The 72,089-nt window shown below is 40.5% G+C and overlaps 1 protein-coding gene and 1 long non-coding RNA gene across 2 annotated transcripts; one reads left to right on the top strand and one right to left on the bottom strand.

Annotated features, from left to right (window-relative positions):
- Nucleotides 1–4,206: 4,206 nt before the first annotated feature.
- Nucleotides 4,207–21,513, bottom strand: LOC117484044 (stonustoxin subunit alpha-like). Its single transcript, XM_034132465.1, has 6 exons — nt 21,357–21,513; nt 18,903–19,026; nt 12,452–12,752; nt 11,101–11,158; nt 7,338–7,384; nt 4,207–4,925 (listed from the first exon to the last, which is right to left on the bottom strand). The coding sequence occupies exons 3-6, from the start codon at nt 12,741–12,743 to the stop codon at nt 4,375–4,377; spliced, it is 948 nt and encodes a 315-aa protein (XP_033988356.1). The 5' UTR covers nt 12,744–12,752; nt 18,903–19,026; nt 21,357–21,513; the 3' UTR covers nt 4,207–4,374.
- A 35,604-nt stretch (nt 21,514–57,117) lies between these two features.
- Nucleotides 57,118–57,838, top strand: LOC117484056. The gene is made up of 3 exons (XR_004556070.1): nt 57,118–57,466; nt 57,596–57,675; nt 57,787–57,838. It is a non-coding gene; the product is annotated as an uncharacterized LOC117484056 (long non-coding RNA).
- The last annotated feature ends 14,251 nt before the right edge of the window (nt 57,839–72,089 follow it).

A 72,089-nucleotide genomic window follows, 5' to 3' on the forward strand; every position in this document is an offset into this window, starting at 1 on the left:
ATGTAGTAATAAGTATATTAGAACAATGTTTAAATAGTCAAGCAACTGCTCAGTAGTTACAGAATCCCTCTCTAATTCTCTGGATTTCTTTCTACAGATAACTATCAACAGATCATAGATTGAGTTTTGTTAAATGTCTCTGCAAAAAGTCCAGCAAGTAGTTACAGACAGAGGATTTCATGTTAGATATCAATGGTAATCAAACAATGATAATATCTAACAACCGATAGTTCACCTGCAGCTGATCTGCTTTAAGTGATATCTGAAGTATTTCATTCAACAACAGATCAAATAAAAACGCTGCATTATTTGAAAGCCATTTTTCTTGACGTTCTGCATCAGAAAGCTGTTCTTTCTCTGCTATCTCTGGCAATCATGCATCCTCCTCACAACACCCAGAGGTTTAGCATTTCTCCTCACATATATGTGCATATAGACCTGTATCACACACTGGGTCTGCTCTCTTTAGCCCCAGGGCCTGAAAAACGCCAACATACTTGAGTTGGTAGCTTAAGCCTCGATGGGGCAATTATTCCTTTCATATGGAGGTCATTGTGTGCCATGAATATGAAGCGTGTGGCGCTCCCTCCTCTGACATTGTGTGGATGCTCTTGAGCAAGACAAAGCCCTGAACCCACCACCCATTTCCATATGTGTGTGAGGAAGAGGAGCTGTGTGTTTACTGTAAACTCTGCAGACCCTTCACCCCTCGGTGGTCGGTTTAAAAGAGTTTGTTTCTCTCATTTACTCCTCAGCAAAGTGTGTGTTTACTCACATGAACTAATGGGATTCTGACATCTTGCATTTCCCTTTTGTTAAGAATCCTTTGGGCTTGGGATGTGAATCTGAAGAAGCTTTCAAACCAGCTGAGAAGTGTTATTATTCTCATACTATATGAAGTCTTTGGGTGCATGCAAAGAACTGTTTTTTCATGATATATGATAGGAAAGACAGTATAGTATGAATACAGAAAAGATATGCACACATGCAAAGAGAAGAGACACAGAGTTGCTGCTGAATTTCCCCAAAAGCATGACTTAGATTTGCTGTCATTTCCCTCGAAATCCCGACTTTCATAGTTGAATTCTTCGCATGTTTTAAAATTCAACTGTTAGGTATTTAACCAAAGTGTGTCCCTACAACATTTTAAGACTTTAGACCAATCAGATCACATGTTTGGACACAATTGACAGTCTGAATATCATGCATTTATGATCAAAATAGTGTGTTTTTGTTCAGAAGAAAGAAATGTAATAATAACTGAGTTGCTTTGATTGTTGGTTAATGCTGTATTTATGCTTTTAGTGCAAAAATGGACAACTTAATATTGTCATCTGACATGTTTTAGATGCATTTAATTAATAATATGTGTTGATTTAATATGAAATGGCAAAAGTGTTTAACTGGCAGCTCATATTCTTATTTATTTACACCAGAAAATGTCATTTAAATCAGAAAATCCCCACAAGAAGAAGCATATCACCTACTATCTTATCCCACCGTATCTCCAGTTAGTTTAATTCAGACTTTAATGATGTAGAGAATTAGCATAGCTTCTGATGCTAATTCTTCTCCTCGTGTTAGCTAATCTCTCCGGTGTGTTATCAGCGTGTCAGATCCCCGCGGGGAAGAAGCTGTTGTGCTTTTCTTAGCTATAGCAACATATTTGTTAATGTCCTCATGATTTATTAGGAAAGGGGCATTCAGGGACCCTTTGTCATGGAGGTCCCTGAACTACCCATGATGGTGATGGGGTAAAAAAGGGAGGATTTGGGGGGTATTTTTGCATAAGCATGGAGCCAATCTGCTGGGATTGCTTTGCACAGCGAGGGGTTTCTGCAGGCTTATACTGGGGGTCTTTATTTCACTTTTTAACACAATTACTACTGTCCTGATGGGCTCGAAGCATTCATATGCAGCAGAGTTTTGGGCCCCTCAATGGGTGACCTAATTCAGGGAGTGGCCCCTCAGCAGAGCAGGGGTCCGAGTGTGACCTCACAGAGGAACACAAAGGGAACCTGATTTAAGAGGAAGCCTCTGCGTTAACAGAAAGCGGTAAAACCTGAGTCCTGTTTCTCTGAGTGCTGCTGTAAAGCCATTAGCTGATGAAGCTGCAGTTTCACCTCAAACTGTCCCTGGTTATGTAGCTTTCATTCTGGGGACACCTTCTATCTGGACATGGAGCCTTTGTTTGTTTAGAATGAAAGAAAAAAAGAAAGTTCTGCACAAAAGCTACCGTAGATTTGGCGTTGAAATCTTGAGTCTCCAGCTCATCCTTCTGTTGGAAACTTCAGTTTTTAATAGAGAAACCATATAATCAAACCCTCCAGCCTGGACCCGTAGGCTCATGTTTACCACAGCGGTTTCTGTAGGATGTTAGACATTCACACCTAGAAGCACGTCTGTTAACTCTTCGAACAGCTCGTACTTGAGTTTTGTCCCCCACCTATCCACCATAACTGTAGTACAACACTTGTAAATACAGTAACTGCAACCATATTTTATTGATTGTCTGACACCTTTTAAAGCAGAAGTTATTTCTCGTTGTGAGTTGCAGGCTGCTGGCTAAATGACTTCTCTATATTGCTACCTGGTCGTCTTTATGATCTATATATCTGAGTTTCTACCATGCATGGCTGTAAATATATATATATATAACATACTTTCTCTTCTGCATGACAGCTGACGAGTGCTCAGAAAGAGCCCCAACACTTAGCTTTATTGACACATGTATGGAAAAATCAGTGTTAAAATCAGATGCATGGTCCATTTCATGTTTTATATCGGTTTATGTGATCATAAGTCTGGCAGAACGATGTTAGCACTGAAAACAAGTGTTTTATATGTTGTGAAAAACTGCTTTTTTGTTGTGTTTTACAGATATTTGGGACATCGAATCAAGACTGTCTCCATGAAGAGCAGATTTCACAGCTCTCTCAGTAAATATGGTATGCACTTATTGTTGTTGTTGTTGTTGACTTTAATTACCATAAACACTGATTGGACGTCCTCATAAAAGGTGGTGAATTCCTGGCGTTGGTGAGAGCCTGAACTCATCACGGCACTTCCAGTCACACACACACACACACACACACACACACACACACACACACACACACACACACACACACCCGTATGTTACATGTACAGTATGTTGGCCAAGGCCACGCACAGGAAGAGGTGTGTGTGTGTGTGTGTGTGTGTGTGTGTGTGTGTGTGTGTGTGTGTGATTCCCTTTAATAGCCGCACAGACAGAGAATCAGACGGTGTTTCATTAGTGATTCCTGTAATGTCAATAAAGTTGCGATGGTTAACAGGAAGAGTGTGGGAGCAAGGGGGGGGGGGGGGGGGGCAAGGCTATGGGGGGTGAGGAAGAGGAGGAAGAAGAAGAGGAGGAAGAGGAGGTATCATTATTCATGCACGGACAGGAGGAAAGATGTCTTTGTTACAGACAGTGAAAAGGAAGAGAAATGAAATGCGAAAATTAAAGGAATATACCATTACATGTTTTTTATTCCATATTTTATTCATTCAAGATATAATAACTAAAAGGTGCATTGCACAGCGCTATAACAACAACACATATGTAAATAACAATATGCTTTAAATAAGTTTACCTCATGATGCAATTTAAATAAAGCTGATTGATGTTTAGAGTTAAATTCATCAATCTAATGATCCCTGATGACCATCAAACTAATATTATAACGTCAAATCAATAACTAGAATAAGAGAAGTAACCTTCATTCAAAAAGAAATATCTATACTTGTAATTAATCAATGTAAAGCCTATTGTGCTATATTATTGTGAACATGTGTTCTTCATTTAACCATCAAACCTGTGTATATCAGTGTCTGTTTGTGGGGACTCAGCGCCACCTGCTGGACACACACACACACACACACACACACACACACACACACACACACACACACACACACACACACACACACACACACACACACACACACACACACACACACACACACACACACACAGCTTCTACACCAGAGGGAGCCGCTGCATCACTCTTTCATAGCTCAGTTTTAAAATCAGTTGCAAGTTGAATTAAACGGTGTTTGATACTTTCTTGATATGTTTCTTAAATTCAAGTTCGAGTCCAAGATACTTGAAGTTAGTGTGTTTAGTGTGTGTGAGAGGAGGAGGAGGAGAGGAGGAGGAACAGATTAACTTCATAGACGCTGCTTGTTCTAAATCTTTATTGAACGTATCGATCACTAGTCTTCAGGATCAGCTTTAATACGTTGCTTCAAGAAAACTTTATTACAGACACAATCAGTGAGACACACGGTAACCAATGAGAAGCCTCCATTTAAAACACCATGTGACCCAGGACAGGAAGTGGACTCCTCCTACAGAGGACACAGAGACACTGAGGAGTCAGCCGCAAACGCAAACCCAGCGTAGAGAGGTTCAGTGAATGTGGCTCTGAAGGTGTGGAGGAGGATCAGTGAGGAGGAGGAGACTCTGTAGAAGGAGAGAGAGCCAGCAGCATGATCCAGATACACTGCTACTCTACGAGAGGAGGAGGAGGAGGAGGAGGGGGAGGAGGAGGAGGAGGAGGAGATGGGTGTTCCTCTCTTATTGTGCCAGACAGAGTAACCTCCATCAGTGCAGTACAGTTTCCAGGACTGATCATTCACTCCAAACCCACATTTATCTTCTCCTCTCCTCCTGATTCCTCTGTAAGTCACTGCTATATCAACCTCTCCTCTCCACTCGACCTCCCAGTAACAGCGACCAGTCAGAGCTTCTCTGCACATCAGCTGAGCCCTGTCATCAAACCTCTCTGGATGATCAGGATATGGCTGCCTCTCCTCCACACGTGTCACCGTCCTGTTGTCCTCAGACAGTTTGAGGAGCCAGCCCACTGTGTTTGAGTCCAGGGTGAGTCCACAGGAATCTGAGGAGAGACACAGACAGCAGTTTATCACCAGACTCACCTGAAGGCTTTCCTCTCTGTCAGTGATCTTTCTATAAAGCTTCAAGAGGTCATGTTCTAATGAATAAATAGCACCTCCATCCTCTGTGTCTCTAGAGCAGGGGTCTCCAACCTTCTTTAGGGTGAGGGCTACTTTCAAAAAATAAAACAAGTCGTGAGCTACTTTTAATCCTCTTTTTGTTGTTTCTTGCAGTGTATATATTTAGCACATTTTAACATTATGACATGCTGACCTTTAACCTTTGTGTCTGTTTGGGTCTGTGGGACCCCTTCAGTGTTTACTCAAAGAACATGTATGCTATCTCATTATTTTAACCTGCTTTATTTGGGGGGGGTCCTCACCTCCTCTAGGGGGGACCTCACCTCCTCTAGGGGGGACCTCACCTCCTCTAGGGGGGTCCTCACCTCCTCTAGGGGGGACCTCACCTCCTCTAGGGGGGACCTCACCTCCTCTAGGGGGGTCCTCACCAGAGTTGGGTGTAACGCGTTACTGTAATAATATTACTTTTGTCGGTAACGGAGTAGTGTAACGCGTTACTTTTATAATTCAGTAATCACACTGACAGACAAGAGGGGTTTCCGCCGCAGGTTTATATGTACGTAATCTGCGCGACTTGCGGGTCCACATATCCACGTGCAGTGCTGCATAAACATGGCAGAGTCAGCGATAACTTTCGAGGGGTGGAGGTATGCCCATTATTTTGAGTTCGTCCGAAGAATAGACAGGAATGTGACGGTGAGGTGCAAACTGTGTCCAGGCCAGAAGCTGTTATACACTGCTGCAAACACCACGTCAAACCTCAACAAACACCTGCAAAGAACACATGCTAAGTTGAAGCTAATAGCTAAGGACCCCCGAACCCAGAGTGAGGATGTGAGTGCGCCGCCGCTGACTCTGAAGCGGCACAAATTAGAATTTGGAGGACCGGTAACCAAAGCAGAGATGGACAGGCTTGTAGCATCCTTCATAGTAGAGGTAATGTTGCCCATTTGCACAGTGGAATCACCATCGCATCGTTCAGAGATATACTGCGCAAAATACAGATAGCAGGAGACAGAGGACAGCCATGGTCAGAGCTATCTGGATCAGTCTTATGCGACAATGGAAACTGAACTAAAGAGAACATTTCAAACTTTAGCAGTCTGCGTGATCTGCCTGTAGGGAGGGGCGGGCCGGCCCTGCGAGTAAAGTAACGAGTAAAGTAACGAGTAAAGTAACGAGTTACTTTATGTAGAGAGTAACGAAGTAGTGTAATATATTACTTTTTTTTAAAAGTAATATGTAATATGTAATATATTACTTTTTTTTAGTAACGACCCCATCTCTGGTCCTCACCTCCTCTAGGGGGGTCCTCCTCACCTCCTCTAGGGGGGTCCTCACCTCCTCTAGGGGGGACCTCCTCACCTCCTCTAGGGGGGTCCTCACCTCCTCTAGGGGGGACCTCCTCACCTCCTCTAGGGGGGACTCTCACCTCAATAGGGGGTACCAAATCTAGAGGGGGGTTCACCCTCAGGGGGGAGAGGGGATATCCTAGAGAGTAGATCGGAGAGAGGAGAGGGAGCGAATTAATCTCTAGCTCCTGATCTCTCTCTCTATCTAGGACTCTCTCGACTCCCTCTCTCTCTCTATCTTCTCTCGCTCTCTTAGTCTCTCTCTCTCTCTCTCTCTCTCTCTCTCTCTCTCTCTCTCTCTCTCTCTCTCACAGACTCTGTGTGCTCCTCTGTGGCGATGACGTTCTTAGCTTTAAAAAAGAAGAAAAAAAACATATTTGTAAAGTGGGGGGGACACCAAGCAGGATTTCTAAAAGAGCTGGGGGGACATTTCCCCGTCTGTCCCAGGTGGAAGGGAACGCCATGGGGGCGTGTGTGGGGTGCGTCAAGTGCAAAAATAATATATATTCAAGTTCAGGGGCACAGGCAGGAGTAAAGCTCTGACCCCTTCATGTGCTGTATAGCTGCAATGATAGGCTGCTCAATGGGGCTGATGTGTTGTGTAGATTCTGCCAGAAGGGACATCAGCGGGGAGGTGCCTTTTCTTCCAGACTGCAACGCTGGTCCCGCAAATCAAGCAAGAACGTGATTGGTCGATATTCATTGTGGGGTGGGGGGAGGAGGGGTGTTAGATAGATATAGAGTTGTAGTAAGTAGATAGAGTTCGCTATGATTGAGGTTTCCTTTATGCATAGGGTAGATTCTTTTAATTACATTTCCTTTTTTGTTTTGTGTATTTTATACATTTTGGATTTGCTTGGCGAGCTATTTTTAGAACATGCCCCGCGGGCGACTCACGTTGCCCCTGCGGGCGACTAAGTGCCCGCGGGCACCGTGTTGGCTACCCCTGCTCTAGAGAGAAGCTGACTGATCCACACTTACACTTCCTCACACCTGCTCTGAACCTCTGCTCTCCACCACGGTCCAGCCTGGAGGAAGAAACACATGTGAGAAACAGAACAGCGTATTGTTAGAATAAAGTATTTATCAATGTTCATCATAATAATAAATCCTATGTGTCCGAAGGGAGCAGGAGGGAGCAGATGCTTATTGATCCCCCTTACTTCCTGCTGATCAATGATTATCCTTTCAATCATCTCTGAAAGTTATTCCTACTTACATATTTACATTTATACATTTACAATCATTTCTCCTCTTCAATCTCCTTTCTTCATTCTCATACTTTCCCAAAGAAGTGTTTCTGTGCATCCTTCAAAGTGAATGCTATGTGTGCTTTGTTTGAACTCCTGCTCCAAGCCGCTCCATGAAACCCCCCCCCCCACAGATTGTTCTGCTCTTCTCAGAGTTCTTCTGACCTTGAGTTGTTTCAGATGTAGATCTCCTCTCAGATGATACCCCCCCCTCTCTGTCTATGAACAACGTCTGTAGTGTCCTAGGAAGTAGATGATCTCTTGCTCTGTACATGATGCAGTTTGAAATGTAACCAGATCAGTAAACTTCAGTGTGTGTGACTTCAAGAATAATGAATGAGTGTGTTCAAGATATCCAACATTATTGATTACTCTTAGAGCCCTTTTTTGTAATGTGCATAACGGCTGCAGGTTGGTTTTGTGTTTCCCCAGATCTCCACACAGTAACTCAGACATGGAGATATGAGTGTATCACAGAGTATATCATGATGTGATATGAGTGTATCGCACAGAGTATATCATGATGTGATATGAGTGTATCACACAGAGTATATCATGTGTACTCCAGAGTGTGTCTTGCTTTCCCCAATAGTGCGATAGTCTCAGCCAGTTTAGCTTTGACATGATGGATATGAGGTTTCCAGCTGATGTTGTGCTCTAACACCAAGGAACTTGTTTACATATACTCTTTCTATGTTTATGTTGTCTAGGATTAACCTGAGGATTTGTTTGATGTTTTCCAAAGAGCATAATCTTTGTTCTGCTTATATTTAATGATCATTTGTTCTTATCAAACCAATGTTTGACTTGAATCATGTCTGCTGTTATTACCTCCATTAGCTGTTTCAAACTGTCACCAGAACAAAACATATTAGTATCATCTGCAAATACAATACATGTCAATATATTTGATACTCTGCAGATATGGTTGATGTATATGATGAACAGCTGTGGACCCAACACAGACCCCTGAGGTACTCCACAAGTTATGTTCATGTCTTCTGATTTATGTTCACCTATTTAACAAAGTGTTGTCTGTTGCTTCAATAATCTCTCAGCCAGTCCAACCCTCTGATGCCATACCTTTCCAGTGTTGTCAGTAACATGTTGGGATCTATGGTGTCACATGCTTTCTGTAGCTCTATCAATATTCCCACTGCTTGTTTTTTATTGTCCAAGCAGTTTGCTATTTCCTCACTTAATCCCATTAGTGCCGTACATGTTGATCTGTCTTTCCTGAATCCATATCGACTATCGTCCAACAGCTGATGTGTTTCCATGAAACTGTCAAGTCTTTTTGTAAAACCCTTTTTAAGGATGAAAGTGGGAGAGCAAAGAAACATGTGATGTGTGTCATGGTGTTTATCCCCAGTTTGATATCATGGTATAACTTTAGCTGTTTTCATTTCATTAGGGAATGTACCAGATTGAAAAGACAAGTTACAAAGATGTGTTCATGGTTCTGCAATTTCTTCAATAATGTTTCTGATTATAATCATATCAATATGATTCCAATCGGTTGAGGACTTGCTTTTACACGTCCGTACAGTGTCTATGATTTCTCTTTCTTCGACTGCTCTGAGGAAGAAAGAGCTATTGTTTTCATTCCAGAGGTCTGTATCTTCCCCTTTAGTTGTTTCTATGCTTTTCATTCTTTCTGCAGATCTGGCCCCACATTTACAAAGAGTTGGTTCAAACCATGAACCACATCTTCTGTGTTATTGATAACATTATCTTTGTCAACAAGAAACTCAGGGTAACCTGTACTCTTTGCTCCATTTCTAACGATACTATTTAATACCTTCCATAAACCTTTCATTCTGAGTACTCTCTAGTATTTTATTATAGTATTCTTTCTTACATATTCTCATAATATTGGTTCATTTATTCTTATATCTTTTATATTTATTTTCTGCTTCTGAACTTCTATATTCTATGAGTTGTATATAAAGTGTATTTTTCTTTTTGCAGGCATTGTTTAGGCCATCAGTGATCCATGCACGGTGACTTTGTTTGTGTCTCTCTGCATTGTTTAGGCCATCAGTGATCCATGCACTGTGACTTTGTTTGTGTCTCTCTGCATTGTTTAGGCCATCAGTGATCTATGCACAGTGACTTTGTTTGTGTCTCTCTGCATTGTTTAGGCCATCAGTGATCCATGCACTGTGACTTTGTTTGTCTCTCTCTGCATTGTTTAGGCCATCAGTGATCCATGCACTGTGACTTTGTTTGTGTCTCTCTGCATTGTTTAGGCCATCAGTGATCCATGCACAGTGACTTTGTTTGTGTCTCTCTCTGCATTGTTTAGGCCATCAGTGATCAATGCACTGTGACTTTGTTTCTGTCTCTCTCTGCATTGTTTAGGCCATCAGTGATCCATGCACGGTGACTTTGTTTGTGTCTCTCTGCATTGTTTCACAGGACACTTTTTGTCACAAAGTGATTTCAAAATGTTTAGAAATTCCTCATAGGCCTTGTCCATATCGTCTCTCTCATATACTACCCTCCAATTGTGATTAAAGTATTCTTTAATGCATTTATGTTTTCTTCAGTTCTCAATCTTTTGTATTTGAAATGGCTGGAGACTTTAGGTTTCTTATAACTGCAGTGATAGACAATAAGAACAGGTAAATGATCACTGATGTCACTATATAGTAGTCCCTGCTGTATTGTTCTCCATAATGTTTGTGAATATGTTGTCTATTCATGTAGCAGAGAAGTGATTGTACTAGGTCTGGTGATTTTAGGATACAAACCCATACTGTACAATGCATTGATGAAGTCTTCTTAAGTCTTTAACCCTAACCCCTAAGATAAACATCATGTTTTGTAATGATTTAGTAAACATGTTTCTATCCTATCTGTAAATGTGTCAATACAGGTTCCAGGAGCTCTGTATATACAGCTCACAATAACATGTTTAGACCTATCCATACACATGTCTACTGTAACACATTCAAGCAAATCATCAATAGCTGTTGTTATGCTCTCCACCACCTTACTAAGTGAAACAAAAAAATAACCTACTTCAAATTAACGCATATTAAAGACATGAAAAGTCTAAAAAGGATAGAAAATCCACTTTGCTTCTTCCGACTCATGCACTTGAGAGAAGAAGAAGAAGAAATGATATAAAGATAATCAGAGAGTCTTTATCAATTCAATCACATGTCACGGTGGTGCAGGTGGAAAAGTCCCGATCAACCCTCTGGGAATCAAAAATGTTAAACAGAATCTCATCTCAACACATTTAGCAGTTGGTGAGATATCTCAGTCAGAACCAAATCCATAAACTGACCATCATTATCCTCCCTAGAGCCAGGAAACCAGTGGTTCTGATGTTTGGACTGAATGGCTGTTTCCATGTAATAAGACTTGAAGGTTAACTCACTGCAGTGAACATAATCAAGGGAAATGAGACGTCCTTCATGATGGAAGACCAGAGATGAAGGAGATGAAATTAGAAAAATACGAGGAAGTCAGTCTGTCCATACCTGAGTGTCTCCAGACTGCAGAGTGGATCCTCCCGTCCAGCAGAAAGCAGCTTCTCTCCTGAAAGACGGGGTCAATTTTCACAAAATCAGAACCCCAAAGGCATTTTGTGTTTATTCATGCTATACAACATTTCTCGGGGTATTAAGGGGTGCTGAATCCAACTCTGCTGTATATGAAGCTCAACAATGTCCCAAAATGCCTCACAATTGAGAAATCCAATGTGGCCTATGAGTCTCCTGGATGATTGTAGCTGATTGCAGCTCAGGTCCAGCTCTCTCAGATGGGAGGCGTTGGAGCTCAGAGCTGAAGCCAGAGAAACACAGCCTTCCTCTGACAAAATAGCAGGTTATTTTCCTTATATCAAGTCACTGGATCTTGTTGCAGAATTATTCGTACATTGTCCAGTATAAGTTCCACCCCACAGAGAACCATCAGTTTTCCCACAGAGAACCATGGCCCTAAACCTGACTGACTCTTATTCCTGCTGCTGGGAGATGAGGCACGATACCAGCAGATCCCAACACCCACTGAGGGTGTGGACACAGCTCTCTCTCCAGTTATACAGGAAGTGGATGGCTCTTACTGTGTCGCAGTATACTCCTGCAGTAGCCTACCATCTACAAGACACCCTGGGGGGTCACAGTAATAACCCGTCCCTTCCTCCCCAAGTCATGTTGGACAGCAAATGATACCTCCTTCCACCTGTAGGGGGCTGGGCCGTTAGTAATGACTAGGACAGAATCTGCAGTGAGCAATCCCAGTGAGGCTGAGCAATGTGCTCCTCTGATGTTTAGAGCTTACCCTACAGTCCCCTTTAAAGCATGGACAATGACACTGTCTGCCTCCATGCAACATTGAACAGGAATTTAAATCACAACTGTCCAATACTATGTCAGGACAAACCTCCACAGTGTGTCCCTGTGGCCCCTTCTGACCACCTGAGCAACAACAGCTGTTCTCCAAGCCCTCAGCTCTGCCTCCTGAACTCAGTGTGCATCAGTCCCATTCAACATCCTGAGACTGAGTCAGCAGTTTCACAAAGGTTAAGGAATTGTGGTTAGGAAGAGACGAAAGGCGATATATTTTGGAAGGTAATTGGATTCCTAAAATGCTGATCTATAAAGGTTCTACTACCCCTCACCTGGAACCAACAGGGTGACCCTGCCAGAAACTAGTGACCCTGACCTCTCTGCTTTCAGGGGTACCTCAGCCCCAACACCATGTGGAGGTAATGGTTCTCTGAGGGGTATATCAGGAGTCTAAAAACATGATGCATGGCTGAGAAAAATATAACAAATTATATTTATATATATAGCTATATTTTGGTACACTCTTTTTTTAAACACCTACCTTTAGGGTCTGATGAGGATTCTGATGAGGATTCTGATGAGGATTCTGATAATGCCTCTAATAGATCTTTCCTCGGGATCTCCTTCAAAACTTCTCTGGTCACTTTAATGTTGTCTCTGCCGTAGTACGTACGCATCAGATCCACTGTTTTCATCCGGTCTGCTTTCTCTAGTTCACTCTTTGGGATTCCTGGGAATTCTAGGACCTTCTCCTTCAGGTACCACTTGAATTCTTCAAATTCCTCTTCCTCCAAAGCTTTTAAAGTCTTTAATAGGACTTTATGTGTCTCCATCTTTTCTACCTGCAGAGCAAAGATACCAAGAAAGAAAATATTTATCTTACAGAACTATATGTTCTTATTTTGTACTTTTTAAAACCATAACAGGCCTTCGGGATCCAAAGAACAGCTGCCATGTGACTTTGAATGGTGTTACGACCCTGGGTCGTTATGTCATTTGTGTGCAGATATTTCTTCTTCCTCCTGTGTCTGTGTGGCTGCGTGTGAGTAAGCAGGTGGTGCCCGGTAGCTGATTGGCTGCCCTAGACAGGCTGATTGGTCCACCTGAGGAGACGGGAGCATTTAAGCTGCAGCCGTGCAGTTCCTCGGCCCTCTCTGACTCGACTTCTCCTACTCCCAACACTGTTGCGTATATATATATCTGTCCTGTTGTGCTGTGGGTGTACTTATACCGTACACCAGTCATTTTGCTTGTTTTGAAACCTCAGAAGTAGAAACTACTTTAACCTGTCCTTGTGGACACGCTTGAATTTGCCCAGGAGTGTGAAACCCTTTTCTTTTGGTTTATTCTCGTTTTCTCCTGTTTTTACGTCAGAGTAGGTAAGAAGCCTGTACGTTTATTTTTCTTATTTGTTAGGCAAGATTTATGTGTTCAAAGATTTGTTTGTTTTGTGGGTTGTTGCCAAGCGGCAAACTCTGGGGAAGAGCCGGGACGCCAATACGGAAGTGCCACAAACTGCAGTTCATATATTGGCCGATAGGCGCTGACTGCAGAAAGGAGCAATTTCCATAGACCCCCATGTTAAAATGCCCAATTTTACAGCCTAAAAAAACATGTTTCTACCCATGGATCCAATACATATTATTATAGATATAGTTAGATTCCACCTTCATGATTATGAATCTGTGAGTGTATTGTTTTCTAACGCGACCCTTTTATTTATATTCGGTCTTAAAGTTTTTGCATAAATTAGGGCGTGGTCACATTGAGTGACAGCTCTGTCAAGTGACTGCTGCTGTTAGCTTCTTGTCTCTCTGCTAGCTGCTCCGTCTCCGTGAAGCTACAAGGACTCTGCCTGCTCAGTTCATCCAGGGAACACAACTCGACCCCGGCCGTGTTTGTTTGTTCTTCATGCTTATATATCGGACTATTGTGACTCGCTCTGCGGTTAAAACAGACGGTGCATGAATGCGGTTTTGCGGTAAGTGAAATTCGAGTACTTTATTTATGTGTTTATGATTTTAATCAGCTACGTAATGAATGTGTTAGCGTGTAAGCGTGTGGTAGCTACATCGGTGCTAACGATGCTAATCGTAGCCTCCAAGTTAAAACCATAGACCGTATATATAAAGGTTCAAACGAAATAGACAAGTGTTAAGCGTTAAGTGGGATAATACTGTAGAACAAACGGCTTCTGTTTGAGGTTGATAAAATAAGGTCATCCTTGTAACTTAGAGAGATATGTTATTATGTAGGTAGGAACTGTATGCATCGCTAAGGTTAATTTAAATTGGCTATGCTGAAGTATGTAGACAAGCTAACGTCGAAGTAGTGTATGTGAAATCAACCTCACAATAAGATGTGTGTATATTACAATTATTAATGTCATATTTCAAGATGATTACTTAGATATTACAATATGGTTGGTTGAGCTGGAGTTCATTATTGAGCTTACACGTTAACGTCACAGTCATCTGAAGAACGAACCCAAACCTTGTTGTTTTTTATTAATTGCATTACCAAATTGGTATCAAATAAATAGTAAGCATTGGTAACACAACTTCCAAAGTTACAGTAAAATAAAAAGGACCCTGACTCGGCCAATACACAATCCAACATGTTCAACAGAAGAGAATAAGTTATATTGTTTGTACACATGGTACTTTTCATATATATCTGTTTGTTTAAAGTGTCCAGGTGATGCAGACAGGCTGGACCAGAGAGTGAGAGACAGAACTGGACTCCTCACAGCAGTGAACTTCAGCACAGGTACAAATACTCTTTTTTCATACTGTACAAAGAATCAAGAAAGATATTTGTTTAAATCAGGAGTCTCCAACACGTCGATCTCGCGGGCAGCTTTTCAGTAGCTCGCCGCTCGATTATCGATTATAGCGTAGTAAGGTTGCTTATTGATTTTTCGGCCGCGGCTGGACAATAACGTTTTTTTATTTTAGAATTTTTTCTGTCACACGAATATCAAATGGTCGGTGACGCAGAGATCAAGGAACAGACGTGACAGCGGCACAGCGACAACACACACGGAGCAGTCTGCTTTCTCCACCAGCACCAGTCCAGAACTAACAGCAGAATGACCCGCTCTGAATCAGGCCCTGTCGCTGAGGCTCAGACACACACAGGGAGGGATTTGTGTTTTTTGAAAAACACTCGTTATCGTCATGTCAGGTTTTTGGTGGATTTAATCAAGTCTTGGATTGCAGAGTATGAATGTCCTCTTGCTATTTTCAGTTGATAAATACTTGTGTAAAGTTTGTGAAGGCAGGAGGAAAGCTTCCGCGATCACCGTCTCCTCTCCGTTCCTCCAAACCCCGCCCCCTCCCTGAAAATAATGAGTGACAGGCTGATAGTGACCCGATAGAAACGTTATTATTCACTTAATCACTGATTGAGATGTGATGAAGCTAACTTAATCTCATACATTCATGGGATTTATGTAACAGTAAGACAGAGAATGTAAGTGTGCACCCACATGCACTATTTTTGTTTTTATAATGCTATTGTAAATACTCCTGCTGTTTTCACTCAAGTCATGCATGTGATGCCACATTCAAGACATTCAGTGTCTTTTTTTTAACAGAAGACCGTAGCTAGAAGCTGCAGCTAGACTGCAGAAGTATTAGTTTTTTGTTTTTGAGGATGGAACCATTTTCACACTCAGATATAGGGAGGCTAGACCTATACAATTAATTTATTATGGTTTATAATTTAATGTCAAGACGAAGAAGAAGAAGAAGAAAAAGATGGCTGAACAACTGTTCAGTGTCAATCCTGTGGAGATCTCCAAAATAATGTTCAGCTTAAGTCTCAGCAAAACTCACAACATTTCTGGAGCCTTGTAGACCCAGAAAACTATAAGAACATTCACCAAGCAGCACTGAAAATGTCTGCTTTATTTGGTTCTGTTCTACATACCTTTGTGAAGCAGCTTTTTCTGACATGAATGAAATCTAAATACAGAACAAGACCGACTGATGAACATTTAAATGACTCTATTAGAGTGAACCTAAGTGGGTCCAGCATACACCTCTATGGTGGACTGCATGCAGTGCCATTCATCTCACTAACAAAGAGTGAAATGCTTGTAAGGTGGTGATTAAGGACACTTATGTGAATGTTCAGTGATGTACTTATTATGTGGGCCATAATAATATGTGAGAAATCTTCGTTTTCTTGGACCTTATTTTTGATAAGCTTTAGGTATTGCAATTTCACACGTGTACAAAAGTATAGCTTAATTCAACTGATGAGGGCTATGTGAATAAATGTAAGCGATGTGATGCAAGTAGCTCTTGGCCACTTTCATTTTTTGAAAGTAGCTCTCAGATGAAGAAAGGTTGGAGACCCCTGGTTTAAATAAATGAAGTATTGACTTTAATACACTGATATACATTCCATTAAACAATACTAAATACTAGATTACCTACACATCAGTGAAGTTGAGGGTTTTTTCCATGCAAAAGGTTACATTTAGATGTTAACAAGCAATATGACTGTCAGCTTTCTAATTTAATGTATTGAAAGCAAAGCTATTTAACACATAGTGAGAACTGCTATTTATCTCTCAATATTGTCTGTAAAAAACGTGGTAAAAGTGATTATTTCAGTGAGACAACAGAGCAAGCTTCTACAGTTGCACTACGTTTTGATAACAGTTCAATATTATTTTGATAATAAAATATATTTCAATTTTGATGCATTTCATACTGTTCATTCATAATCTGATTGTCTTTGTAGCTCACTGTTGAAATAAAAAAAAAAACATGTAAAATAATTATATCTACAGCCCCTAAACACACCGCTTTCATAAATAACACAATAATAATATGTTTTATGTTTCCTGTAATTTTTGTTAGGAAAGGACATGCCTGAAAGACACGACTCAACATGTTCTCCTTCTCTGAGGGTCAAGAAGAACATCCAAGAGGAAAATTAAAAGCTGATGTTATGAGATTTTAAGACCAGTACAGGACATTCACTAAGAAACTACTTTTATTGTGAAAACACAGTCAGCTGATCGAATGCACCTATTTCCACATCTACACTCCATCAGCTGATTATTTCTATTTGCCTCACTTTATGAGCTTCACAACATGTACCTTGTACCGCAGAGTTTAAAACGTCACAAATAAATGGGGCCAATCTTCAGTCAGATGTGAATGTGTAATCTAACATTTTCAGTAAGAATAATGGACAAAAGGAGTGCAAATACAAATTCAATTTATTGAAATGTGAACCAAAAGTTAATCAAAAATGTTTTAAATAAAAAAGCACATATGGACAGAAGGTGTAAACCTATTAAAGGTATAAGTAAACACATTTAGTCAAATAAAGTGACAGACTAGGCCTGTGCAGTTGGTATCAGCTATGCCCAGCATGGGCTCCTCCATCAGGCCTGGTCCTCCCTCAGTCCTCTCCAAACCAACAGACTGGACGTCCATCACACGGAGGTTTCTCCCTGAAGTCTCTGCAGCTCTCTGGACACCACGCTGTCTCAATCCGTCCACACTGAATATGAGGGGGAAAATGAAAATAATAAATGCTTTAGACAATAAGAAATATAAAGTTGACTGTTGAGTTGCTCAGTTTTTTTAGATTGTCAATACTATTACTGTATAACTAATATCTCAGGTTAAGAGGCACATTCAAATAAAGATTGGTCTTTAAATACATTTTGTCTTTTGAATTGTTTGTCTAAAGTCAAGGATCTAGAACTGGTACTTATAGTTTTAATGGTACAGTCTGTTTATAATGCTGTTTGGAGGAGGCATCACAGGTAAGAGCACTAACTAGCTACCATCACATGTACCTTAGCTTGACTTAAATGTATTAAACGTATAATTAAGTGATAGCAAAATATAAATAACTAATGTCATGCAAACATATTAATAATTTGCTTGATTCCAGTGTTGCATTTAGCACATTGCATACAAACGTTAAGGGATTAAGGGAAGGGAAGGGAAGTACAAGGGAAGTATTATGCTAAAAACTCAATAACTTAGATTATTATTTATAGTTTTGCTGAATAGTTTCATGTCCGCTTACCTTAGAAACGTAAAATGTGACGGCAGTGTGCAGATGGGGAGCATGTTAGCTTAGCTTCTTAGCTTGAGCTAGCTCTGTTAGTTCCAGCTCGGAGGCAGCAGGTCCCGCCTCGGCTCCGCCTCTTTGCCCTTATTTGGAGCAGGCGGGAGTTAGACTCTGACGTCACTGTCGAGCCGTTAGTGGCCGACTCCGCCTACTAAGGGCTTCTCGGCAACTCTGCAGAATCCTATGGGTGACATCACGGACCCTACGTCCATTTATATATACAGTCTATGGTTGTTGCGCCTCATTGTAAAAACTTTGGTAATTCAAATTACCAAACGGCTTTCTCTGTCTCGGTGTCCATGTTCTTGGGAATGGGAAGAGTGGGGAGAGTGCACATTTTGTGCTGCGCCTAGGTTCCCCTAGACCTGGGCGTAACAATGGCTTCAATTCAGATGTCGACATTCAGGAAGTCAATCCTAAACTTGAAGACAGTCAGCACAGTGAGTTCTGTCTGTTCCTTTAATGTCTTGGTTTGGTAACCTGACTTTAAAGAGCAGAAACTGTCTCAGTCAGATCATAAAGTGGTCTAGCAGACTGACTGGTGAGACACAGCTAAACCTGGAGCCCCTGCTCATCAGACAGTTACAGAGGCTGTCTAACTCCATGTTCAATGAAGACTCCCACCCCCTGCAACCTGAGCTTCAGCTTCTTCCTTCGGGCCGGAGGTTAATCTCCCTAAAGGTGTAGAACCAAGAGGTTTAAAAACAGCTTTGTGGATGTTCTGGAGCCAGAGGGACTTTTTAAAGATGTGTCTGTTGTCTATATTGTATGAAGCATGTGTCACAATGGATACCTTTTCTTACTTCTGCAAACCAAGTTGACCTACTGGTACAAATAAGTACCATGAGAGAAATAAGAGAGTGACTCAGCCGGCGACCACACACCTGGTTCTGGTCTCTGCCAGTAAGCTGGTTACTGGACACAGAGCTGGGTCCAGGTCCAGGTCCAGGTCCAGGTCCAGGTCCAGGTCCAGGTCCAGGTCCAGCAGAGTGTGGTGTTTGCTATGGGCTTGAACACAACACACAGAGCTTTGAGTGAATAATGAGTGCTGAGCTGTGACATGGAGAAGAGTGATGGACAGGTGGAGATGTCATGTTCCCCAGAGCTTTTAGAGGGGGGGGCTTCCTCCTCTCTGTCCTCACACTGATCCATAGCAGAGCCCCCACCTTCACACAAACACAACAACATGCTCATTGATTACCACAAGCTTTACATCACAGGTAGCCCCTCCTCTCAGATATTCAGGAACCTTGTTGGAGCCTCAACAGGACCGGATCAGCCCAGAATGTTCCCCACAGCCCCAGAACCACACAGAAACCCAGTGTGTTGACCCCTAAATATGTGTTAGTGTGTCGCAGTGTATCACAGCACACACAAACAGTCACTTCAATGTACATCCACAGGTAATTTACAGCCCAGCCCCCCACAAGATATCCCACACAACTGAACTGCAATCAGTAACCATTCAATAAAACTTCTTTGTTAGGTTTAGAAAAAACATAATTTTTTGGCTTAAAATATGTACGTTAATTACATGAAAGCAGTTACGGACTTTAATTAAAACGAGGTCTTTTGTGAACTGATAAGAAATGTGTTTTTGACATATCATTGAAAATAGGAAAAACAAGTTCCCTGATAACTAAGTTACAATGAGGTTCAAATCTAGGGGAAGAATATTTTTGAAGTTTGATATAATCTCCCATTTACTTTTCATGCTAATTTTTTGTATAGCCCAACATATATATCAAAACATGTACTGTTAAATATGTTTTTCGAATTCGGGCAATCTAGTCCCAGATGTATAATCTAAAACTTAAAAAAAACATTTGACATTTTCAAGACTCTTCAGTGAAACCAGGTCAGTGTTGGAAGACGGGCCCTTCACACTCCTTCCCTTATTCAGAGTATTAAGAGTTAGACATAAAAACAGTCACGACTTGTTAGAGCGGGTTCTGACACGCCCTGCATTTCTCTCTGATGACGAGAACTCAGAGAACAATCAGACTGCAACTCATTCTACCCGAAACACTGACAACAGTACATGGAGATCTTTCTAAACCCATTCTGCTTTCACTCAGAGAGAAACCCTACACAATATTTCAGACAGATGTTTAGAATCAGTATCAAGAAACATGTGTCCTGTCCAGGTAAACAGTGACTCTGTCCAGGTAAACAGTGACTCTGTCCAGGTAAACACTGACTCTGTCCAGGTAAACAGTGACTTAGCACCATGTGATCACAGTGATCCTGAAGGTGGAACAGATTCCTATCGGAGGATTCTTAGTATGGGCTCAGAACCAATGAAGGTAGATATGGTGCAAAATGCGAGAGCGTGTAAAACCTGATGTGAGCACTTGCAGAAAATAAATCTGAGCTTGTGTGCATACATTTACACTTGTATAAAATATCCACATATCTGTGAACCACATTTGAAGTCACAGAAGAAAAAAAAAAGTTTTGTAGTTTGTAGAAAAAAAAATGAACTTAGTGATGAAATGTTCACTTGCAGAAAAATATATATTTTTTAAATATATTTTCCATTACAACTGCAACTTGGTTATTACAACCTCTCAAATCAGTCATTACAACTTCACGAATCTGCTCTGTGGCAGTATAAATCCACAAATCTGCAGCTTTGACTTTTGCTACACTTCTTGCGATGAATGTGTCGCAAAAGTAATTTTCACCTGTAGATGTGGGGGGAGGGAGGGGGGTTGGAGCGAAGGGGCGGAGCTATCACAACGACGAGTCTCGGGTCAGTCACACAGTCACAGCCATAGTCAGGTCGAACCAGATGACTGCGGGGCTAACGGTCCGTGTCGCTACCAGTCCGCTGACATGGCGCGTCAATCAACGGTAAGTTTTGCCCATTACTTCCCCAGTATTACTTTGAATATTATTATTGTGATTGAGGATTAAATCCACTATGAAGACCACCGTTTTATATCGTGCAGTTTAGCGGCAAAATAACGTCAGTTAGCCAGCTAACGCTAGCTTTGTTGAATTTATGCTATAATTTTTTATGAAAATAAACACACACACACACACACACACACACACACACACGGAAATCTTCTTCTGTCGTTTACATGCACATTCAGTACCAGTGAGGTTGTGGTTGCGATGCCGATATCCGGACGCGAAGCGAGGACTACAAAATGACAATGAGCTGACTGGGGATGTCTGTTCAAAACATTTCACGCTTGAATAAATCATTTAAACCAGTTATTTTTGCCAGACTTATTACTGAATATCGTTCTTAATGTGATACCAAGTCCATCTGAGACCCGTGTACACCTTCAGACAGCCTACAAGTGAAGCACACGTTGTTTACTCACAGTTTGAAAGCAGCGTGGAGAAGTCTTCAGCTGTGGAGCTGTGATCCGCCCAGGATAACTTGTGATACGACTTCTGTGGCTATCTACCAGCGATTGTGTTTAATAGTAAAGACTACACACATGTCTCCCTTATCAAAACGGTATTCTGCACTTTGCACCACTTATCCAGACAAGATGTGACTGTTTAACTTTAGTTATGCGTCGATACAGCGACACAAACCGAATGACGAGGATACTCACGTTGAGAACAAGCGGCAAACTCTGGGGAAGAGCCGGGACGCCAATACGGAAGTGCCACAAACTGCAGTTCATATATTGGCTGATAGGCGATGACTGCAGAAAGGAGCAATTTCCATAGACCCCCATGTTAAAATGCCCAATTTCACAGCAGAAAATGCTCGTTTCTAGCCCTGGATGCAATACATATTATTATGTATATAGTTAGATTCTACCTTCATGATTATGAATCTGTGAGTGAATTGTTTTCTAACATGACCCTTTTATTTATATTAGGTCTTAAAGTTTTTGCATAAATTAGGGCGTGGTCACATTGAGTGACAGCTCTGTCAAGTGACTGCTGCTGTTAGCTTCTTGTCTCTCTCTCTCTCTCTTGTCGCGAGTGTTGACAGGGGGCGGGGGAGCACGCTCATGAACTGTTAGCGCCGGAACCTCCCAACGGCTGCGGAGCGCATTTGCGCCGCATTTGGGCATAAGATGAGGTTTGAGTCTGCGTGATTTTCGTGTAGGCAGGCGCAGCAGCCATATCATTAGCTAGAACTAGCTAGATCTGATGGATTTGGACATAAACGCGAGTGAAGTACCGGACGCGAGAGAGAGATCAGCACTTGCAGCTCTGCCCGCTGTGAGGGACCGGTGAGCGGATGCAAAACACACCTTTAGACGTCACCTAACACATTTAGCTATGGCACTGTCGTATACATTGAATTATTCAATTTGATAATATGTAATCAACTTAATTATCCCTCCCAAAAAAACAAAACAAAATTTATAAAAATATTCATAACTCATATTCGAATACCTGAATAATTATTCGAACACCTGAATAATTTCGAATATTCGATTAATCGTTCCCATCCCTAGCTCTCGCTAAGCTGTACTACGACGCTGGTTATCAAGTGGATCGCTCAAGCCAGCCGTGTCCTATCTAGTTAGGTGCGCGTTCACATGAAAGGGGTGGTATTTGGAGCATTCGACCAATCACAAACATGGACAAGTGTACTGACAGCGCAGCGTCATACTTCCTGAATGAAAAGTGAACTTTAATATTAGTCAAATATGAAGAAGTTCAACTTTAAACATCCATGACTTAAACACTTTATCCAGGATCAAAGCCACATAGCTGCACCTGCAAGGTGAATACAGCTGGTAACAGAGAAAGTGTTTGAATGCGTACATTAACAGGTTTATGATATCACTGCCCCGTCTAAGACACGATCTGACTTTAATTACATTTGACTCGAGTGTTTCGTCAACTTAATGTGTTGCTTAAAATAATACTTCTGCATACAGTATGTGACACTGTGAGTGTTGCACGGCCAGATACAGCTCAGCTGACTCAGATAAGGAAATATATGATACATTATGATGTGATGTGATATGAATGATAATGGGACACATCGACGTCTGCACTCACAGTGCTGCGGACTGTACGTAATGTTACTCTGATCCGGTTACTTATGTCGTGGCAGATATTTAAGTAAGCTTTCTTAACGCTAATGTTATAATAGTCAGATTGCTCTGAAGATGGGAGCAACAACAACTTCCTGTCAACAGCGTTAACTCGCCTTCAAAATAAAAGCATCTAAATGAAAAAGGAAGTTAACCTAAATTACATTTAAGACGTATATAAAACTGCAACGAAAGCAACAAAAACAATACAACATCCCCTTCAGTCTCACAGAACACAAATGGGGTTATTTACACTAGCTGTTCAATAAGCATGTGTACAGGCTAGTATGGCTAACGCTAGCGTGAATGCTAACGCATTTTCTCATTGAGTTTAAACATCTCCAAATGTCATCACATAAACACAATACATGTTACTAATCCTTACAGTGTAAGTGTAAGGCTCACACTTACACTTACAGTCATTGCTTTCTGACGGACTTGACCCTTTTTACTCTTCAGGTTGCATAGCGAAAATTAGTAGCATTCTACTCATAGACTGTATATATAAAGATTCTACTGCCTTTCTTGGGCGGTGTCCGTCAGACGAAAACGTAGTGCCAATGAGGAACTGAGAATTTAGTCCAACTTCCTTTTCAATCAAACTCACTTCCTTTTCAATCATACTCTCTCACACTCATAACTATTCTTATGCACACACCCTATCATTCTGTTTTATAGACATACCTATAGTCATTCACATGAACTATTATTACCTCTTATATAAGCTATTATTCTGCCTTTCATTCACTGCTATTCTGTTTTACATATATGACTATTGTTATTAACATGAAATACTATTCCCTCTTATATAGGTTATTATTCTGTCTTACATACATTGTTTACCGATTACACACATACTACTATCCTCTTTCACATACACTATTATAATGTTCTATTAGATTATAGTTGTTTGTGAAAGACGATAGTGGTGTGTGTACGAGAGTATGATGGTGCGTTTAAGAGATGTTGTTTTTGTGTGTGAGAGAGAATAGTTATTTATGTATGATAGTAAATGAAGGAAGGAATGACAGTGCGTTAAAGACGGTATGATACTGTGTGTGAAAGAATCTGGTGGTGTACATGAGAGATTCTGATATGGTTTGTAAGACCAAGTATGAGTTGTGAGCTCTAGACACACACACACACACACACACACACACACACACACACACACACACACACACCACACACACACACACACACACCACACACACACACACACACACACACACACACACACACACACACACACACACACACACACACACACACACACACACACACACTTTTAAGTTGAAATGCTTACAAAGGAAAAGACAAGACGCACAATAAGATCAAATATAGAGTTTCTGGCAATAATTAATGTACATTTTATCTGCTGGGATTTCGGGTTTTCTGTGTTTGTTTATCTGTTAACATGTCAGGATGTTTGTCATGTTAAAAAACTGAGAATAAAAACAAAATATTCATTAATTAAACCTAAAATGTGACACAAAGAGGACTAGCGTTCGACTTTCTCACAGTCGGGTCTTCTCGACTTAAATCTGGTATATTTAATTAACTAAATGTCGTTGTAGACTGAAACAGGAAGTGAGAGTGAGGGCGGGAAAAGCAGAACTGCAGCCGGAAAAACAAAGTCGTCTCGGTGCAGAAACGTCAACAGAAACAAGTGGGAGAAAATCTAGCCTGAAAAACAGCTGATGGAGCAACCTTCAGAGGATGCACTACTGAGGTTCTGCAATATGTGAAGGTGGGATTACACGATGGGAGAGAAGCTGCAAACACGAGTACTTAGAAAGAAGAAATGATCTATTTGTTGCATAGTCGCTGAATCATTAGGGTCACGCTGAGTTTTTAAACGATTTCATCTAGAAAATAACTTTTTAGATCCTTCTTTGTTGCTTGGATTTAGTGCAGCACCTCTTTTCACCCTGTCTGAAACCAAAGCTGCTCTGATTGGTCTACCAGCTTAGAGATGTCCCGCCCCTTAGCCTATCACGTACAATGTGTTAAATTGCTAGCCAATAAGAGTGTGACACACACACACACACACAGTCCTGTATGACCAGGGAAGTGAGGACCGGGAAAATTCACATTGGGAGTGAGGACCACCCTTTCTGCTATACTTAGAGAGAAATTAATTCTGCATTTCAACACTAGGTGGCCCCCTGATTCCAGTTTCCAATATTTTTAAAAACAAAGGAAAAAATATATAAAAATATAACTTTTCAAGCCAGTTTAGCATCGAAGTGAGGACCTGGTTTTGTTGACGTTGTTGAGTTTTGATTCATAAGAGAGTAGTTTAGCCTAAAGCTTACAGTTATTCTTACATTTGTAAGTAAAGACCAATTTGAAAAGGTTTAGACAGCTTGAGATTCATAGATAAACAGAATGCCTACAATTAATATTCAGACCATTGATTAGACTGCTGTGCAGAAATACATTATTATTATTACATGTTACTTGTTAGACGCTTTTATCCAAAGCGACTTACATACTCCCCACAGGAGCAATTTGGTGTGAAGTGTCTTGACCAACGCCACTGCGCCACAGCCACAGATACCATTTTATGCTATACTTGTTAATATAACAAAATGAAATCATCTAAAGAATATCAGTATGATTCAACTTCCAACACAACTGCAATGAATGCCCTTTCTGGTAGCAGTATTATATTTATTTATAGTAGTGACTACTTTTGACTTTCCAACACATGCACAAACACCTGTAGAAACAATAGAGGGAACCCCTCAACAAGAAGAAAACGGAACATTAAAACGCCCCGCAGACCTTTAAACATATTTGTACAAATCATGGCGTGAGTTGCTATAGAGACTGTTTCTTTTTTCATTTCTCTGTTTCTTTTTTTTCTACCGATTCGTGTTTTATCAAGTTTGCCTGGGGAGACAGAGAGAATGAAAGACGGACAGACAGAGAGAGTCAATTATGTGTAGGGGGAATGATCAAAAACGGGCCATTTAAACATCCAATTTGCCACAGGTGCAAGATGAGAGATGAGTGAAGGACATTCAATGTGCTGTGGATCTCTGTGGGCATATTGACCAACATACCGCTTTTTTCTTTCTAAGAGAAGCCAAAATCGTACTATTCATTACTATTTGATTACATTAGATTCTAGTTATTTTGCAGAAAGTATTATGTATTATTATGGATTATGCTATAAAGTAAGAACAAAAGAACAAAAACTGAAAATGACTTCAGAAATGAAGTATCTTTTGAAGCCGATCGGCGATTAAGTGTCACGATTTGGTTGTGGACATAGTTTTTCACGTCCTTCCAGGACCTTTGGTTCAAAGCGCTCTCTTTCTCCAGGCATTGAACGCAGTCGTCCTTTCCAGGAACCCGCCGTTCATCGAAGAATTGTTGGAGATATTTTTTGATGGCAGTCCTTTCGCCCTCAGTCCAGGGCCGCTTGTTTTGAACTCTGGGTGCTACTATATAGACAAAAATTAAAAACTGTAATTCAATTAAACATGGGAAACAATGGAATATGCTTACATATGGCACAAATCTTTGACTCAATGGTGAATTAGTTAGATTTTGAAGATCAATGTGTGACCTTAAGTCTTACGTATTTTTGTGATATTTTGGGAATGCCTTAAGTGACTCTGTGTAATTTTGCATTACTTTTTTTAACTTGGACTCAGCAATTTACTGATTAGATTTTGGAGATCAAAGGCTAAGGTCACTGTGATTAAACAAAACACACTTTTTTCCGTAACTTAACAATATTTATGCTAATTATGACAATTTCACAAACATTTCTTTGAGGATTGAATCATAAAGTGATGATGTTTATTATATTAGAATATAACAAATAATGTAAAATATATTTTAATTACCACTGTCACTGTCTTTCTCTCCCTCCTTATTTCTTCCTCTTGCCTGCTTCTTCTTTTGGAGAGATCTAGCCTGGCCTTTTCCTGGGCTCTGATCTATAACAGCAAAAGACAAACATTAGTTAATTTTGGTCAAAGAGACCTCAGGTACTATAAGGTTTATGTGTGTTCAACTGCTGACATTCAAATCCAACCACCAGGAGCTAACAGCTAATTGCTAATACAGAGGTCAAAATTGTGAGTAACAAAACTAGTAAATATGAGAGGGAATTATTGTAGTAACCTAACAACCCTGCTGTGCAAAACGTGCTGTTGAAATATGTTAAATGTTTGCTGATTGTATTTATAGAGCAATACAATAATTCAGGAGCACATATTAATATTGTTTTGTGTCTGTGTAATTATACAGCTGACTGGAAGTAAGTGGTCTTTTTACATTAAAATAACTGTGGAGGTGATAAGACAAGGTTAATCTTCGTCAGACAGAAAAATAAACTTTAACCTGTTAAGCCCGAGAGACCCCGGTACCGGGGCACTGCCGCAACATCTTGCAGGAAACAGTGTCTGAGGGCATGTTCATTTAATAAAACTATGAATGTTTTATATCCATGTAACGGGAAGAAACTCATCTAACTGATCATTTTTATTTTTATTTTCAAAAGAAAACCCACAATGCAGGACTTTTACTGAAACAGAGTATTCATACACTCTGGTACTTCTACTTTTACTCAAGTACACGATCTGAGTATTTCTACTTTTACTCAAGTACAAGATCTCAGTACTTCTACTTTTACTCAAGTACAAGACCTGAGTACTTCTACTTTTACTCAAGTACAAGACCTGAGTACTTCTACTTTTACTCAAGAACAAGATCTGAGTATTTCTACTTTTACTCAAGTACATGACCTTTTCAGTAAAAGTCCTGCAATCAAAATGTTCCTCAAGTGAAAGTAGAAAAGTATTCTCATCAAAATATAGTGAAAGTAGCAGTAAAAGTAGTCATTGTGCAGATTGGTCCATTTCAGAATAATATATATGATATGTTTTATAATGATTGATCATGAAAGTGTTCTCAAAGCTGGTAAAGGTGCAGCTAGTTTGAATGACTTTGTATACTGCAGGGTAGCTTGTGGATTTACTCCAGGTGGAACTAAAGTCTGATTTAACACTTGATTAGATTTCACATCATTCATCCAGATCTGTAAAGTAACTAAAGGTATTAAATACACGTAGAAGAGTAAAAGTACACCATTTACCTCTGAACTGTAGTGGAGTAGAAGTACACAGTAGCATACAATGGAAATACTCAAATAAAGTACACGTACCTCTAAATTAAACTTAAGTAAAGGGGTAGTGGTAGTGGTGGTCTAATGGATAGTGAGGTGGGCTGAAGATCGGAAGGTTGTGGGTTCCCGCCAGGAACACCACCACTAAGTTTAGCCCTTAGTTACTCCAGGGAGAATGTCCCTGTAATTTTAAGTCACTTTGGATAAAAGCGTCAGCTAAATGAAATGTAAAGTACAACAATAATATAATAATACATATTTGATTTATTTCACATTTAAATAAAGCAATGTTAATTCTATTTACAATTCTTTAAATTCTTCCCTTTAAAAAGTTTACAAAAAGTACTGATAAGACTACCGTTAAAGTACCGTAACGATAAGAGTACTTATTAAAGTACCGTTAAAACCTTAACAAAATCAATTTAACTGCAAATGATGCATTTTAGTGACTTATCTTAGGTGGAAGTAAGCTAATCTCTAAAAATGTGTTGCTGTCTTAAAACTGACGACATTTAGTTCACATTTGAAGCTTTTGTTCCAGTTATCTATACCAAGTGAAAAGTCACTAAAAAAAAAAAAAAATAGCATGATATACAAGACACCAGCGGATACCACACAAAGCACTACATCAAATAGAGAACCACAGGCACTCAGATTATGATCACAAAATAGAAGACATTTCACATTATTGTGTTTAAAAATGCTTAGAACATTTAATTACTAAAATGTAGGCACTTGCTATTTGTTCAGAGAGGATGAGGGCTGGTCACAAAGGCCCTTTGACACTAAATGCTATCTATCACTAGGTGCAAGTTTACTTGTTTGTAAAAAAAAACTCTAAAACGACTATTTCACAATTACCTAAAAATGTTACTTAAAAATTAAATTAGACAATTTATTTATGCAATAAATGTTTTTAATTCTTCATGTTAAAAAATGATATTGCACGTTTAGCATTAATTAGGGCATGTAGAAGCAACAATCACAAATAAATTATCTTAAAATCTTACCTGCACTGAAACTGTAGGAGAAAGCCGCCTTTCACATTTTTTGTTGGGAATTTTAAGTCGTTCTGGTCTTCTCTTAAGTCGCTCCATGCTCCTGCCGCGCTCAGCCATGTTGGAGGTTAGCTGCAGACCTTCCGGAAATGACCTTCGGTGGTCATGACAAATGTGTTTGATGGGGCAGGGCAGTTAGCTCTGCTGTAGCAGCCATTCAGCAGCATGCACTTTGCAAGTGAGCCCCTCCCCTAAGCGGGAAAATCACCAACAGACACCACAATATTCTGCTGCTCAAAAACTCTGATATTCAGCCCTGATTTACAGAATAAATCAAATTGATCAGCACCAGAGTGCCCAAATAAATCACTCATAATGCAGGCCACACATGTAGTTAGTGTGAGCTGGGCCAGCAAACAGTTAGGAGGCAACTGAAGTGAATTAACACAGAGTAATCTGTGTACACAAGTAAGTATACACGATTTAAGAGTTCTGATGTCCAATTCAACTCCTAATGTTAACTCTTCAAGTAGACATTTAATTTGAAATTATCATTTTTTTGGCTTCATTTAATTTTTCCTTTGGAGACAATGAGGTGAACTACAACAGAGCACAGCACAAAGAAGATAATTCTGGGTTGAAGCATTATCATTATCAAATATTATACTACATTATATACTTGTAAATCAATGTATTATCATTTAAAAAGTTAACTGCTGTAGCAGCCAGACAGCAGCATGCACTTTGCAGGTGCAGAGGGGGGAGCAGCCCCTCCCCTCGATGGGCCATTAACTCAGCCGGGAAAGTCACCAACAGACACCACAATATTCTGCTGCTCAAAAACTGATATTCAGCCCTGATTTACAGAATAAATCACATTGATCAGTGAGATTAATACTATAATTAAAGTAAAAGCATTACAAATAGTTAAGTTATAAAGTAAACAATTAAAGTTTAAAAAGAAATATAAGTTTAAAGTATATAAAAATGGGAGGCAACTGGAAAGATTACAAAAAACACACATTCAGTGTGTAGGAAAATACAGAAATATGCACACATGTTCTCTAATGTCAAAATACAGATGATATTTTATATTAATTTCTCATATTTGTGTCACTGAAAAATGACCATGCAGTGTCCTGATGATTGCAAGCAATTTCTCTACAGTCCTTTCCTCTCAAGAAATGAAGTGTGCAATGTACAGTGCATTTTACACAACTGTATACTAAGCTTTAACTTAGGTAGAGTTTAGAAATCAATATTTGGTGGAATAACCTTGATTTCATGCTAACACATGAACAACAGTGTTCATGTGTTAGCATCTTCTCCCCCAGTCTGTCACATTGCTGTTGGGTGATTTTCTGCCAATCCTGGAGCAAACATTTAAGCAGCTCTGTTTTGTTTGATGGTGTGTGTGCACACTCATTATTATCTTATTAATTCCTGATGTTTTCTATGAGATATGGGTGTGGGCTTGCCATAACAGGGTTGAGCTGGTGGTCTTCCATCATGATTGCCTTGGCTCTCTGGCACGGAGCATAGAGTGTTGCAGGAACGAGTCTTAAAACCCGGAGGTGAGTCAGCATTTCACCACTTCCGGTTCCCTCGTCTCAGAGTCAATGGGATTTCTCCAGAGGATTTTGGAAAATAGCTCGAAATAAGGTCTGTGGTTGACACAAATTTAAGAGTTCACGTTTTGTTCTACGACATTAAATACATCCGCAGTGACCCCACTGGTGATTTTGCGAGGGGGGGGGGGGGGGGGGGGGGGGTTGTCTCATTATTTGACCTTAAGGGCTATACTGTATATGAGGCCCTAAAGTATCGGACACAATCAAAATAGAAAGTACTACAAATAAATTAATTTACATCTTAAATTATTAATATATACACAACATATCTTTTACATATATCCAACCTTCAAATTTATATTTTAAATCAACATTGCTCTGCACACTTGGTAAAGAACATTTGTGTGGTAATCTCAGTTCATTTGTAGGGCTGTGCGAGTATGGCCAAAAGTATGTGAGTAAATCTCACTGTAAACTATTTAATTATGACCGATCATAACTCAGCTTTATGCACACGCATACATTTAGCATGGTTTAGGAAACGGGCTCCGTGTTACAGGACTGGTCGGGTCTTTCTGCAGAGTCTCTGCACGGAGGAGCCTGGGCGGTGCTGCAGCTCCTGATCGGAGCAGAGACACACGTTCACTAACCCGAAAAAACCATATCCGGTCACAGAGATCTGCTATTTTAAAGTAAAGTCAACACATATCGACCCTAAATATAGTCTATATTAAGAACGAGAAACGTTTTAACATATGTATCATTTTTTGTAAACATATGACAAATGTGCGAGGGTGATAATGTCAAAGCATCATCCTATGTCAAACCAAGGCAGCAGCATGCTGGGGCTTAGCCCCGGCCCAATTTAACCCCTGGTTGTTAACAAGTGGCTGAATAGGACTACAGAAGTTGTCGAGGACGTTGTACGTCATTACGCCGAATGTGTAACACTCACGCTAAGTTTGTCAAACGATATCAGAGTGGTAATTCAAACAGCCATGACTTCTAGTTAAATTCAGTGTGGCTAAAAGGAAAAGCTTTGTTAAAATATGCAAGTGCGCGAAAGTCAGTTGAAACGATCTTAAGTTGGCGTGACGTTGAAGACGTGCGACCCAGCTGTAGCCTACTCGTCTGTTGTTCCTTTATAGCATAACGTTAGCATTTTGCTTCTGGCGATTAGATTTATGATTCGAAATTATAAAAGTAGGGTAGACATGTGGAGATTATCCGGCTGCATTTATCAAACCTGTTCATTTTCCACAGATCTTATTTTTTACAATATTCCAAAAATCCTATGGAGAAATCGCATTGCTTTTTTGTCGAGGGAACCAGCAGCTTATTTCAGGGCATTATTTATTGTCTAAGATTAAAAAAGTAAAGATAAAGCCTCAATATAAACTTAAAGTGCCCAAATAAATCACTCATAATGCAGGCCACACATGTAGTTAGTGTGAGCTGGGCCAGCAAACAGTTAGGAGGCAACTGAAGTGAATTAACACAGAGTAATCTGTGTACACAAGTAAGTATACACGATTTAAGAGTTCTGATACTTAAAAATGTCCAATTCAACTCCTAATGTTAACTCTTCAAGTAGACATTTAATTTGAAATGATCATTTTTTGGCTTCATTTAATTTTTCCTTTGGAGACAATGAGGTGAACTACAACAGAGCACAGCACAAAGAAGATAATTCTGGGTTGAATCATTATCATTATCAAATATTATACTACATTATATACTTGTAAATCAATGTATTATCATTTAAAAAGTTAACTGCTGTAGCAGCCAGACAGCAGCATGCACTTTGCAGGTGCAGAGGGGGGAGCAGCCCCTCCCCTTGATGGGCCATTAACTCAGCCCGGGAAAGTGACCAACAGACACCACAATATTCTGCTGCTCAAAAACTGATATTCAGCCCTGATTTACAGAATAAATCACATTGATCAGTGAGATTAATACTATAATTAAAGTAAAAGCATTACAAATATTTAAGTTATAAAGTAAACAATTACAATTTTAAAAGAAATATAAGTTTAAAGTATATAAAAATGGGATGCAACTGGAATGATTACAAAAAACACACATTCAGTGTGTAGGAAAATACAGAATTATGCACACATGTTCTCTATTGTCAAAATACAGATGATATTTTATATTAATTTCTCATATTTGTGTCCAGGGGCCTCATTTATAAAGCTTTGCGTAGGATGCACGTGGGAAGGTGGCTTACGTAGGACAAAGCAAATAAATACACACAAAAATGTTCTGATTTATAAAACACTGCGCATGCACGTCCTACGCCGGTTTCCCTTTATAAATTACAATCAACTCGAAATGTGGCGCAGCGTCTGCGGGCTTCACGTAACGCCCATATTTGCCTATAAATAGTCAAAGAAACACCCCGTATTAATATTCATTCAGACTGACTGCATGAAGAAGATCGCAAGAAATGACGACAGAACAGCTAAAAAAGACATCTCACACCGTGTCAGATTTGGGTTATTTTGGGGAGGTCGAGATAAATCATATTGTTTGGTGGATGCAGTTTGAACCAGAGTAGCAGCATGGAGGTCGGATCGTCACCAACATAAATAAATAAGTGGCATAGGAAGGCTATGTGTATTTTGTCATTAACTTTTCACCACTCAGGCAGTGTATCAGTGTGTTTGTGCCGGGGAGAGGAGACACCCCCTTGATGAGAAACTTTAAGAAATGATCGGGGAATCCCTCCGGAGTGGAGTCATGACGACTGGATCTGAATTTTTTATTTGGTGGTTTGTGTTCCAGCTGTCAATCAGCTGTGCACAGCGTCTCCACTGCAGCCTGTGCGTCTATTTATCCAAGTTATGTGTTTGTGTGCACTGAGGAGTCTCAAACAGGCGTTTGTTTAATAATTTTAAGATTGGCTTTAATCAATTTGTGAACATTAATTCTTCATATTTGATAAATGAGAGGTGACATTTTAGTTATGGTATTATTTCCACATATTTTTCTCCCTTCTTCCTTCTGCCAACGGTGTCACAGTTTCTCGTCTCTCCCGTTTTTGTGCGTACCGCGTACGGATGGGTCAGAGCGTGCGTGGAGGACTGCACATTTTCCCGTCATGTTTGTTTTTCATAAATCGCAAAAATTGCTTTGAAACTGGCGTACGCCATCTTTTGAGCGTACGCACCGTTTATAAATGAGGCCCCTGATGATTGCAAGCTATTTCTCTACAGTCCTTTCCTCTCAAAAAATTACGAGATCACTGCAAAATGTACAGTGCATTTTACACCACTGAATACTAAGCTTTAACTTAGGTAGAGTTTAGAAATCAATATTTGGTGGAATAACCTTGATTTCATGACACATGAACAACAGCGTTCATGTGTTAGCATCCTCTCCCCCAGTCTGTCATATTGCTGTTGGGTGATTTTCTGCCAATCCTGGAGCAAACATTTAAGCAGCTCTGTTTTGTTTGATGGTGTGTGTGCACACTCATTATTAAAGGAAATATTTTGTGTACAAATAATCAAACCTATTGGTGAGTAAAGGCTATAATGACTTATTTACATGTTTTGATATTTTTATATAAATGTTATATTAATTGATCATAGTTTTGTCACTGAAAGAAATGAATAGATCACTGCAAAATGTACGGTGTATATGGTCTGACCATTTATAGGTATATATTTGAGTAAAATTAAATGTTTTGGATTATTCTGTAAACTACTGAAAAAAAGTATTTAAAATTAAAATATTGTATATAATTAGAAGCACTTTCTGATAATGACAACTGGTCAAACCAGCTACAAATATGCAATACTTTTGGACCTCAAATGATGTAAAGAAAACAAGTTACTATTAATTTTAAATAAAAAAAAGAATAATTATATTTATATTCTGAAACTTTGCTTTTGAAGTGTTAGCATTATGTGCGCTATTAGAGCATGCAAGACCCATGTTAATTATGTTGGAGAGCTTGTGTTCTGCTCAGTTAGTCCTAGCAGACATTAGCTTTGCATGTCTACAATTTAACTAACAATCTAATTTAATATGACCCAGTTCAACCACCCAATTATACTGTATGAGTATGAATTTGCATATCATTTTAATAACTGGACTGATATTTAAATATGTATGAACACACAGTCCTCCTAATAAGATACACCAGGATCTTAAACAACAATAATTGATAATATATATATATATTTGGAATATAAAAATGAAGCAGTTTATATTTAATAAATGTAGTACAGAAATACAGATTTTAATATAATGTATTCTAAATGAAAATAATACATTCCTGTGCTTGTCTTTCTGTAATTGAAGTTGTTCTAGTGAAATAAATTGACAATGTCACAAGGGGGCGATAGAGAGTAAAATGTGTATGAATTTTTTCTGGAGAAGAAGTTGCTCTGCTGGAATAAATCAGCAAAGCCACTAGGGGGAGATGGAGAGCAAGAGTGTGTGTATTCAGATGAAAAAAAAAAAGAGTAATTACACACACATAAACTCAGTTTAACATTTTTCTGAGGACCAGTCTGAAACTTTGAGAGAAGCTTTTAAACAACCTCTGGAGGCCATTGCAGTCAAAACAAAGTGAGGACCGGCCTAAATGTCCTCACTCTGCAAAATGGTCCTCACTCCAAGGGTTGATAACCCGTGTGTGTCCTCACAAAGATGGCAGTACAAACACACACACACACACACACACACACACACACACACACACACACACACACACACACACACACACACACACACACACACACACACACACACACACACACACTTTTAAGTTGAAATGCTTACAAAGGAAAAGACGCACAATAAGGAAGCCGGTTTCTCAAACTTACCTACCCCACCTTTAATTAAGAGAAACAATTATTTGTGATTATGCTTCAGATTTCTATTAAAGAATCCTGTTTTTGTGGATTATAGATATTGAGAGTGGAGTTTTATTCAAAAAGGAATATCAAAAGCTTAAGATATGAAGAGAAACTCCCCTGTCTTTGTTTTATATCAAATATAGTTTAGAGTTTCTGGCAATAATTAATGTACATTTTATCTGCTGGGATTTCAGTACCAGTGAGGTTGTGGTTGCGATGCCGATATCCGGACGCGAAGCGAGGACTACAAAATGACAATGAGCTGACTGGGGATGTCTGTTCAAAACATTGCAAGCTTGAATAAATCATTTAAACCAGTTATTTTTGCCAGACTTATTACTGAATATCGTTCTTAATGTGATACCAAGTCCATCTGAGACCCGTGTACACCTTCAGACAGCCTACAAGTGAAGCACACGTTGTTTACTCACAGTTTGAAAGCAGCGTGGAGAAGTCTTCAGCTGTGGAGCTGTGATCCGCCCAGGATAACTTGTGATACGACTTCTGTGGCTATCTACCAGCGATTGTGTTTAATAGTAAAGACTACACACATGTCTCCCTTATCAGGCGCGCCGGATTCATTTTAGAAGTGGGGGGGGCAAAAAAGTGCGTGTGTATGGCCCAATCCCAAACCACGCCCTACACCCTACCCCTACACACTCCCCCTCCGTGACGGAGTGAACTCCGTGGAGTGACACATGAGGCTCCCTCCTGTCAGATGGAGGGAGTAAACACAGCGGCAAGCTTTGGGACAAACTCCCGTCTCTCCGGCAGAAACAGGAAATGCCGTAACTGTATTATGGGCATAGATATGTCTCATAATTATTACTCAACTCTCTGCTCGTGGATCTCAAATTTCTGCTTGTGGATCGTCTTTTTACACACACGGAATTTTGAGACAAACTTTCCTCTGGTCTCAGCTAAAATCTACTCGTGTAACTCGGTTATTTTCGGAAACCACGTGATGGCCTGCTGATGACGACATTTCCGCATGATTTCAAAGTAAGAGCATGATGGCTTGTTTAATGCTCTGTTTTTTTATTATAATGAACAGCGAAACGTTAGATGCATTCTTTATCACCATCATCATCATCATGTTATGGTGATACAGTTAGTTTGTGTTAGTTTATTGGTTCAATACAGCATATATCGAGCACTTTCGTAGGCATTGATGTTGAAGTACAGACTACGCCACTTCGGGTCCCGGGGGAGCAGCTGGCAGCGAAGCAGCCCAGAGGAAACTCTTTCTTCATTGTTTTTTGTGTATTCAGTCAAAGTTACAAAGCACTTCACATTTTATTAATCGGCCTAATTTTACCTTACCAGTGCAGTAATAAAGTAATCTGTAGAAAAGCACCGTATTTAGGTCAGCCTTCATAGTAAGGCTACATTAAATGTTATAATATTCATCGTGTCCTTTCTACTGTATATGCATATATTCCTGTCTATTGCTTTCATTTGTGTTTCATGTTATTATGTTTATACTTGTTTCCACACATTTCACAATTTGGGATGAATGAAGTATCTATCTATATATGATATCTATCTATCTATCTATCTATCTATCTATCTATCTATCTATCTATCTATCTATCTATCTATCTATCTATCTATCTATCTATCTATCTATCTATCTATCTATCTATCTATCTATCTATCTATCTATCTATCTATCTATCTATCTATCTATCTATCTATCTATCCATCTATCTATCTATCCATCTATCTGTCTATCCATCTATGATATCCATCTATCTGTCTATCCATCTATGATATCCATCTATGATATCCATCTGTCTGTCTGTCTGTCTTGTCTGTCTGTATCTATCTATATATATATATATATATATATATATATATATATATATATATATATATATATATATATATATATATATATATCTATCTGCACCTGCAGAGTACAGGACTTTATACATTGTACATATTATATCAATCCTATAATATTTGTTTCTAACATATCATTTGAAAGTGCTTAAAACAAATGTGGGATATTCATTTGATAAAAGTAATTGACAAAGAAATTCACGATTGTCATATTTTATTATGTAGGATACAGAACTGGACTGTAGTCAAGTAAACTTACTTACACATTCTAAATACGTGTTCTTTGCGTCAGTGTTTCGATGTTATATTTTATAACCATATAAATTATTCAAACAATTAAAATACATGCCCTACCGTTGATTGTGCACACTTTTGCCTGAAATGAATCTGCCACTGCCAGGCCCACGCACAGTCAATATAAATATAAGTAATTATATTCTTTCATCTGATTTAACCAAATGCTGATAGGTTATAGCTACTGAGTGTTCTAGTTTTACTCATGCAATAATGCATAACACAAAAACACTGCAGCCAGTAGATGGCGGTAGTACCCTCGGGGCTTAGAACAGCCCTGTTTCCAGCATTGTGACTATGTATTTGCAAAGGATGATACAAGCAAAACAATCTAATCATAAAATTAAATAAAGTTGTTGCATAAATGAAGTGAGAATAATTCCCTCTTAATCCATAAAATGGAAATACTAATAAGTAAAGTAAGTTTACTTGACTACAGTCCAGCCCTGTATCCTACATAATAAAATATGACAATCATGAATGTCTTTCTTTTTATGAAATCAGTATCCCACATTTGTTTTAAACACTTGCAAATGATATATGCTAGAAACCAATATTATAGGATTGATATAATATTTACAATGTAAAGTGCTGTACTCTGCAGGTGCTGGTAAAGAGCAATACAATGACAACCTTTCCAAACAAAACAGACAGATAAATAGATGGATATCATAGATGGATATCATAGATAGATAGACAGATAGATAGATGGATATCATAGATGGATAGATAGATAGATAGATAGATAGATGGATAGATAGGCAGATAGATAGATGGATATCATAGATGGATATCACAGATAGATAGATAGATAGATAAACAGACAGACAGACAGACAGACAGACAGACAGACAGATAGATAGATAGATATCATATATAGATAGATACTTCATTCATCCCAAATTGTGAAATGTGTGGAAACAAGTATAAACATAATAACATGAAATACAAATGAAAGCAATAGACAGGAATATATGCATATACAGTAGAAAGGACACGATGAATATTATAACATTTAATGTAGCCTTACTATGAAGGCTGACCTAAATACGGTGCTTTTCTACAGATTACTTTATTACTGCACTGGTAAGGTAAAATTAGGCCGATTAATAAAATGTGAAGTGCTTTGTAACTTTGACTGAATACACAAAAAACAATGAAGAAAGAGTTTCCTCTGGGCTGCTTCGCTGCCAGCTGCTCCCCCGGGACCCGAAGTGGCGTAGTCTGTACTTCAACATCAATGCCTACGAAAGTGCTCGATATATGCTGTATTGAACCAATAAACTAACACAAACTAACTGTATCACCATAACATGATGATGATGATGGTGATAAAGAATGCATCTAACGTTTCGCTGTTCATTATAATAAAAAAACAGAGCATTAAACAAGCCATCATGCTCTTACTTTGAAATCATGCGGAAATGTCGTCATCAGCAGGCCATCACGTGGTTTCCGAAAATAACCGAGTTACACGAGTAGATTTTAGCTGAGACCAGAGGAAAGTTTGTCTCAAAATTCCGTGTGTGTAAAAAGACGATCCACAAGCAGAAATTTGAGATCCACGAGCAGAGAGTTGAGATCCACAAGCGCATTTTTGGTCGACAAATACAAAATGGATTCACAAATGCCTGATCGAAAGTTGTAAATGTTAAAGAGATATTCACAGATCTTTTTTTTATTTGTGAACATATTTACCGTATTTGCAGGTCCGTTTTACATTTGCAAATTTATTTGTGAGTTTGCAAATCTTTTAAATGCATTTGTGGATTGTGTTTTACATTTCCAAATCACATATTTACACACAAATAATTGTTATGTTCACACAAATAATTATGAGACATATCTATGCCCATACTGTATCAACGGTATCAAATCAGCATCTCTTTGACAAAAAATGTAAATTAATAACTAAAATAAAACTCCAAACATCTCTAATTGTGTTACTTTTTTGTAAAGCTCTTTTAGTTTTAAACCTGATGTTTATAAGTTTCTTAGTTTTTGCAACAGTCTGTAAATATACACAACTTTATAATAAAATGCACACATTTACCTTTTTCTAGACTAAACACGTACTGTAGATCCTCAGTTAAAAAAATATGAGGTTATCATGAGGTTGTTAACATCGCAGTTTATCAGTGGATGTTTGCTGGAAGCACAATAACTGCATGTTTTGCATTGCTTTTAAATTTCAGTTAATATAGTGGTGAGAGACTCCCGATACATTAGATTTATAAGTTCATTAATTGTCTCATGATGCATATTTCCCGGTGAGCATGAAGCTTTTCAGAGTGGGGTTTTTCTCAGCTACGAGTTCTTTTGGAAATTGCTCTCCTTATCCGCATGCCCCTGATCGCTAGGCCCTGTCGGGTTAGAAACTGCAGACAGCGCAGTTGCTCCATCATTCCATCTCTTCTTTTTTCCTGCTCAATACGCTGTTGTTTGACAAGCTGTATGTTGACTGGTGTTTGACTGAAGAAAGCGCACTTTTTTTTAATACACTCTCTGTGGAAATTAGACTTTTCGTGGCTGTCCAGGAGGCTTGGGCACTTTTTCCAGTTATTAACTCCGATATTAACAAAGCTATCATCTCCACATTTTGAGAAAGTTACAAGCCGTTTGACAGCAAATCTGCATATTTCACAGAAGGCCCGTTTAGTGGTTTTGCAAAGAATTAACTGTAGAATGATCGAGGGTCGAGTATCTTTCACGACTCAGGTTTATTGTACAGTAAGTTAAGACATTACAGTAGGCAGCAACATGACAACTCGCGGGCTTACTCCGAAGTAAAGCAGTACTTCGCATGCCATAAAGCATGTCGCAACACTGCCGTAACAGCCTTAACTCAGTATGCATTGTATGCATATGTGACATCTCCCCTTTTTCTTAGTTATTTAATTTTAAATAACTGTAAAGAGTTTTGACCGATTAGTCACAGCATCATCCTGTAATAGTAAACAACAGTCAAACTGTGATAACAAATGTTCATTCAGTCGTACTGACCAACCAAAAGTGTCCTATGAATACAGGTTAACTTCACAGATTATGTTAATCAAGATGGGTAACCAATACCTTCAGTAGTGCTGTAACAAAATAAAATTCAAGATGCAAGTTTTCTTTTCTAAACATTGCAGCAGTAATATCACATTTGTACATAACATTCACAATAAACAGAACTCAAAATTCAGCAGACTCAGAGTCCATCTGTGTTTCCCTATTCATTTTCTCCCCCCCAAAGGCCATAGGTGTTTTTTTTCTATTCACCCCCAGAGGTCATTGTGAAACACCCAAAACACTCCTGTCTACAAGTCCAACCTAGTGGCCGGCTTACTGACACGGCCAGACCTGGTCTGAACCCGTCCTGGTGTTGTTGTATGGGTTGTCACCTCACTTGGTTTCAGGGTAACAGTCTCTGGTGTGTTGGCGCTTACAGGCTGGGAAATCGCCACAGCACTCTCTGCTGGTGTTAGTGGGATGTGCTGTGCAGGTCGGGAAGTTGGTTCTGCCCGGAGATGAAGTCGGTTCCGCCGCAGCACTGCACCTCCTTGTGTGTTAATGAGGTAAGACCTCGGAGTAACACACTCTTTTGAGACGATTGCTGGTGTCTTCCAGGACTTCTCGTTGTCGAGCTTAGTGTAGACTGTGTCTCCTGGCTGTAGAGCTGGTAGATGCCTGGCACCATGTCGTCGGTTGTAATAAAAGGCTTGTTTTGCTTTCTCACTCGTGTCCTTTTGTTTGACAATGTGTCTGTTAGGCCATTTAGGCCGTAGATTTTTCTCGAGTGTCGGGAGCGTTGTTCTGATCTTTCTCCCCATTAGCAGTTCTGCTGGACTGACTCCTGTGGTAGTACAGGGAGTGGATCTATAGCACATAAGGGCTATCAGCGGATCTTCCTGACGAAGGATTCTCTTAGCGGTCTGTACTGCTCTTTCGGCATGACCGTTTCCTTGAGGATGGTGAGGACTAGACGTGATGTGTCTGAAGTCCAACCGCTGTGCCAGCTCCCGGAATTCTGCACTGGAGAATTGTGGACCATTGTCACTCACAACCTCTTCAGGAATTCCGAACCTAGCAAAGGTCGTTTTAAGTCTCTGGATGACAGGGCACTTGTCGTAGATGGTAGTTGTAGTATTTCCAGATACCGTGAATAGTAGTCTGAAATCACAAGGTAGTTGTGCTTGTTATGTTCGCAGAGGTCGAGAGCGATTCTTTTCCACGGACAATCAGGCAGTGGTGTGGAAATAAGCGGCTCCTTCTGTTGAGCCCACTTCTGCTCCTGGCAGCTCTTGCATATGTTGACAATGTTCTTAATGTCTACAGAGAGCCCCGGCCACCAAACTGATGCATTCGCCCTTTCTCTGCATTTTGAGAGCCCCTGGTGTCCCTCATGTATTTTCTGCAAAATGTCTGCTCTCAGTGACCCCGGAACCACGATCCTGTTTCCTCGTATGACTAAGCCATCAGCTTCCGATAGCTCATTTTTCACTTTGGTGTAGTCCCTGATGTTCAGTGGAACATTACTACTGTATTCAGGCCATCCTGCCCTAATCAGCTTGATGACAGCCTGAAGCTCACTGTCGGCAGCTGTCTCTTTTCTGATATTCTCCATTCTCGTTGGGGATGCTGGAATGCCCTGTATCACTGTGGCTACATAGCATGCCACATCTTCTTGAGTGTCAGTCTCTTCCTTTGTGTGTGTCAGTGGGCTTCGGGACAGTGTGTCGGCGACAACAAGGGTCTTCCCAGGCACATGCTCTGCTAAAGGTTTGTACCTCATGAGCCTCATTAGTAGACGCTGACATCTCAAGGGGACGTTGTCTAGGCTTTGTTTGTTGATCAGTGGCATTAATGGCTTGTGGTCGGTCTCCAGCCTGAACTGATCCAAGCCACATAGATACTTGTCGAACTTCTCACAGGCCCATACGCTAGCCAAGCACTCCTTTTCTATCTGGGCGTAGCGTGTCTCTGCTTCTGTGAGACGCCTCGAACAGTAGGCTACTGGCTTCCACTCCTCTTCATGGAGCTGGAGGAGGACCCCCCCCAGGCCATAGCTACTGGCATCAGCAGACACCGCTGTGGCTTTAGCCACATCATAGAAGACAAGAACAGGTGCCGTGGTCAGCATCTTCTTAATGTTCTCAAAAGCTGACTGCTGTGAGTGACCCCAGGTCCAGATGTTCCTGCTCTTCAGAAGCTCGTACAGTGGTTGACCTATTGTGGAAAGGTTTGGAACGTACCTACCCAGGTAGTTCACCATGCCCAGGACTCTTTTCAGTTCATGGACGTTTCCTGGTGGAGCCAGCTGATGTATGGCTTCAACTTTATCAGGGTCAGGCCTGACTCCTGACTGGTCGATGAGATGTCCCAGAAAGCGTAGCTGGCTTTGCCTGAGGGAGCATTTATCTTTATTGAGTTTTAAGCCTGCTGACTCAACACGCTGTAGTACCTTCTCGAGTCTGGCATCGTGCTGTTCTGTCGATGTCCCATAGACCAGGATATCGTCCATGAAGACTTCAACGCCTTCCAGCCCCTGCAGAGTCTCTAGCATTTTCCGCTGGAAGATCTCAGGCGCACTGGAAATCCCGAAAGGTAACCTTTTGAAACAGTACCTGCCAAACGGTGTTATAAAGGTTGTTAATTTACAGCTGGCTGGGTGCAGTGGGATTTGCCAGAACCCACTTGCAGCGTCGAGAGAGGAAAACACAGTTGCACCACTTAGCTTTGCAGTTATTTCATCAGAGGTAGGTAAGATGTAGCGCTCTCTTTTTACTGACTCATTTAGTCTTTTCAGGTCCACACAGATCCTGGCTTTGCCTGTGGTTTTCTTTAGAACTGGCACCATAGGAGCACACCATTCAGTTGGCTGTGTTACCTTCTCGATGACACCGTTCTTCTCCATCCTCTGCAGTTCCTCTTTTACCATCTGTAACATTGGGAAGGGCACACGACGTGCTGTATGCACTGCATATGGTTGAGCCCCATCCTTTAATTGGATTTTAACAGGTTCAGTTTTTAGTGTGCCGTGCTCACCATAGGCTTGAAGGTGTTCACTGGTAGTGAATTTCACTTCATCAACACGCCTCACCAGGTTCATCTCCACTGACAGATCCCGGCTGAGTAGGTTATTGACATTCTGGCCACGGACTACATATGCTTCAAATAGGTAGTTATTTCCCTTGTAACTAACTGTAGCATTAAAGCGTCCCAGACACAACAGTTCACCTCCTGGGCTGTCTAATGGGATGTCAGCTGGTTTCAGTGTTTTTGGTGGAGTGAGTGTGTGAAATGCATCCTCACATAAGACACTGACATCAGCTCCTGTGTCAATTTTAAATTCCATTGTAGTAGAATCCACCTGGAGCTGTACTGTCCACTGCTCTTTCTCCTCTGCACTGCACACTGAGCCTAAGAAATAATGGGTCTGCTCAGCCTGTACAGTCCCTGTGACCTCATTCACTGATCTATTGCTGTTTCGGCACACTCTGGCCCAATGTCCTATTTTATTGCACTTGTGGCATGTAGCTTTAGCTGCAGGACACCCTTCTTCCTTGCTATGCTGTGATTTCCCACATTTACCACATTTCCTTTCACTTCCCCCCCATTTTCTGTCTTTTGACTTGCCTTGATGTTGTTGAGGTTTCCATTTGTTATTTTTTTCTTTGAATCTCACCTCCTGTACTGATCCCACTGTGTCTTCCTGCAGACTCACTTGTGCTGCGACCTCCTCTGACTGCCTGACGGTCCGTATCGTCAGTGCTAGTGTTAGGTCCGCAGTTAGCTGCAGCCTGCGCGAGAGCTCTTTGTCTCGTATCCCGACGACAATTTGGTCGCGGATATTCTCATCTCGGCTTGCGCCAAACTCACAGTGTTCTGATAGATCATACAGGGCTCGGATGAAACCCTCTGCCTTCTCCCCTGGCCGCTGGACACGCTGGTGGAAACATGCCCTCTCGTGGATAACGTTCCTCCTCGGGAAAAAGTACTCGTTGAACTTTCCCACCACAACGGCAAAGTCATCGCCGTCATCTTCTTCGGCAAAAGTGAACGACTTGAATATGTTTTCTGCCTCGTTGCCCATGGCATAAATCAGGCAGCTCACCTGCACTCTCCCGTCATCTTTGTCGAGTTTAGTAGCGAGTCTGTACCGCTCAAAGCGTTGCCTCCATTCTGGCCATTCAGTCGGCTTATCAAAAGAAAAGTTCGCTGGGGGATTAAACTTCGCCATTCCGCCGTCTATATTCCTTTACTTTGTCTTGTTTATTTCCTGTGACTCACCGGTCACTTCTGACACCATGTAGAATGATCGAGGGTCGAGTATCTTTCACGACTCAGGTTTATTGTACAGTAAGTTAAGACATTACAGTAGGCAGCAACATGACAACTCGCGGGCTTACTCCGAAGTAAAGCAGTACTTCGCATGCCATAAAGCATGTCGCAACACTGCCGTAACAGCCTTAACTCAGTATGCATTGTATGCATATGTGACATTAACCACTCTCTGTTTTTGTACCATTCTGCGTTGAAGTACCTTTCTCTTTGCCCAAATAATCTAGCGGTCAGTTAGCTGCAGCTTTACCCGTCTCAATGTCCCGACAACAAACCTCCATGCAGTCGGAACCAGCCTGTTTCGGTTCAACGACGGCGGCGGTTTTGACAGTCTCTGCGGCCGCAGAGCTGCTGCTTTTGGGTTCATCTGGCTTCGCTGTCTCTATGATTGATGAAGGTCCAGGCTCCGGAGACGTGGATGTCAGGGATGTGACCTTCCAGTTGTTAATTTAAGTTTAGATTGACTGTATAGTTTTCTTCTGCGCTGGTTCTTCTGACGTGTTTGCAAGTGTATATTTTTTCTATCTAGGTTAACGGCTGACACACACAGAACAACGTGACAAATAAAGTAAACAACGCAACGAATAAACAAATCTAAGCTTTTTTATTGGTTGTAATTTACATGGATACATTTGAATGGTGTGACAATGTCCTATTTCATTGGGTTAAAATGTACATATTCTTCCTGTTATGTCTGCCTGCTTTATTTTACCTAATGCAAAGTGACCTGCTCCATCGAAATCAGTGGCATTGACCCGAAGACACATTTTGAGTTGTATACACTGTTGGAAAGAGGAGATTCCTAGCTTTCTAATGATATCAGGATTGTTGTTGTAGGCTACTCCAAATATTAAGCAAAATATGTCACATTATATAATGACTGTTACAGAGTCATCATTTTGAGAAAAAGGCCTTTAAAGTTTCCTCTTCTCTGGATCGATCTGATTGATTATTAGCGGAGCAAATGATCAAAATAGTACGAAGGGAAGATAGGGGAAGCCCGCGAGTGTGAGTGTGTGTATACGTGTGTGTTTGTGTATTTTTGCGTTTGTGTGTATTGTGTTTGTTTCCCGGGGAAAACACTCACGAGAAACACCGGCTGTTACGGTGCGTCTACACAGCAGCGTTAAAAAAATCTTGAAATGCTTCTGCCCATTCACTTTGAATGGGTTGACGTCACTTTCCCTCACTTTTCGCCAAACTGCATTGTGGGCAGGCGAGCGGAGATTTTCAGGATTTTCAGGATTCAAAGTTGAACAATGTTCAACTTTTGAGGCTGAGGTGGAAGCGTCAGCCAATCAAATCCCGTGTACGCAAATCTGACAGTTCAAGCTCTAGCCAATCAAACGGCGTGTATGCTGGGAGAGACATACCGCAGGTCATTTCCTCATATTCCAAAACATGGAGGAGAAATTAGCGGTAGGGAATCACCCGGTGCTTTATGACCAGTCCCTATTTACCTACCGGGATACAAACCGGAGGAGCCAGGCATGGAGGGAGGTGGCAGAGACAGTGGTAGGTTTTCGCCTGTTTGGGGAGTTTATATCCAGTTTACTTCGGGCTTTTTTGCTTCGTATGTCGCGGGCGGGAGATTCATGTGATTGGTTGTTCGTGCCTTGCTCGCAAAAAATCCTCAAGCTTCAGATACGCCCACCTCCAAGATTTTTTTTAACGCTGCTGTAGACACACCGTTATGCCTGCAGTGACGTAAAGTTACTCCGTTGCTTGTAATTATGCCGTTACAAGCTTCAAAGTTGTATTTATCATCTGAATTTGCCAAAACAAGTTTAATATTCTGAAAGCCAAGACTTTGTTTATTTGAAATCAGATAAAAACAAACTGTAACGGGCCCTGCCGTGTTATCTATGATTACTATACGCCTTACATTCATAATTTCAGCAGAGGGAGGGGAAGCGGCACTGTGGAACAGCAGAGTGGCGAGTGAGAGCTTTACAAGCTTAAAAAATGCCTGTAGCTAATGAGATTGAATATAACAATCAAACATAACAAAATATACACAGCTATATCAGATCGCGTTTTAGATGCGACTTTAGAGTAGAGGGGAATTATTGAAACGGGATTTGTACAGTGTTCCACGGCATCCGCCGCTGCGAAAATGTGGGGCAGGGCTGAAAAGTGGGGGGGCCAATGGCCCCCTGGCCCCCACGCTTCCGGCGCCCTTGTCCCTTATCAAAACGGTATTCTGCACTTTGCACCACTTATCCAGATAAGATGTGACTGTTTAACTTTAGTTATGCGTCGATACAGCGACACAAACCGAATGACGAGGATACTCACGTTGAGAACAAGTAGCGGCAAACTCTGGGGAAGAGCCGGGACGCCAATACGGAAGTGCCACAAACTGCAGTTCATATATTGGCCGATAGGCGATGACTGCAGAAAGGAGCAATTTCCATAGAGCCCCATGTTAAAATGCCCAATTTCACAGCAGAAAAAAAACGTTTCTAGCCCTGGATGCAATAAATATTATTATGTATATAGTTAGATTCCACCTTCATGATTATGAATCTGTGAGTGAATTGTTTTCTAACATGACCCTTTTATTTATATTAGGTCTTAAAGTTTTTGCATAAATTAGAGCGTGGTCACATTGAGTGACAGCTCTGTCAAGTGACTGCTGCTGTTAGCTTCTTGTCTCTCTCTCTCTCTCTTGTCGCGAGTGTTGACAGGGGGCGGGGGAGCACGCTCATGAACTGTTAGCGCCGGAACCTCCCAACGGCTGCGGAGCGCATTTGCGCCACATTTGGGCATAAGATGAGGTTTGAGTCAGCGCCATATAGAGTGGCGAAGTCCCTCCCCTTCCGGTTGAGCCCCATGGGACCTTATTTCGGAAAAGTTATGCATTGAAGTCAATGGAGAGAGAAAGATTATCTTTCGATCCCGTTTGAATTGTGCCACGAATTACACATATGATGTTTGTCAATTTAAAAGATAATTTTGCAAGTCAAAAAAATTAAAATGTGTCGTAAAACTGTGAAGTAACACATTTGTTTGTGTGAAAGGCTCAATGAACTACATCTCTGGTCAACAACACGCGTCACCAAGATGGCCGTCACTACTGTCTTGTCAACAAACGATTGACTACCCTCACTATCACCACAATGAAACACGTCCTGAAGAATGTCATGCAAAGCCTGCCTTCCTTTGATTCTCTCTGAACTGCCTGGTCGTTGTAATGTTTAATGTCAACCATTTGTGCAGATAGCATGAAGTAGAAAAGATCGCCGATGCTAACGTTAGCGTTAGCATTTCTCCACCGGAATTAAATGGTGTATTATAGAATGATCACACCGGTGACAGTACTATTCAAAAGGTTCACGAAATATGACTACTACTCTTACTGTTTAACATTTTGGGTTACTTAATGTTACTTCATGTTAAGGCTAATAAAAATGACAAGGCTGTAATGCTAACTAACGTGCTAGCTACTAGCTAGGTAGCTAACTTGATCAAGCCACTCCTGGTCGTTTCATCAGACGGGAAACAAAAGAACGAGCAAGACCCATTGCTGGTATAATAACAACCTGGTACTAAGCACACAGGCATCTTGTTAAAGTTATCTTATCTTAGCCAGCGCCATATAGATAGATTATATCTATATTGCGCTGATCTTAGGTATCTGAATGGTGGAGGTAAACAATTGTGACATCACTTACGCGACTCTGGGATTTGTAGTCTTTCTAGTTACGTATTTTTCATAGTCTTATATTTCAACAGTTTTACGACAAACTGTGACTTTTTTGACATGGAAATGATTTTTTAAGATTGACAAACATCATATGTGTAATTCATGGCACAATTCAAACGGGATCGAAAGATAAGTTTTCTCTCCCCATTGACTTCAATGCATAACTTTTCCGGAATAAGGTCCCATACCCCGGAAGTAAGTGGGAGGGACTTCGCCACTCTATAAGGCTCGTCTCAATCAAGCCCCCAGGAAGTGCGCCGGACTCTGATGAAAATATTCGTGCTGGCCAAACGGCGGTACTACACTTCCTTTTGGTTGCCAGGCCCGGAAACACTTTTTCCCATTGACTTACATGGGGAAAGAGTGGTCTGTAAATCGTTGGATAATTTTTTTTAAACTAAATAAACTACCCAGTATGAACACTTGTATAGCCCTTATTAAAAACATTCGTTCCTCAAGTTGTAAAATGTGCTAATAACGTTATTCTGAGAGTTATTTCCCTCTGCATTATGAACGCGCATCTAACCCACGGGACCGCGCCGCCCGGCACGTTCATGTTACGTGTTCAGCACTACATGAGTTTATCTTTACCCATGGATGCACAATAAGAACGGACCCATATCGCCTTACTGCCAGCCCACGGAGCTGTAATAATGGATATATTGCACATGTTTGCTGTAATTCATCATTTGTAAAATATTATACTACATGGGCTGTATGATTAAATCTTGTACCGTAAATGTTGTATTAAATAAAGTTAATATTACCGACGTAGATTAACGTCCCTGTAGCTTCTTATTGCACTAAGAAGCTTATTGCACTGTGTGTGTATGTGTGTATATATATATATATATATATATATATATATATATATATATATATATATATATACAGTGCAATAATTATTTCATGCTAAATGAAGCTCTGTTGCTTGGATATCACTAGATCCTGTTACAGCGTAATATAAAAGTACATAACGATTGATGTGTAAATTAGCATAATTACTAGCTAACCGCTAGCTGCTAACTGCAGCCTCGTTAATATCAAATCTATCATAACAAACATTACCATGCTGTCATGAACGTGCGGTGCTGTTACGTGTACGCAAATTGACGTGCTTGATGTGAACGAGCATTTTGGGGGGCATGGTTAAAGTTGCGCATGCGCTATGAGCGCACATACGGGTACTTCTCAGGCATGCCGGGTAATCTGTGACGTTTCGCTCTCTCAAAAGTTGGGCCATTTTATCATCATGCGCGAATGAGCAACTCTCATAGGAATGAATGAGGCCCCGCCTCCCACGCTGTATCCAGTTCTTATTATACATCCATGGTCTCAATACCCCTCCTCGACTCCTCTCTTCCCCTCCTCCGGAACTTGAGTCCGGCGCACTTCCTGGGGGCTTGGAGGATACACCAAGCCCCCAGGAAGTGCGCCGGACTCTGATGAAAATATTCGTGCTGGCCAAACGGCGGTACTACACTTCCTTTTGGTTGCCAGGCCCGGAAACACTTTTTCCCATTGACTTACATGGGGAAAGAGTGGTCTGTAACTCGTTGGATAATTTTTTTAAACTAAATAAACTACCCAGTATGAACACTTGTATAGCCCTTATTAAAAACATTCGTTCCTCAAGTTGTAAAAATGTGCTAATAACGTTATTCTGAGAGTTATTTCCCTCTGCATTATGAACGCGCATCTAACCCACGGGACCGCGCCGCCCGGCACGTTCATGTGACGTGTTCAGCACTACATGAGTTTATCTTTACCCATGGATAAGAACGGACCCATATCGCCTTACTGCCAGCCCACGGAGCTGTAATAATGGATATATTGCACATGTTTGCTGTAATTCATCATTTGTAAAATATTATACTACATGGGCTGTATGATGTAAATCTTGTATTAAATAAAGTTAATATTACCGACGTAGATTAACGTCCCTGTAGCTTCTTATTGCACTTGCAATATACCATTAAAGGAGTTGAACGTTGCTGTTTGCTATTACTATAATACCACGCAGGAATAAACCAGAGTTTACAACCTTTGCATGTGGGCACAACACGTTTTGACCCAGATTAATTAGCTATACCATGATATCGCCCGAGGAAGTCGTCATACTTATACATATATAAATAAAGATATATGTGTCAAAGCTCTAATCAAATTAACAGTTGTATTAATTATACTTGTATATGTATATATATATATATATGTATATAGCCTGTGTTTTATATTTATACACACAAATGAACAACCTTGTGTGTGTCAAATAACAAGTTGTATTGTAGTGTTTATTTTAGTGTTGTGTTATGCTTATCCACATTTTGATTTCAGAGCACAGGAGAATGCTGGGCACAACATAAAGCTCAAAAGTGAAGCTGGCAATGCTGAACAAAACCATCTAGTTATAATATTTATTCAGCTGAAAAAGTCAAAGCTCTACGAAAATGTAATTAAAAATACATAAGCATTTTCAGGTAGAAAATCAGCATTTTATATAGAAATTCACAAAAATAAGAAATGTATACCTCTGATGGCTGGCATAGTAGAACTAGGTGGAACAAATAGTGACAACAAATGTAAATACAATTTATATAGATTAAAAGGTAATATATATAATATTGATTGCAATTATTAGATTAAAAGATCCACCAACGACCTTGGCAACATCAAAGGTGTGGAGCTTGTCACAGCGATGAAGCAGGACCTGCTTTCCCTCAGTGACAACTTCTCAGAGATGAAGATAATTCTATCTTCTATCAATGAGAGATGTCACTGGAGGAAAGCCAATCCGGGAAAGCTGAACAAGGCCAGAATGTGGGTGAACAGAGAGATGGGTAAATTTGTTAGTGGTTTGGGTGGAGAGAGTGTAAGGCATCCTTGCATTAAGTTTGACTGCCCTGGCATATTTCTAAGAGATGGAGTTCATTTCACCAATTTGGGAAATGATATGTTTTTAAATAACCTTAAACAGTCCCTTGAGGCTACAATCTAAAGTGGTTCTGCATTTTGGATTCTAGCCTCAACAGGATATGTATATTTTACAAAAATAACTTTTAAATTTGACAGGGCAGTCCTCCTTGTGTAAGGATGTCTTCACTTACTCACACTATTTGTTTTAAATGTGTAATTGAATTAAACTGTTCACTCACATTCTGTGTTCTTCCTCTCTCTTAAACTTTAGTCCCCCTGTCTTGTTTCTCTCTTTCCCTCTCTCATCTTAGTCCCCCTGTTTTGTTTCTGTCTTTCCCTCACTCATCTTAGTCCCCCTGTTTTGTTTCTGTCTTTCCCTCACTCATTTTAGTCCCCCTGTTTTGTTTCTGTCTTTCCCTCACTCATCTTCCCCAGCCTCACCAGCCTCACCCAGCTGTGGTGTGTCTGTTCTCTTTCTTCTCAATTTTGGATGTGGCCCAGGAGGAAGCGCAGCCACTTCAAGACACTGGTACGGGCCTACGTGCTGACGACACGACCGCCATCGGCCAGATCACAGACGGCGACGAGACGGCGTACAGAGAGGAGGTCGAAAACCTGACATCTTGGTGCCAGGATAACAACCTCCATCTCAACGTCAGCAAAACCAAGGAGCTGATTGTGGATTACAGGAAGCAGCAGGGAGAGGGACACGCCCCCATCGCCATCAATGGGACTACGGTGGAGAGAGTCAGCAGCTTCAGGTTCCTCGGTGTCCATCACGGACACGGCTGCATCACGGCCTGGTACGGCAGCTGCACCGCCCTTAATCGTAAGGCTTTACAGAGGGTGGTGAAAACTGCACAGAACATCACCAGGACGGAGCTGCCATCCATGGAGGACCTTTACTCCCAGCGGCTCAGGAAGAAAGCCCTCAGTTTATGTTAATGTTAGAAATGTTTTGGCACATTTGTTCCTATTCTGCTAATGGTATATTGCAGGATATTTAAGTTTCCCATGTACTTTTTAAATTAATAATAGTATGTTCATCTTGATGTTTAACTTGTAATATTGTAATCATCTTAGTTAGAAATGCTGTTTCCACCCCAACCTCTGCTGCTGAATGATTTTATATATTGTTACTGAATGCGCTTGTCTTTGATATTATAATGATTACACCAGAAAGTCACTCTTTGTGAGATTTATTTTTTCACATTTTTCCCAGCCACAAGATGATTTCATTCATTGGAGGCCTCAAAACTGGGTGAAGGTATTGATGCACGGATCAATGCAATCCTTTAAAACAGCATTCCACTATGGTTGGGGATGTCTGTAAAAAAAGGAGAAATAATCTTAAACAAAACAAGTGTCGCAATATAGGGAAACAAACTGTGACAAAAACATATCAATTAGTTCAGAATCAGAATACATTTACATTGTTACAGCAGAAAAGAGCCAAAGACAGCCTAATGTTACTTAAAGTATGCATACAAAAAGTATTAAAGATTAAAAACAAGAAATTATAATAAAAACAGTTACACATTTTACAAAATACACATCCTGTAACAGTTTGGAGGATTTAGCAGCCAGGTATATTACACAGTTTTAGCGGCATATATATATATATATATACACATGGTTGGTATTTAACAACAAGGGGTGTTGTACTGTGTGATATTGGTATTTATGGAAACATTTTACACCTTTCCTTCAAGTATTATACGTTTTAGTTACTTGTTGGGTACTTAACATGAATAATCAGTTACTATCCTTTTACTCCATCACATTTCAAAGAGAAATAGGCTATTGTTATTTTAACTCCACCACAGTAATCCATCATCAGCTTTACTTTTTAGATAAAGATTTAAATCACAATTGATCATAACTCAAAATACATATATTTTTATTAGGGCTGTCAAGTTAACGCGTTAATAACGCGTTAACGCAAAAAAAAATTAACGCCACTAATTATTTTAACGCGATTAACGCATGTGTATTTTTTGTCCTCGGCCGCCGTAGTTTCAGAGCGCATCGAGTTTAAAATACCATCTACAAGCTGATGCTGACAGCCCCGCTCCTGCCGCCCGCTTGTGGCAGACCACACTTCCACGCTCACCGGCAGGCCCGGACTGGCCATCGGGAGGACCGGGAGGGTGTGTGTATGTGTGGCGCGAGCGAAGCACACCTTACGTGTTGTTGTTAGCATCTGGTGCTAGCTAGCTGAGCTAACGGATATAAGGAGCTGTTTCAATGAAAACAGAGGAGCGACATTTCGCCGACAACTGCGCCGAGCACTTGACTTTATGCAGGTAGCCAGACAGCACACTCAGCACGGATAGTGCCGCAACACAGCTCATACACACAGGCATATATGCCTTGAGCTGCACATAGCTCCAACGATCCTCCACATTCTCACACACACACACACACACACACACACACACACACACACACACACACACACACACACACACACACACACACACACACACACACACACACACACACACACACACACACACACACACACACACACACACACACACACACACACACACACACACACACACACACACACACACACACACACACACAGTATTGTATGAGAGAGGTTCCAGGTTGAATTGAGGCGAATATTTGTAATGTTCAGAGGTCAGTGGCGAGCCGTGAGCTTTATACCTAGGCCCTCTGACCCCCACCCCTTCCCTCGAAAAAAGAAAAAAAAATAGTTATTACGTCACAGCGTATACTTCAGCGGAATATCAAAACAACGGCCCAGGGTGCAAAACGCATCAATGACAGCGACCCTCTACCACACAAAACAACACCTGTGAACCCAATTTGTGTTCTTTGACATTGAAAATGATATTGCATTGTGTTTGTTACTTTCATTGCCGTTGTATGTCTTAAGTGTAATTTGGCATGCTTTTATTTTGAAGGCGAGTTCACGCTGTTGACAGGAAGTTGTTGTTGCTATGGAAACAAGAAAAGTTTCACAGCGGGTGGAACTTGTCATAATGTCCGCGATAATAAAACCCACCCATTTAGAGGGAAGATATGATTGGTCAATTGTACTGTCATTTGACATTACTCTCTCGTTCAGTTACTATAGCGGGCCCTCTGTGAATCGCAGAGAGGGCCAGGCGAGCTTCTTTCATGTAACCCCTACATTCAAACAGAGAATGAACAGGCAGATTCGAAGGATTTATTTCTTTGGAAATGTTATTTTAAATACAATTAAATCAAGTTTTTCATTAGTTTTTCGGTAAAACTAATGAAAAATATAACAAAAATAATGTTAAAAAAATATATATTTAAAAAGAATATATTTTTTTTTAATGTTTTTAAATATTATTTTTTGGAATATCTTAGGCCCTCACAGAGGGCCTAGAGGGCCCTGACGGCTCGCCACTGTCAGAGGTTGTTGTGTTTAATATTCATGAGAATATTTGTCATTGTTCAAATGATAATAAACAAACATATAAAGCATAGTTGTCCACTCATATGTTGATAAGAGTATTAAAAACTTGAAAAATATCCCTCTAAGGTACATTTAGAACAGATAAAAAATGTGCGATTAATTTGCGATTAATCGCGATTAACTATGGACAATCATGCGATTAATCGCGATTAAATATTTTAATCGACTGACAGCCCTAATTTTTATATATTACCAAGTGGTTTCATGTAGGCTACAACCCACACAAGTTTCATGCTAAATGAAGCTCTGTTGCTTGGATATCACTAGATCCTGTTACATCAGCGTAATATAAAAGTACATAACGACTGATGTGTAAATTAGCATAATTACTAGCTAGCCGCTAGCTGCTAACTGCCGCCTCGTCGTTAATATCAAATCCATCATAACAACTCATTACCATGCTGTCATGAACGCGCGGTGCTGTTACGTGTACGCAAATTGACGTGCTTGATGTGAACGAGCATTTTGGGGGGCATGTTTAAAGTTGCGCATGCGCTATGAGCGCACATACGGGTACTTCTCAGGCATGCCGGGTAATCTGTGACGTTTCGCTCTCTCAAAAGTTGGGCCATTTTGTCATCATGCGCGAATGAGCAACTCTCATAGGAATGAATGAGGCCCCGCCTCCCACACTGTATCCAGTTCTTATAGGCTAGTTGCACGGGATGACGTATTTCCATTTCCGGTTCATTGAGTGGGCGCTTGTAAACATCCGGTCTACGGTAGAGCGGGTAGATAGCGAAGCGATATAGAGAGATAGATAGAGATATAGATAGATAGAGAGAGAGAGATAGATAGATAGAGAGCGAGACAGAGATAGAGAGCGAGAGAGAGATAGAGAGATAGAGAGATAGCAAGATAGATAGCAAGATAGATAGCATACAGATAGCATACAGATAGCATACAGATAGCATACAGATAGCGATAGAGCAAAGTGAGAAGGCTAACGTTAACGTGATGGCACTATTTTACACTCGATGTCTCCAAGACCTACCGAAGGTTAACATCAGTGACGTACATCGGCTGGTACAAGCGGCAAGCTCAGCCCCGAAGAGCAAAAGAGAAAAGGGGTTCAAGATGTACATATCCAGTTACATCGACAACTATGAAGGTAAGTGACAAACAAAGCTGTAGTTACTGGCTAACTTTGACAACTTGACAGTCTTGATACAGTGTAAAGCGTTTTAATGATGTACTATTACGTGTTTTGGATAACATGAATGATGTCCAATTCCCCACAGTTTCAAACAAAGATCTACCTTCAGGGAGAGTGAGCGTCAGGGCTAGCTGTTACAGGTCCATGAGGAAGCATGAAAAGCCTCACGATCTCAGAGTAGGGAGGAAAATAAAAAGTGTTCATCGGTTCAAAGCCTCAATCAGGTTCATGTTCTGGGGTTTTGATGTGGCTAGAGTAGGTAACCTGTGATTTAGGATTCAAAAAAGCCCAGCTAGCTGACGTGTTGCAACAGATTGCATAGTGACAATAAATTAGCTCACATCAACTGGTAGCTAGCTATGTGTGTGTAGCATGAAGGGGCTACAGATTTATTTTCGTTTTGTAACCCTCTCGTGTAAAATGATAAATACATTAGCTAAACCCAAACTTAGCTTTCATCAAAGATTCTTAATGAGAGGTTGAAAACCGTCTCTGCTTTCATGGAAACCCCAGAAACTGGTTGTGACGGCTGCTGTTCTTTACTGTATGGTTAGTATAATCCATGTAGGGTCCAGTTATTTGTATGGGCCAGTGTTAGGTAAGTGCTGGTTTTGTACCCTACATCTATGTTAAGCTGTTCAACGTTCTACTAACACTATTTTATGTAGTTATAATATAATAAGATAATAAATTGAGACAGCTGAGAGAGTTTATCTGTTTGAATGTCCTTAAATTACAGTATTCCAAACAGCAGAGCTTCTGTGTATGTGATGTGACTGATAACCTGACATGGTTTAGCCTTTTCCCACACCTACTACTTGCCTGATCAGCCTGCTCTCAGCTTTCTCATTTTTCTGTGTTGTATTGAAGCGGTGTTCTAAATGTAAAATGACTGACATTTTATTTTAATGTGTAGATTGTCTTTGAGAACTGCTCACCCGTGGAGATTGCAGTGGCAAAGTGTTCCTGTGTAGCTGGAACAGCACTCTGCAACCACAATGTTGCACTGCTGTTCCAGACCGCACACTACTCCACACTCAACCTGGCTGCTGTACCCCCTGTCCTCAGCTGCACTGAAACAGAGCAGCGATGGCACAAGCCAAGAACCATGGTAAGTACAGTATGTGTTCACAACCAATCCACGGTTTAATGAGTATTTCCTTTGTGCCAAGAGCTGATCTAGTATGTTGCATCAATGACCATTTCAATTAATTTGACAATTCTTTTGTGTAATTAATAGGGTGTGAAACCAGGCAGAGTGAGTGACATGGTGTTCATTTCCACTAAGCCAAAGCAGTTTACAGTTGCTGACGGTGTAAGGTAATATCTATTGTCCTAAGTAATTGTATGTAGCCTGCAACAACTTTGTGATTGTTGTCTGAGTGTAAAATTGTTCTTAAAGTCCTAATTATTATATAAACATGTTCAAAGGAGTACACGTTACAAGGCCGTGCGGGGGGAGCTGCCAGACCCAGATGTCCTCTAGTCAGCGAGGTATACAAGGACTTCTCAGCAGACATCGCACCACTGATCACCACCATGGCTATAAGTGTGGACGTGCCACTGGTTAACTCCACCTTTGGAAAAGTTCAGGAAGGTAGCCCTATCTCATACCAGAATCCACTACCTCTTAGCCGGGTTATAGTGCGTCACCCAGATGCCCCTCCACCACCACCTCTACCTGTGGATGGCTATAGGCTGGAGCCTACCACCTGTGAGTTTGTGTGCAGTCACCAACAGCACCTCCATCTACTGTCACTTGCGACAACATTGCTCATGGCAAGGAAAATCGAGGTGTATCTGCAGAGACTGCGAGGTGGCTACAACCATTAGGGAGAAGGGAGATTATTTTTATTTTTACATGGACTGATATGCACTACACTACATTAGTGTACCACACTACATCACACTACATTACTGATCTAACATGAATATTTTCCTGTATATAGTTCTTTCAATTGCTAAAACCAGAACCAAGTGTGTTCTTTAAGTCAAAAAGATCCTTTAGTCAAAGGACCTATGTGAGGAAGAAAGGCGTGTTTATTGGCAGACATTTAATGTCATATGACGTTATTCATTAACAAAAGTTGTGGATGCTAACTAACTTATCTTGCATTGATCTGTTCATCTGTTACATAAACTAGCATTACTTAAATATGCAGAGACTAATTGAAATGTTTAAATATGTATTTTTTTCCCCCGATATAACATCAACCTATGTTTTGTAAAAGTGTATTAAATGAATCTGTAAAATGTTATCATATTGTGGATTTATTATATTATGTATTGTCCTATGTTATTTTTGTGTGCATTTGTTTTGAGGTTATAATTCATTAGTACCTAAACATAGTATGGTATGACTGCTTTTTGTAACGACCACAATGAAATACACAATTGGTTTGGGAGCAAGAAATCTTTTAATCATTGCTGCCCAGGCTTGCCCATGCTTTCACCAGTGGTCCGTTCTGGTAGTTGACCAGGAAGCAAGCCACATTGAAAAGCTCCTCAATGCTTCCACACACAGACAGTGGTATGGCTTTGTCAAAGAGTTTGTTCTCTTTGACCCTTCTGATGCACCTCTCCACATGGACCCTCAGACGTGCAATGGATTGAGTCTGCCTGACATCCTCCCTGCTCATTTGGGTTTTTTTTTACAGAAAGGCAGGCCGGTAAACTTTGCACTCAACCAGATTGTCCACAAGGAACCCTTTGTCGACCATTATTGCCATGTCTGGTGTGAGCAGGCTCACGATGCCAGACAGCTTGAAAATCTCCCGGTCACTCATAGATCCTGCATACAGGCCAGACACAAATGTAATGGCACCATGTGGTGCCATGCCGATCATGGCCTTGAATGTAGCATGAGACTTGTATGTTGAAAACACCTCACTCTGCAGCAGGAGAGATGATGGAGTCTGGCAGAATACTTCAGTGCAGTCAAGCACCACTTGTGTGTCAGGGAAAGCTGAAAACTCTGGTGGAAGGTGAGCTCTGACAACTTCGCGTGGGATCCACAGACGTTGGCTTCCAAGCAGTTGGTACAGGAAGTGTGTCCAGGTGGAAATAATTCTGCTGACTGTGGTGCGGTGAATGCCAAACCGTTCTGCTAGATCCCTCAGATGTAGGCCCACTGACAGGTGCATGAGGAACAGCAGCAGCTCATCTATGGGTGGAAGTTTCTGTGAAAACAAATAAGTGTTAGGCATACTGTAGATACTGTTATAGGGAGACCGGGTACAGTTGTAACACATTTTCCGTTTGTATGTGTGTGTGTGTGGCATGTGTGTGTGTTGTGTGAGTGATGTGATGCACTTGTTAAACGGTGGTATAGTGCGCAGCGTGCATAATTATTAATATACATCCATGCTTGTATGCTGCATACCGTTGTTGTTGGTTGAGAGGAATCCGAGCTGCTGGCAGAGAATGCCTTGGCGTTGGTGATCCGCACCATCTTGGTGTTGGCTGCTGGCTCCACCAATTTCCAAAAGGCAAGGAAATGCTTGTATGTGGCAAATCTAAGAATGTAATATTGTTCATGTTAGACATTGTTTTGTTTCTTAAATTAGCTTCCCCAAATGAAAGGTGTTTTTCAAACTAGTGGCCATAACAACATCCTGATAGCCTTATAAATAAACCTGGTGTAGAAACGAATGTCCTCGTCCGACCCTGCCAGGTGTTGTATCCCGAAACGAGATCGCAGCTGTAACACTTCCAGCTGGTGTTGGAGCTCCCTAACCTGCATTTTCAAGGCTTCGTTCTCGTCGGCCACCTGATTTGCCATCACTGCCGTCGCGGGATTTAAACAGTACTCATGATCAGGCAGCGCAACTGTTTCCACCTCGTACTCAGCTGTCAAGTCCGGGGTGGGGCTCTCTGCCCTCGGCCGACGCTCCCAAACATTACGTCTTGGTGTAGGTAGCTCGTAGTTATTCCATGCAAAGAGAACAGGTGTAGCTCCTTTCTGTACTCTGTGCAGTCCTCCCGCTGTGACCAATAAGTCTCCTGGTCGAAAATGCCTACTGCACACACAGGTATTTTTTGTGGGGCTGAAATTGTCCCTACGGACCTTGATCAGCCACTGAGCCTTTACCTCAGCATCAATGGGAAATGCATGAAAACTTATCTCCCGATTATAACGGGCCGAATTCGTACACAGTGGCACACAGCAATGTAGTGCCGACTTTCTTACCCGCTGGAAGGCCAATCGCTTTTCTTCCGCTCATTCTTGCTCTTGGTGTGTCATAACAAACTGTCAAACTGTCAAGCTGTAAAAACTCTGTACTCAAACCGGAAGTACTCGCCCCCACACCCACCCGCCGGAAGTTGATAGACGCCATCTTGTGCACAGAGCCTATTATACGTCCATGGGATACACGAGAGCAGACTACGCGGAAGTGTTTTCACTACTCGCGTATCAAAGCCCCGCCCCCACCTTCACAGCTGGTCGATTTCAAGAGAGGAAAACGGAGAACTGGAAGAATGAGTGGAAAAGCGTCCCATAAATGTATAAGTGCTCACAGCTCCGTGGGAATTATTATGTGCAATTCATTTCTTAAGGTTATACTAACAATTTAAGTCATGTTTAATGATCTTGAACGTCACTAAAACATAGCTATTAAGAAAGCTATTTCATAAATGGCTAGATCTTGATAAATAACAATTATTTGTTTTGTTTTGTGTTAAAATATTGAGTAGTTAAATTATTTAAAATGCACAGTCCTGAATGTGGGTTTGTGGTGAATGTGGGGATCTACAGGACACACATGTTCAGAGTAAAGGCTTTCACATTATTATAATTATAATTTTATTGAAATGTACATTTTACACCAAAACGGAACACAAAAGCAGGACCAACCATCATACATTGAATTCCTTGACTAACAAGAGAAAGATTCATCATTTAAATACATATTTAACAACAAATGGGCCGGTTCTAAGGGGTTATTCAGTTAAGCCCGATGAGAGGGGACACAGCTGTGCACATGTCATCATTAACAGACGTCGTTTAAGAGTGACGTTTGAGTGAACGAGGACATCCCAATTAATACCTGAGGACTCCTCTGTCCTCGCGTCACCTCCTCGTGTCTCTCGCTCGCATCTTACGGAGGCGGAGCTAAGACGCAAGGAAGGGACGCGAGTGAGGGAAAGGAGGAGTCGAGGAGGGGTATTGAGACGAGGGTTGCGGTCGAATAGTCCATTTAGCTTAGGAACCTTCCTAACGGAGTGAAATGACCCGGAAGTCCCTCAGTGGCAGCCATGATAAGTGCCGTTCCAATTCTCTAAATTAAAAGGAAAGGAGGTTTCAAACTTCCTTTATAACCTCCTTTAGCTTAGGAACCACTGGACCTCCCTAACGGACCGTCCACACAGCAGCGTTAAAAAATCTTGAAACGCTTCTGCCCATTCACTTTGAATGGGGTGACGTCACTTTCCCTCACTTTTCGCCGAACTGCATTGTGGGCAGGCGAGCGGAGATTTTCAGGATTTTCAGGATGGTGGTGGAAGCGTCAGCCAATCAAATCCCGTGTACGCAAATCTGACCGTTCAAGCTCTAGCCAATCAAACGGCGTGTAAGCTGGGAGAGACATACCGCAGTTCATTTCCTCATATTCCAAAAAATGGAGGAGAAATTAGCAGTAGGGAATCACCCGGTGCTTTATGACCAGACCCTATTTACCTACCGGGATATAAACCGGAGGAGCCAGGCATGGAGGGAGGTGGCAGAGACAGTGGTATGTTTTCGCCTGTTTGGGGAGTTTATATCCAGTTTACTTCAAACTTTTTTGCTTCGTATGTCGCGGGCGGGAGATTCATGTGATTGGTTGTTGGTGCCTTGCTCGCAAAAAATCCCCAAGCTTCAGATACGCCCACCTCCAAGATTTTTTTAACGCTGCTGTGTGGACGGTCCGTAACCGAAAGGAGAGGAGAAAATGCTGCCCCACAATGCCTTGCGGCCGCGGCATTTGCCGTCACACAACAGTCGGCCGTTCACGGAAACAACCGATTATGAACGAGAAATGATATCATGAAAGTTACGGTGCTTATTAAGCATTTTAAAACGTATGTGGTAAGTTGCCAAAGTGCTTTGTTTTGAACGTTCATCAGTATTATAATCAAAAAGAGAAATATGAACGTTAATTTTTACTGAAATGATCAAATAAAGTCAACATTTCACAGTCCTTACTGAGCTGTGTGGGGTTTGTTCAACTTTTAAAAGATGTTTGAATGGTGATATACACAGTGATAGATGTTAAGGACTAACGTTTATACATGTAATAAATACATTTGTATTGATTTTAAGATCTTTTCATACAATCAAACGTATTGGGATCATTTGTATTAATGTGGACCGGAGGGAGAGGGTGACGAGCATAAGTTTCACTTTCCTTTTTTATTTCAATTCCAACTTTGGTCATGAAGAATATGTTTCTCTGTTGTCCCCGTTCATAAAGCACAACAGCATCAGAGCACGGTGCAGAGTCTCTAGATGAGTTTACAGTAGTCCCTCGTTCTTATTAAACATCCATGTTGTAGTCCGCTGTATAGAAAACTGTAGTTTCCATAGTTTCCCCACAGCAGCAGGCGCACATTTATGACCTCCGCTGGCGCATCATAAACACGTCGGATAGTGAACGTGCAGTCGATTCTCTAAAGCACCGCAGTCTCTTCTCCTAAGTCCTTTTGAATTCTCCTATCCACTATCCCTTAACCCCATGACCTTTCACTCAGTGGTCAAGGGATAGACGATAGGGTTAGAACTTAGGAGCTGTTTTTTTGGAGTATTCGACCGCAACCGAGGCTTTAGAGAGAGTTACGACAAATACAAAAAAAAAACATTATCTTCTTAAACAGGTATGGTAGTCAGGTGCATCACTTCCTAATGTTTATTGATATATTTAGAGGGAGGGGATGGCAAGGCATGCTTCAAAATTAGATTAACTTCTACCATTTTTTTAATTCATGGTGGTTTCAGTAATCCCATGGTACTTGAGGACATAAGTAATCTAAATGACTAATGTCATCTTTATGACTTTCAGAAAGGACAGGAGACCAACAGGTGACTATCAATGGACTAGCAGCAACATGATTATGACATTAAAAGTGTTGTTTTAGGAACATCCATTGTAAATACATGGAATTCAATAAACATTGAATAGCATGTCATGCAGTTTGTCTGTGCCTTTTCCTCCGTGTTGTCCTGGCATATCGTCTCCACCATGGTTTGCTGTGCTGCCTGAGGATGCTCCAATCGCTCAGAGAAAGGAGTAAGAATCAGAATGTACGGCTTCCCCACTGACACAGAGAGGAGGGGAAAATGGCTAGCTCAAGTCAGCAGGAGCAATTTAACAATCAAAACAGACAGCCGCAACAAAATATGTGAGGTAATCATATTCAAACACTGCATTTGCACTTTTCACAAAACGAAGACCACACCATTGGGAAGCTTAATGTTTGGTTTAATACAAATAACAGGGAAAGGCTTGAGACTCAGGGTGCAGGGTGAGGGTCTCAGTGCAGGTATTCAGGCTCTATTGAATCCCCCTCTGGTTCTTGTGCTGAAAGAGGGAGGAACAGACAGGAGAAAGGGTTATACACACCTATATAGCACACCTATTGGATGGGAAATTGCCTTGGGGAGATAAGGTGTGGTCTTTGTTTCCAACTGAAGTTATGGAACTTTATTATTTGTGAGTTTAACAAAGTATGACAAATGGCATCAGTAATGGATGTGATATGAATTTGTATAAAGTTGTCTCACATTCTTGGTCGTATTTTACGTATATATGTATCTCGAGCCGGTTTCTCAAACTTACCCTACCTTTACAAGTAAAAAAAAGTTTAAAGTAGTATTTTATGACCCCTCTAACCTGTCATGTTGACTATTTACCTTCTGCCATTAATGGCAGGTCACTAAAATGCATTACTGAAACATATTTAAGTGTAACAAACAACCTTACTGTTTTACCAACAGTAACTAACTTATAACCCTTACAAAGTACATATTTATTACAAACTCACAATCACTACACATGCATGTAAACACTCAAGTGTACGGGAGCCTTCAGATATACTGACAAACTTGTATCCTTACTGCGTCAGATCACGTTGTCCCCAAAATGGCGCCGTACCGGGGAAGCTAGGCTAATACACACACACTATTTAACGGTTTTACACATGTAAACAGCGCTACAAAGTCTTTAACTGTTAGCGGGCCGTTACATATTATCTTCGCAAACCTTATGGGGGATTCATTGTGATTTATGCACAGTTTACCAACCTGTATGGAGCAGGTGAAACAGAAGTAATGAGGACACGTTAGGCTTGTTTGAGACGAGCTGCGGCTCGCCTCTAAAGTAGACGAGATTCACGAGAATAGCCGATCGCAGCCGGGGGAGGTCTCAAAAAACTCGCCTGAAGTCGGACAGCTCGGAGTCGGCTTCTTCTTCTCTCAGTTTTTTGGCGGATTTCAAACAACTTTAAGGTGCATACCGCCACCTCCGGAGTCGGCTCGACTCGGTTTGCATTTATAAATGCACACGGCATCTATTGCACGTCTGTCCGTCCTGGGAGAGGGATCCCTCCTCTGTTGCTCTCCCTGAGGTTTCTCCCATTTCCCCTTTAAACTGTGGGTTTTTCTCTGGAAGTTTTTCCTTGTATGATGTGAAACGTAAGGACAGAGGGTGTCGTATTGTCACTGATATTCTGTACAAACTGTGAAGTCCACTGAGACAAATGTAACATTTGTGATATTGGGCTATATAAATAAACATTGATTGATTGATTGATTGATTGATAAAGAATGGACAAATGTGTTTAATCGTTAATGTCAGATATGTACTAAGTAAATACATTTGTTCCTGCTCAAGATTAGATTCAACTTTATTGTTATTGCACAGATTACAGGTACTGAGACAACGAAATGCAGTTTAGCTTCTAACCAGGAGTGCATAAAGCAGTAAAGTGAAAAGTAATGTACACAATCTACAGAATAAAATATAGAATGAATTGAATGATGAATAAACAGTGAGGGGTATGAATACACTATATACACAGTAGCCTAGCCTAGTATGAACAGTGTGTTGTATGAATATGCTAAGATATATAAAGTATGACAACGGTAAGTAGTGCAAGTATAGTATACAAATATATAGATATTAATTTAATGATGATAAACATTGTGGAACAATGATGAAAAATGTGAATGGAAGTGGCGACGTAAAACTGACACAAAACAACACACTTTTGCCGAGCCAATGGAGAGTTTCATCTCCAGCACGGGGTAAAACCATAGACTGTATATATAAATGGACGTAGGGTCCGTGACGTCACCCATAGGATTCTGCAGAGTTGCCGAGAAGCCCTTAGTAGGCGGAGTCGGCCACTAACGGCTCGACAGTGACGTCTGAGTCTAACTCCCGCCTGCTCCAGCCTGCTCCAAATAAGGGCAAAGAGGCGGAGCCGAGGCGGGACCTTCTGCCTCCAGCTGGGAAGTAACAGAGCTAGCTCAAGCTAAGAAGCTAAGCTAACATGCTTCCCCATCAGCACACTGCCGTCACATTTTACGTTTCTAAGGTAAGCGGACATGAAACTATTCAGCAAAACTATAAATAATAATCTAAGTTATTGAGTTTTTAGCATAATACTTCAGAATCTTAAAATCCCTTAACGTTTGTATGCAATGTGCTAAATGCAACACTGGAATCAAGCAAATATTAATATGTTTGTATGACATTAGTTATTTATATTTTGCTATCACTTAATTATACGTTTAATACATTTAAGTTAAGCTAAGGTGCATGTGATGGTAGCTAGTTAGTGCTCTTACCTGTGAGGCCTCCTCCAAACCGCATTATAACCAGACTGTATCATTAAAACTATAAGTACCAGTTCTAGATCCTTGACTTTAGACAAACAATACAAAAGACAAAATGTATTTAAAGACCAATCTTTATTTGAAGGTGCCTCTTAACCTGGGATATTAGTTATACAGTAATAGTATTGACAATCTAAAAAAACTGAGCAACTCAACAGTCAACTTTATATTTCTTATTGTCTAAAGCATTTATTATTTTCATTTTCCCCTCTCATATTCAGTGTGGACGGATTGAGACAGCGTGGTGTCCAGAGAGCTGCAGAGACTTCAGGGAGAAACCTCCGTGTGATGGACGTCCAGTCTGTTGGTTTGGAGAGGACTGAGGGGCTTTCCTCTGTGAGGAGGATCAGACCTGATGGAGGAGCCCATGCATAGCTGATACCACCTGATCAGGCCTTGTCTGTCACTTTATTTGACTAAATGTGTTTACTTATACATTTAATAGGTTTACACCTTCTGTCCATATGTGCTTTTTTATTTAAAACATGTTTGATTAACTTTTGGTTCAGATTTCAATAAATTGAATTTGTATTTGCACTCCTTTTGTCCATTATTCTTACTGAAAATGTTAGATTACACATTCACATCCGACTGAAGATTGGCCCCATTTATTTGCGTTGCAAACTCTGCGGTACAAGGTACATGTTGTGAAGCTCATAAAGTGAGGCAAATAGAATTAATCAGCTGATGGAGTGTAGATGTGGAAATAGGTGCATTCGATCAGCTGACTTCACAATAAAAGTAGTTTCTTAGTGAATGTCCTGTACTGGTCTTAAAATCTCATAACATCAGCTTTTAATTTTCCTCTTGGATGTTCTTCTTGACCCTCAGAGAAGGAGAAAATGTTGAGTCGTGTCTTTCAGGCATGTCCTTTCCTAACAAAAATTACAGGAAACATAAAACATATTATTGCAGAACAAGTGTGTTATTTATGAAAGAGGTGTGTTTGTGTTTAGGGGCTGTAGATATAATTATTTTGTAATTGTAATGTTTTATTTTATTTCAACAGTGAGCTACAAAGACAATCAGATTATGAATGAACAGTATGAAATTCATCAACATTGAAATATATTTTATTATCAAAATAATATTGAACTGTTATCAAAACTTAGTGCAACTGTAGAAGCTTGCTCTGTTCTCTCACTGAAATCATAACTTTTACCACGTTTTTTACAGACAATATTGAGAGATAAATAGCAGTTCTCACTAATAGCTTTGCCTTCAATACCTTAAATTAGAAAGCTGACTTGCTTGTTAACATTTAAATGTAACCCTTTGCATGGAAAAAACCCTCAACTTCACTGATGTGTAGGTGATCTAGTATTTAGTATTGTTTAATGGAATGTATATCAGTGTATTAAAGTCAATACTTCATTTATTTAAACCAATATCTTTCTTGATTCTTTGTACAGTATGAAAAAAGAGTATTTGTACCTGTGCTGAAGTTCACTGCTGTGAGGAGTCCAGTTCTGTCTCTCACTCTCTGGTCCATCCTGTCTGCATCACCTGGAAACTTTAAACAAACAGATATATATGTAAAGAACCATGTGTACAAACAATATAACTTATTCTCTTCTGTTGAACATGTTGGATTGTGTATTGTCCGAGTCAGGGTTCTTTTTATTTTACTGTAACTTTGGAAGTTGTGTTACCAATGCTGTTGTGTTACTGTTTATTTGATACCAATTTGGTAATGCAATTAATAAAAACAACAACGTTTGGGTTCGTTCTTCAGATGACTGTGACGTTAACGTGTAAACTCAATAATGAACTCCAGCTCAACCAACCATATTGTAATATCTAAGTAATCATCTTGAAAATATGACATTAATAATTGTAATATACACACATCTTATTGTGAGGTTGATTTCACATACACTACTTCGACGTTAGCTTGTCTACATACTTGAGCATAGCTACCACTCGCTTACACGCAAACCCAAGCCTTAACATTCATTACGTATCATAAACACATAAATAAAGTACTCGAATTTCACTTACCGCAAAACGGCATTCATGCACCGTCTGTTTTAACCGCAGAGCGAGTCACAATAGTCCGATATATAAGCATGAAGAACAAACAAACACGGCCGGGATCAAGTTGTGTTCCCTGGATGAACTGGGCAGGCAGTGTCCCTGTAGCTTCACGGACGGAGCAGCTAGCAGAGAGACAAAAAGCTAACAGCAGCAGTCACCTGACAGAGCTGTCACTCAATGTGACCACGCCCTAATTTATGCAAAAACTTTAAGACCTAATATAAATAAAAGGGTCGCGTTAGAAAACAATTCACTCACAGATTCATAATCACGAAGGTGGAATCTAACTATATACATAATAAAATGTATTGGAGCCAGGGCTAGAAACGTTTTTTTTCTGCTGTGAAAATGGGCATTTTAACATTGGGGTCTATGGAAATTGCTCCTTTCTGCAGTCATCGCCTATCGGCCAATATATGAACTGCAGTTTGTGGCACTTCCGTATTGGCGTCCCGGCTCTTCCCCAGAGTTTGCCGCTTGGGTAAAACCATAGACGTAGGGTCCGTGACGTCACCCATAGGATTCTGCAGAGTTGCCGAGAAGCCCTTAGTAGGCGGAGTCGGCCACTAACGGCTCGACAGTGACGTCTGAGTCTAACTCCCGCCTGCTCCAAATAAGGGCAAAGAGGCGGAGCCGAGGCGGTACCTGCCTCCAGCTGGGAAGTAACAGAGCTAGCTCAAGCTAAGAAGCTAAGCTAACATGCTTCCCCATCAGCACACTGCCGTCACATTTTACGTTTCTAAGGTAAGCGGACATGAAACTATTCAGCAAAACTATAAATAATAATCTAAGTTATTGAGTTTTTAGCATAATACTTCAGAATCTTAAAATCCCTTAACGTTTGTATGCAATGTGCTAAATGCAACACTGGAATCAAGCAAATATTAATATGTTTGCATGACATTAGTTATTTATATTTTGCTATCACTTAATTATACGTTTAATACATTTAAGTTAAGCTAAGGTACAGTACATGTGATGGTAGCTAGTTAGTGCTCTTACCTGTGAGGCCTCCTCCAAACAGCATTATAAACAGACTGTATCATTAAAACTATAAGTACCAGTTCTAGATCCTTGACTTTAGACAAACAATTCAAAAGACAAAATGTATTTAAAGACCAATCTTTATTTGAAGGTGCCTCTTAACCTGGGATATTAGTTATACAGTAATAGTATTGACAATCTAAAAAAACTGAGCAACTCAACAGTCAACTTTATAGCATTTATTATTTTCATTTTCCCCCTCTCATATTCAGTGTGGACGGATTGAGACAGCGTGGTGTCCAGAGAGCTGCAGAGACTTCAGGGAGAAACCTCCGTGTGATGGACGTCCTGTCTGTTGGTTTGGAGAGGACTGAGGGAGGACCAGGCCTGATGGAGGAGCCCATGCATAGCTGATACCAACTGCACAGGCCTTGCCTGTCACTTTATTTGACTAAATGTGTTTACTTATACCTTTAATAGGTTTACACCTTCTGTCCATATGTGCTTTTTATTTAAAACATGTTTGATGAACTTTTGGTTCACATTTCAATAAATTGAATTTGTATTTGCACTCCTTTTGTCCATTATTCTTACTGAAAATGTTAGATTACACATTCACATCTGACTGAAGATTGGCCCCATTTATTTGTGACATTGCAAACTCTGCGGTACAAGGTACATGTTGTGAAGCTCATAAAGTGAGGCAAATAGAAATAATCAGCTGATGGAGTGTAGATGTGGAAATAGGTGCATTCGATCAGCTGACTGTGTTTTCACAATAAAAGTAGTTTCTTAGTGAATGTCCTGTACTGGTCTTAACATCTCATAACATCAGCTTTTAATTTTCCTCTTGGATGTTCTTCTTGACCCTCAGAGAAGGAGAAAATGTTGAATCGTGTCTTTCAGGTATGTCCTTTCCTAACAAAAATTACAGGAAACATAAAGCATATTATTGCAGAACAAGTGTGTTATTTATGAAAGAGGTGAGTTTGTGTTTTTAGGGGCTGTAGATATAATTATTTTGTAATTGTAATGTTTTTTTTTATTTCAACAGTGAGCTACAAAGACAATCAGATTATGAATGAACAGTATGAAATTCATCAACATTGAAATGTATTTTATTATCAAAATAATATTTAACTGTTATTAAAACAAGCTTGCTCTGTTGTCTCACTGAAAGAATAACTTTTACCACGTTTTTACAGACTATATTGAGAGATAAATAGCAGTTCTCACTATGTGTTAAATAGCTTTGCCTTCAATACATTAAATTAGAAAGCTGAGTCATATTGCTTGTTAACATCTAAATGTAACCTTTTGCATGGAAAAAACCCTCAACTTCACTGATGTGTAGGTGATCTAGTATTTAGTATTGTTTAATGGAATGTATATCAGTGTATTAAAGTCAATACTTCATTTATTTAAACCAATATCTTTCTTGATTCTTTGTACAGTATGAAAAAAGAGTATTTGTACCTGTGCTGAAGTTCACTGCTGTGAGGAGTCCAGTTCTGTCTCTCACTCTCTGGTCCAGCCTGTCTGCATCACCTGGAAACTTTAAACAAACAGATATATATGAAAAGTACCATGTGTACAAACAATATAACTTATTATCTTCTGTTGAACATGTTGGATTGTGTATTGTCCGAGTCATGGTCCTTTTTATTTTACTGTAACTTTGGAAGTTGTGTTACCAATGCTTACTATTTATTTGATACCAATTTGGTAATGCAATTAATAAAAACAACAAGGTTTGGGTTCGTTCTTCAGATGACTGTGACGTTAACGTGTAAGCTCAATAATGAACTCCAGCTCAACCAACCATATTGTAATATCTAAGTAATCATCTTGAAATATGACATTAATAATTGTAATATACACACATCTTATTGTGAGGTTGATTTCACATACACTACTTCGACGTTAGCTTGTCTACATACTTGAGCAATGCCAATTTAAATTAACCTTAGGATGCATAAAGTTCCTACCTACATAATAAAATATCTCTCTAAGTTACAATGATGACCTTATTTTATCAACCTCAAACAGAAGCCTTTTGTTCTACAGTATTATCCCACTTAACGCTTAACACTTGTCTAAAACCCACCAATGAGCGCTCAGCTCGAGATACCAGCGAGTCGTTTCCCATCAAGCATTTCGCTTCCGCAGCCCGTGGAGAGAAACTGCGCCCCCTCGCCGCGCCTCGCTCTGAAGTCTGCGGGCGTCTTTGTCCCGCGAGATTTCAACGTCTCATGTAAGCGAGCCTCCAGAGCAAGTCGGACAAAATTACTAACCATCATGCAACGCACTAGCAAGACGTTGATCGCAATTGCGCAGGTCTGCGCAGGTCTCACATGTCTCAAACAAGCCTGTTGTGTTCAGTTTCCTTATCCGCGGGAAGATGGCGGAGTGAGAAGTAACAACGTTGCAGGCTCGTAGAAAAAGTTTAGATTTTAGTCCTTGACTGTAAAACTGACAGGCAATAGCTTATTCATGATACACTTTAAGTTATTATAGAAGCTTAAATAGTCACATTTTACTTTAATTCTCCAGTTACCAACACTTTTGACATAAAGTGCCTGCTAGCATGACCGACCACGATTACAACTTAAAAGTTCTCCGTGAGGCGTGTGACGACTCGGATATTGAGGACATGGAAGCGGACAACTCTAAGGGACACAAAATAAATCGGGACCACACACCAACTAAAGGACCGAATCCAAAGAAATCGAAGGTTCACGGCGAAACACAAATGGCAGAGGATAGCAACAGCACCATTCTCCAGGCAATTCAAGTCTTATCCGGAAAAATGGATGAACAGACAGAGCTGTTAAGAAAG

This window comes from Trematomus bernacchii, unplaced genomic scaffold, assembly GCF_902827165.1.
Source record: "Trematomus bernacchii unplaced genomic scaffold, fTreBer1.1, whole genome shotgun sequence".
In the NCBI taxonomy this organism is placed as follows: Eukaryota; Metazoa; Chordata; class Actinopteri; order Perciformes; family Nototheniidae; genus Trematomus; species Trematomus bernacchii.

Excerpts from the sequence above, each read along its gene's own strand:
- LOC117484044 (XM_034132465.1), bottom strand. The coding sequence starts at position 12,743 with ATGGAGACACATAAAGTCCTATTAAAGACTTTAAAAGCTTTGGAGGAA. Across the intron at positions 11,159-12,451 it reads ATCCTCATCAGACCCTAAAG|GAGAGAAGCTGCTTTCTGCT; the intron begins GTAGGTGTTTAA and ends CCCGTCTTTCAG. Across the intron at positions 4,926-7,337 it reads CAGAGCAGGTGTGAGGAAGT|ATTCCTGTGGACTCACCCTG; the intron begins GTAAGTGTGGAT and ends GTCTCTCCTCAG.